Genomic DNA, 60,948 nt, shown 5'->3' on the forward strand with positions numbered 1-60,948 from the left:
AATGATTACCTATCGATGTTGGAGGGCTCCAAACGGTACATATCGAAGTTGCGATAGTAAATCGATTATGGAAGTCTCGTGGCGCGCATTACGAGTATGTTTCAAGTTGTCACTACAGCGACGCCAAAACATAAGCGTTAGAGAAGCGCTTGTAAATTGAAAGGAGACGACTTGCCTTACTCGTCGTCGGTGTTATCGTCTCGTGACAGTCCGCGTGATGTATTAGCTGCAGGGACAATTCCTTTTTTCCCGTACCCAGGGTAAACTCTGCCAATATCGCGCAGGAATATCGGCAGAGTGTCGCATGCGTCGACTTTCCTCTGCAAACGCAAGTTGCGGAAGTATAAGTACCGGAACGAGTACGAGGTCCATTCAAGTTCTAAGGCCTCCGATTTTTTTTTTCTAATTAACTACTCACCCGAAATCGATGAAACTGGCGTTACTTCTCGACGTAATCGCCCTGCAGACGTACACATTTTTCACAACGCTGACGCCATGATTCCATGGCAGCGGCGAAGGCTTCTTTAGGAGTCTGTTTTGACCATTGGAAAATCGCTGAGGCAATAGTATCATGGCTGGTGAATGTGCGGTCACAGAGATTGTCTTTCATTGTTAAGTCACTAGCAGCCAGGTAAGGTGAGTAGGGAGCATGAGGAATCACTTCAAAGTTGTTATCACGAAGAAACTGTTGCGTAACGTTAGCTCGATGTGCGGGTGCGTCGTCTTGGTGAAACAGCACACGCGCAGCCCTTCCCAGACGCTTTTGTTGCAGTGCAGGAAGGAATTTGTTCTTCAAAACATTTTCGTAGGATGCACCTGTTACCGTAGTGCCCTTTGGAACGCAATGGGTAAGGATTACGCCCTCGCTGTCCCAGAACATGGACACCATCATTTTTTCAGCACTGGCGGTTACCCGAAATTTTTTTGGTGGCGGTGGATCTGTGTGCTTCCATTGAGCTGACTGGCGCTTTGTTTCTGGATTGAAAAATGGCATCCACGTCTCATCCATTGTCACAACCGACGAAAAGAAAGTGCCATTCATGCTGTGGTTGCGCGTCAACATTGCTCGGCAACATGCCACACGGGCAGCCGTGTGGTCGGCCGTCAGCATTCGTGGCACCCACCTGGATGACACTTTTCGCATTTTCAGGTCGTCATGCAGGATTGTGTGCACAGAACCCACAGTTATGCCAACTCTGGAGGCGATCTGCTCAACAGTCATTCGGCAATCCCCCAAAACAATTCTCTCCACTTTCTCGATCATGTCGTCAGACCGGCTTGTGCGAGCCCGAGGTTGTTTCGGTTTGTTGTCACACGATGTTCTGCCTTCATTAAACTGTCGCACCCACGAACGCACTTTCGACACATCTATAACTCCATCACCACATGTCTCCTTAAACTGTCGATGAATTTCAATTGGTTTCACACCACGCAAATTCAGAAAACGAATGATTGTACGCCGTTCAAGTAAGGAAAAAGGCGCCATTTTAAGTATTTAAAACAGTTCTCATTCTCGCCGCTGGCGGTAAAATTGCATCTGCCGTACGGTGCTGCCATCTCTGGGACGTATTGACAATGAACGCGGCCTCATTTTAAAACAATGCGCATGTTTCTATCTCTTTCCAGTCCGGAGAAAAAAATCGGAGGCCTTAGAACTTGAATGGACCTCGTACAGTTTGTCCCTCTGTCCTGGACGCCCTTCTCTTTTTATGGTAGACTTGACAGACTTCCACAGTCGCTCAATAATCTGGGTGTGGACACTGGCAGCATCTGAAGAGACGAACTCAGCAGAATGGTTCACGAATTCGTGGTCGAATGCTTCAGCTTTTAGAGTCTTGTACGACTGAAACCCGTCTGTAAACACTTTCGTTCCAGGCATTATGAAGTGTTTTATGAGACCCTTTAGTCACCTTGTTTCGGGACAATACCCTCACAACGAAACACTTGTGGGACTCTCTTTCTATCCCACCGAACACCCAAATATGATCTACTTCACTTTTAGAAGGTCGTCCTCTGGTTCTTTCGTCTAGCAATATGAGATTCGTCTACTTCTCCAATTTTATTCGCTCCACCAATTGGCACACTATCATTTGTCACTACCATGTAACAGACGTCTCGTCGAAACCAATAGTCACACACGGTAATTGCGGATATCTCAGTTTCTGATGCTGTGGCTTGTAACGTGTAATCTCGAATCCAGTACGACACACGAATTACGCTCGTCTGAGTGGATAATTTAGTGGACTCGAACCACGTATTTTTCCTGATGCTGGTTCGCTTTCCGCAAAGTCCGCTACGAAATTGCAACGGTCTCTCAGTGTCGAAACTCCTCTTACAACGTTTTACAGAGTTAGCAGCACCACAGTCCCTCCATTCCTCGTCCGGCAGAAGTCCACATTTGCGGCAAAAAGTCAAACATTTGTCTATGCTGTATATGCATGGAATTAAGAGTTTTCCACGTCAGTGAATCCGCAGAAGAAACGTGAGAAAAAGCGGACATTACACTCGCTATCGACAGAGACGGTGTGGGTTTCCCAATCACATCACAAGTAATTACGGCGCGAATGTAATGCACACAAACTAAAGGAACAACGGGAAACTGATAAAAATGACGACCATAAATAATTGATTATCTACATCTACCTCTACATGATTACTCTGCAATTCACATTTAAATGCTTGGCAGAGGGTTCATCGAACCACAGTCATACTATATCTCTACCATTCCACTCCCGAACAGCGCACGGGAAAAACGAACACCTAAACCTTTCTGTTCGAGCTCTGATTTCTCTTATTTTATTTTGATGATCATTCCTACCTATGTAGGTTGGGCTCAACAAAATATTTTCGCATTCGGAAGAGAAAGTTGGTGACTGAAATTTCGTAAATAGATGTCGCCGCGACGAAAAACGTCTTTGCTTTAATGACTTCCATCCCAACTCGCGTACCATATCTGCCACACTTTCTCCCCTATTACGTCATAATACAAAACGAGCTGCCCTTTTTTTGCACCCTTTCGATGTCCTCCGTCAATCCCACCTTGTAAGAATCCCACACCGCGCAGCAATATTCTAACAGAAGACGAACTAGTGTAGTGTAAGCTGTCTCTTTAGTGGACTTGTTGCATCTTCTAAGTGTCCTGCCAATGAAACGCAACCTTTGGCTCGCCTTCCCCACAATATTTTCTATATGGTCTTTCCAACAGAAGTTGTTCATAATTTTAACACCCAGGTACTTAGTTGAATTGACAGCCTTGAGAATTGTACTGTTTATCGAGTAATCGAATTCCAACGGATTTCTTTTGGAACTCATGTGGATCACCTCACACTTTTCGTTATTTAGCGTCATACAGCAAACTTTTCTAAATCGCTTTGCAACTGATACTGGTCTTCGGATGTCCTTACTAGACGGTAAATTACAGCATCATCTGCGAACAACCTAAGAGAACTGCTCAGATTGTCACCCAGGTCATTTATATAGATCAGGAACAGCAGAGGTCCCAGGACGCTTCCCTGGGGAACACCTGATATCACTTCAGTTTTACTCGATGATTTTCCGTCTATTACTACGAACTGCGACCTTCCTGACAGGAAATCACGAATCCCGTCGCACAACTGAGGCGATACCCCATAGGCCCGCAGCTTGATTAGAAGCCGCTTGTGAGGAACGGTGTCAAAAGCTTTCCGGACATCTAGAAATACGGAATCAACTTGAGATCCCCTGTCGATAGCGGCCATTACTTCGTGCGAATAAAGAGCTAGCTGCGTTGCACAAGAACGATGTTTTCTGAAACCATGCTGATTACGTATCGTTAGATCGTTCCCTTCGAGGTGATTCATAATGTCTGAATACAGTATATGCTCCAAAACCCTACTGCAAACCGACGTCAATGATATAGGTCTGTAGTTCGATGGATTACTCCTACTACCCTTCTTAAACACTGGTGCGACCTGCGCAATTTTCCAATGTGTAGGTACAGATCTATCGGTGAGCGAGCGGTTGTATATTATTGCTAAGTAGGGAGCTATTGTATCAGCGTAATCTGAAAGGAACCTAATCGGTATACGATCTGGACCTGAAGACTTGCCCGTATCAAGCGATTTGAGTTCCTTCGCAACCCCTAAGGTATCTACTTCTAAGCAACTCATGCTAGCAGCTGTTCGTGTTTCATAACGCCCGGCCACGAGACTTCCATAATCTATTTACTACCACACTTTGATATGCATCATTTTGGACTCCTCCGACTTCGATACGCAATCATTCTTGGAAATTACCGCAATGTAGATGTTGGCCGTAAGTAAATGAATTCGGTAGGTGAATCTGTGAAGTACTTACGATGCCCTCTGCTCCTGCGAGCACGGCGAACACGCGCAGGAAGGAGCACCCTTGTTGCTTCACCCTATCCTGCCACATCCCGACGTTCTTGGTTCGCAGCCCGGCGTCTCCGTGGAAACCGCAACACAGCAGCAGCGGTGCGTGGGTGCGAACCGTGGGAGTGGGGTGGGCCCGATTCTTGACGTCCTGTCGCCAAACTGTACGTCGTCGTGCTGTTCAGAATGTGAGGCGGAACATCACTTTCCTTGTGACAGATGTTTGGCGTTCCTCACCTAGTCAGACACGCTTTTAGGCCCACGTCTTGACAAGCCTGTTACAGGTCAGCGATGGCCCAACCCGGAAATACTGAAGACTGGGATACAACCCGTCGGCATTGACCACTGACGTCACAACTTAGCACAGGTGATCTGTTCAAAGATTTAAAAAACATACACAACTGTTGAGAAACAAACGATTGTAGTACAGAGAAAATAGATCGTGGACATATTTCGCTTAGATCCATATTTCGGACGTAATGTTACACTCCTGGAAATGGAAAAAAGAACACATTGACACCGGTGTGTCAGACCCACCATACTTGCTCCGGACACTGCGAGAGGGCTGTACAAGCAATGATCACACGCACGGCACAGCGGACACACCAGGAACCGCCGTGTTGGCCGTCGAATGGTGCTAGCTGCGCAGCATTTGTGCACCGCCGCCGTCAGTGTCAGCCAGTTTGCCGTGGCATACGGAGCTCCATCGCAGTCTTTAACACTGGTAGCATGCCGCGACAGCGTGGACGTGAACCGTATGTGCAGTTGACGGACTTTGAGCGAGGGCGTATAGTGGGCATGCGGGAGGCCGGGTGGACGTACCGCCGAATTGGTCAACACGTGGGGCGTGAGGTCTCCACAGTACATCGATGTTGTCGCCAGTGGTCGGCGGAAGGTGCACGTGCCCGTCGACCTGGGACCGGACCGCAGCGACGCACGGATGCACGCCAAGACCGTAGGATCCTACGCAGTGCCGTAGGGGACCGCACCGCCACTTCCCAGCAAATTAGGGACACTGTTGCTCCTGGGGTATCGGCGAGGACCATTCGCAACCGTCTCCATGAAGCTGGGCTACGGTCCCGCACACCGTTAGGCCGTCTTCCGCTCACGCCCCAACATCGTGCAGCCCGCCTCCAGTGGTGTCGCGACAGGCGTGAATGGAGGGACGAATGGAGACGTGTCGTCTTCAGCGATGAGAGTCTCTTCTGCCTTGGTGCCAATGATGGTCGTATGCGTGTTTGGCGCCGTGCAGGTGAGCGCCACAATCAGGACTGCATACGACCGAGGCACACAGGGCCAACACCCGGCATCATGGTGTGGGGAGCGATCTCCTACACTGGCCGTACACCACTGGTGATCGTCGAGGGGACACTGAATAGTGCACGGTACATCCAAACCGTCATCGAACCCATCGTTCTACCATTCCTAGACCGGCAAGGGAACTTGCTGTTCCAACAGGACAATGCACGTCCGCATGTATCCCGTGCCACCCAACGTGCTCTAGAAGGTGTAAGTCAACTACCCTGGCCAGCTAGATCTCCGGATCTGTCCCCCATTGAGCATGTTTGGGACTGGATGAAGCGTCGTCTCACGCGGTCTGCACGTCCAGCACGAACGCTGGTCCAACTGAGGCGCCAGGTGGAAATGGCATGGCAAGCCGTTCCACAGGACTACATCCAGCATCTCTACGATCGTCTCCATGGGAGAATAGCAGCCTGCATTGCTGCGAAAGGTGGATATACACTGTACTAGTGCCGACATTGTGCATGCTCTGTTGCCTGTGTCTATGTGCCTGTGGTTCTGTCAGTGTGATCATGTGATGTATCTGACCCCAGGAATGTGTCAATAAAGTTTCCCCTTCCTGGGACAATGAATTAACGGTGTTCTTATTTCAATTTCCAGGAGTGTACAAATGTCACTTGTTTCACAGTAGGAAAGCCAAGTATCCTAGCTTTCGCTAGCACTAGTATCCCATTCTTCAGTTGACCTATATAACTCATCTGAAGGATAGCATACTAGTACTAGCGAAGGCAAACATACGTAATATTGGCATGCAGTACCTCGTTGACATATACAGGCTGGTCCATAGATCGTGACCGGGACAAATCTCACGAAACAAGCGTCAAACGAAAAAACTACAAAGAACGAAGAAACTTGTCTAGCTTGATGGGGCAAACCAGATGGCGCTATGGTTGGGTCGCTAGACGGCGTTGCCATACGTCAAACGGATATCAACGGCGTTTTTTTTTTTTTTTTAAATAGGGACACACATTTTTATTACATATTCGTGTAGTACGAAAAGAAATATGAATGTTTTAGGTGGACCACTTTTTTCGCTTTGTGATAGATGTCGCTGTAATAGTCACAAACATATGGCTCACAATTTTAGACGAACAGTTGGTAACAGGTAGGTTTTTTCAATTAAATTACAGAACGTAGGTACGTTTGAACATTTCATTTCGGTTGTTCCAATGTGATACATGTACCTTTGTAAACTTATCATTTCTGAGAACGCATGCAGTTACAGCGTAATTACCTGTAAACACCACATTAATGCAATAAATGCTCAAAATGATGTCCGTCAACCTCAATGCATTTGGCAGTACGTGCAACGACATTCCTCTCAACAGCGAGTAGTTCACCTTCCGCAATGTTCGCACATGCATTGACAATGCGCTGACGCATGTTGTCAGGCGTTGCCGGTGGATCACGATAGCAAATATCCTTCAACTTTCCCCACAGAAAGAAATCCGGGGACGTCACATCCGGTGAACGTGCGGGCCATGGTATGGTGCTTCGACGACCAATCCACCTGTCATGAAATACGCTATTCAATACCGCTTCAACCGCAGGCGAGCTATGTGCCGGACATGTTGGAAGTACATCGCCATTCCCTCATGCAGTGAAACATCTTGCAGTAACATCGGTAGAACATTACGTAGGAAATCAGCATACATTGCACCATTTAGAGTGCCATCAATAAAATGGGGGCCAATTATCCTTCCTCCCATAATGCAGCACCATAGATTAACCCGCCAAGTTCGCTGATGTTCCACTCGTCGCTGCCATAGTGGATCTTCCGTTGCCCAATAGTGCATATTATGCCGGTTTACTTTGCCGCTGTTGGTTAATGACGCTCCGTCGCTAAATAGAACACGTGCAAAAAATCTGTCATCGTCACGTAATTTCTCTTGTGCCCAGTGGCAGAACTTTACACGACGTTCAAAGTCGTTGCCGTGCAATTCCTGGTGTATAGAAATATGGTACTGGTGCAATTGATGTTGAGTAGCATTCTCAACACCGACGTTTTTGAGATTCCCGATTCTCGCGCAATTTGTCTGCTACTGATATGCGGATTAGCCACGACAGCAGCTAAAACACCTACTTGGGCATCATCATTTGTTGCAGGTCGTGGTTGACGTTTCACACGTGGCTAAACACTTCCTGTTTCCTTAAATAACGTAACCATTCGGCGAACGGTCCGGACACTTGGGATGATGTCGTCCAGGATACCGAGCAGCATACATAGCAAACTCCCGTTAGGCGTTTTGATCACAATAGCCATTCATCAACGCGATATCGACCTTTTCCGAAATTGGTAAACGGTCCATTTTAACACGGGTAATGTATCACGAAGCAAATACCTTCCGCACTGGCGGAATGTTACGTGATACCACGTACTTGCACGTTTGTGACTATTACAGCGCCATCTATCACAAAGCGAAAAAAGTGTTCCAATTAAAATATTCATATTTCTTTACGTGCTACACGAATATGTAATAAAAATGGGTGTTCCTATTTAAAAAAGCGCAGTTGATATCCGTTTGACCTATGGCAGCGCCATCTAGCGGGCCAACCATAGCGCCAATTGGTTTCCCCATTCAAGCTAGACGAGTTTCGCTCTGTGTAGTTTTTTCGTTTGATGCTTATTTCGTGAGATATTTGGCCCGGTCACTATCAATGGACCATCCTGTATAGTACCTCCATATTTTCCATTCATACACAACCTCTCGCTCTACGAAAATTGTGACCCAATAACTCGAAAAATCAACAAGCTCACAGCAATACTTATAGAAAGAAATAGGAGTAATCCCCTCAATTGCAGTCCCATTATCGCTGGAGTCGATTTTCAGTAGGGTTTTGGAATATATACTGTGTCCGAACAGTATGAATTACCTCGAAGAAAGCCGTCTATTGACATACGGTCTGCACGAATTCATATAATATCGTTCTTTTGAATCACAACCAGCTGTTTATCACACAAAGTAATGAGTTATAGACTGGTCATGTTAAACTGATTCTGTATTTCTAGACTTCCAGAAGGATTTTGACACCGTTCCTCACAAGCGACTGCTAATAAGTTGCGTGTCTATAGTGTAATGGATCACTTATGCTACTGGATTGATGATTTCCTGTCGGAAAGGTCACAGTTCATAGTAACTGACGGGAAATCATGGAGCGAATCATAGTTAATATCTAGCGTTCCTCAAGGAAGTACTATAGGTCCCTGCTGTTCCTGATCTATAAATACAGTTTGGAGACAATCTGAGCAGATGATGCTGTTAATTACCGTTTTGTAAAGTCATCAGAAGATCAAAAGCACTTGCAAAATGTTCTCCGTAAAATATCAGTATGGTGCGGAAAGTGGCAATTGACACTAAATAGTGAAAAAGTTTGAGATCATCGACATGGGTGCTATAAAAACACCGTTAAAATTTGGTTACACGTTAAATCACACAAATCTAAAGGCTCTCAATTCTACTAAATACTTAGGGATACCAATTACGAACAATTTAAATTGGAATGATCACATACATAATGTTGTGGGCAAGGCAAAACAAAGACTACGTTTTATTGACAGACCACTTAGGAGTTGCAACAGGTCAACTAAAGAGGCTGCCTTCATTACGCTGGTCCGTCCTGTTAGAATATGCTGTGCGGTGTGGGATCCACATCAGGTGGAACTGACGGAGGACAACGAAAAAGCTCAAAGAAGGGCAGTCCGTTTTGTATTCTCGCGAAACAGGGAAGACAGTTGTCACGTTATGATAAGCGGGTTGAGTTGGCATTTTTCGGTGCGGCGAGAAGTTTTCACGAAGTTTCAGTCACCAACTTTCTCATCCGAATGCGAAAATACAGGGCTATTACAAATGATTGAAGCGATTTCATAAATTCACTGTAGCTCCATTCATTGACATATGGTCACTACACACTACAGATACGTAGAAAAACTCATAAAGTTTTGTTCGGCTGAAGCCGCACTTCAGGTTTCTGCCGCCAGAGCGCTCGAGAGCGCAGTGAGACAAAATGGCGACAGGAGCCGAGAAAGCGTATGTCGTGCTTGAAATGCACTCACATCAGTCAGTCATAACATTGCAACGACTCTTCAGGACGAAGTTCAACAAAGATCCACCAACTGCTAACTCCATTCGCCGATGGTACGCGCAGTTTAAAGCTTCTGGGTGCCTCTGTAAGGGGAAATCAACGGGTCCGTCTGCAGCGAGCGAAGAATCGGTTGAACGCGTGCGGGCAATTTTCACGCGTAGCCCGCGGAAAATTGGCTCATGCCAGAACTGGAGACCGACAGCGCCGACTTCATCTTTCAACAGGATGGTGCTCCACCGCACTTCCATCATGATGTTCGGCATTTCTTAAACAGGAGATTGGAAATCCGATGGATCGGTCGCGGTGGGGATCATGATCAGCAATTCATGTCATGGCCTCCACGCTCTCCCGACTTAACCCCATGCGATTTCTTTCTGTGGGGTTATGTGAAAGATTCAGTGTTTAAACCTCCTCTACCAAGAAACGTGCCAGAACTGCGTGCTCGCATGAACGATGCTTTCGAACTCATTGATGGGGACATGCTGCGCCGAGTGTGGGAGGAACTTGATTATCGGCTTGATGTCTGCCGAATCACTAAAGGGGCACATATCGAACATTTGTGAATGCCTAAAAAAACTTTTTGAGTTTTTGTATGTGTGTGCAAAGCATTGTGAAAATATCTCAAATAATAAAGTTATTGTAGAGCTGTGATATCGCTTCAATCATTTGTAATAACCCTGTATTTTATTGACAGCCGCCTCCACAAGCAGAAATGATCATCGTAATAAAATAAAGAGAAATCGAAAGATTTAAATATCCGTGTTTTCTGCGTGCTGTTCGGGTGTGGAATGGAACAGAAATATTCCGTAGGTGGTCCGATGAACGCTTTGCCAGGCACTTAAATGTGAATTGCAGAGCAATCAACTTAGACGTAGATGTAGGCTAAAACTTTCGGTAGTTTAAGAATTCGGTGGGAATATTATAAAGAGTACTTCTTGAAACTGGAAGAATGAGAAGATAATCGTGAAACGCTCACATTCTCGACATTTTGAATCAGCTTTCAGCGTCAAGTCTTCATTTATAACAGACGGTTGCCCACTTTTCACTTCATCTTAACGATCGTTATGTATCTCTGTAACCCATTTTCGTATCATTCATAGCTTCAATTGCACGACAACCATCTTGCATCTGGTGTGTGATGAATTAGTTTCTACGCATTTATTGTTGTAAAATCGAAATGTGACCTTAGAAGTGTGGTATCACGTAAGGTTTTCGCGATATTTAGGTTTATTTTTTTACAATTTTGGTTGATTTCTTTTATTTTCCATTCGTACTTTGCTTTCCCCGCAAGATAGGTGCTTTGAGAGGAGAACAGCAAGTTGTCGATAAACTCTCCCCGCCTGTATTTTGTCCCCTGATGCTCTCAGATTTTCAAACAGTGTATTCCAATCATCACTTTGTTTGTCAATCTACTAATAGTACAAACGTTGGTTTGCATTTCCTTACCTTCTAAGATAATCCATATGGTCAGTATAGCCCCCTGTGTTCCAGTTTTTCTTCTCTTTCTCGAAGTAGTATGAATTAATATGTACTGCAACAATCACCTGTTACTAATATTTCATTATTACTAACAAGTTACTGGTGCAGTATTTGTCATAAAAAATCTACATTGCATTCTCAGCCCCCAAGAAACAACATCCATATAACATGAATATATTCAAGTTCTAACAGTTTTTCCATTCTGCTGTATATATTTTGTGTAAGTATTATGCAACCATGATTTTTTAAATTAATTGTTGACTCGATTTCGCATCAGCGAGCACTTTCCTATTTTCGAATTGGAATATTTTCATTTTTGTCTTGTTAGAGTATCTCAAACTTTCTCACCATAGTGGGTTCTTCCACCTGCTTCCAATCTTTGTACAGGTGCATGTTTTAACGTACTATAATAAAAAATACTCAGGAGGATGCATAATTTTCCATCACTTTTATTAATAAAATACTCTCATATTTACATCTGTTATATATAACGCCTTCTTTACTGGAAAACTGATACATCGGCACGGACTCTGATAATACACATTACTCTTACAACAAAACATTTTTAGTAGCATGGCAACAAGAAACGTGAGTACTTCAATATTCTTCGCCGGCTTGGTAGCCTTACCAGATGGGATTTTTTTAAATTTATTGCCTTTCGAAACGTGTCCAAACAGTCATCTCATCACAGGAAATGTTGAAATTAAATTTGTTTTGACAATTCACGGTAGAACTTATTTCAATTCGTACCCTGGTACGAAGTTACACAGGATTAACAAAGGACTGATTCGACATAAAACGAAATTTTCAATCAGAGAATACTAAAACGAGTAAACAACACGAAAATGGAACGTAGGAAACACAGTGGTGGTATTCTATGCAAATCCTACTGGTAAAATAATAAAAATGATAAATTTCCGTTGGTACGCATTGAGACCGTAAAATGTCCTTTGTATGTTTTGTGAAAATTGTTTAAAAAGCTGCGGATGGAGAATTCAGTATTTTTGCAGGCCTGTAAGTGCCATCTAGACGGAACAGGAGAACAGTTTCCAAGAACAAGAGTTGTGTATTATAGCCACATGTGTAGATACACCAGTATTCAGAACTTACATTAGGAGGTACATAGTGACGTACATTTAGAGGTTGAGCGTTCCAAATTTTACTGAGTAGCACATAGGAAAATAGTCAGTTAACTGAGCTTTGGTCTTTCCCTGGCACTGTAAGTACCAAGAGCATCAGATTAGACCAAGGGCCCGAAGATTCCTTGCAAGGATGTTTATGTGATAAACTTTTGATACCTGTGATCCGCAGTCACGTAGAACTTTATAAAAGACATCATATTTACGCCAGTGGCTGTAACACTTTCTTTATTTCACTATTGCAATTACGGCCTTAGGCCATTATCAAGTGAAGACGTTAGCCCATTTTTGGTTGACATGGCCTAATAGCCATAACATCTTCACTTGATAATGGCCTAAGGCCGACATTGCAGTAGTGAAATGAAGTAAGTGTTACAGTCACTGGCGTAAATGTGATGTCTTTTATAAACTTTATGTGATACGTGTTTCGAGGGCATTGTAGAAATATATGATCGTGAACTTCCTCCTCTCCGCAATCACAGAGAGTGGTTGCGCTCACGTTGAGCCAACAAAGGTATTTATTGAACTCCCAGTGATTAAATTAAAAAAAAATATCGTGTGACTAGGGCCTCCCGTCGGGTAGACCGTTCGCCAGGTGCAAGTCTTTCGATTTGACGCCACTTCGGTGTCTTGCGCATCGATGGGGATGAAATGATGAGGTTTAGGACAACAGAACACCCGGTCCCTGAGCGGAGAAAATCTCCGACCCAGCCGGGAATCGAACCCGGGCCCTTAGGATTGACAGTCTGTCACGCTAACCACTTTTTTTATTTTTTTTTAATTGGTGTGTTTTGATCGCTGCGGACGTCGCAAGACATCGTGTTCAAGTTCGGTGGTTGATCGTTCCACTCAGTTTTTTATTAGAGACGCCAACCGGCTCTCTGACCGTACCACTCAGCTACCGGGGGCGGACGTGATTAAATTTCAACCATGCTGTAACTACCGTGAAGTTCCTTCATGTCTTATTATACCAACATGGGATTGATAAATACTTACTACGTCCATTTCCGGATCTGTACCTTCTAAGTAATTAAAAGGAAACAGCCCTCGGTCACTAATTTTTAACGAATTAACCCGGTTTCGACACCGCTAGGAGTGTCTTCCTCAGAATTTAAACCAAATAATGGTCTATAACATGGTCACAGAATTATGACTAAAAACGTATGATACAAATTATAAGTAAGTTTACAACCTGGACCACGCAAGTAACGAGCAGCCCATAGTGGCTCGCCATCACAGTTTTTTTTATCTTAAATATCTTTGTGACTAATGCCCTTTTGGCATATTTATTATTTTATAAATGACATATAAGTACTGCCAGTCTTTCACGATAATTCCGTACTTATAGTGGGGTACCCGTGGTCTAGGGGTAGCGTCTTTGATTCATAATCAAAACGTCTTCGGTCCCGTGTTCGATCCCCGCCACTGCCTAAATTTGCCCGCATCTCGTGGTCGTGCGGTAGCGTTCTCGCTTCCCACGCTCGGGTTCCCGGGTTCGATTCCCGGCGGGGTCAGGGATTTTCTCTGCCTCGTGATGGCTGGGTGTTGTGTGCTGTCCTTAGGTTAGTTAGGTTTAAGTAGTTCTAAGTTCTAGGGGACTGATGACCATAGATGTTAAGTCCCATAGTGCTCAGAGCCGTTTGAACCATTTTTGAACCGTACATATAATTTGTATCATACGTTTTTAGTCATAAGTCTGTGACCATGTTATAGACCATTCTTTGGTTTAAATTCTGAGGAAGACATTCCTATCAGTGTCGCAACCCGGTTAATTCGTTAAAAATTAGTAACCGAGGGCTGTTTTCTTTTGATTGTAACTGTTCACGGTCTCTGAACGTGCAGCCGCGTACAAAATTTTGTAATGTAGAATACTCATTCGGGAAAGATCGAAACAGTGTAGAGCGTCTTCAAGAAATTTCACCCACTGTGCAGATGTATTTAAGGCGACATGTCTGACAGTCTTTTCGTGGATGATGACAACACTGCATCGTCGAGCAGTCCTGGCCGAGCCTCCAGCGACTGCCGCGGTGACAGTTCAGCGGTCAGGTCCGCTCCAGGCTGCGACCAGCCGACGCTGCCTAGAGACGTGGTCCCCTTACGTGGCTGACACGGTGGTCCCTATGCGACGCTGGTGTAGCGGGGTGGTGCCGTCGGCGTCAGAGTCATGCCGCCCGCGTCGCAGAAGGTCCCCTGGGCAGGGGTGGACACCCCCGTGGGCACCGTGCAGTAGCCGTTGCCCGCAGCTGGGCGAACTCCACACTCGCCGCGCTGCTGGTCCAGCTCCAGGCTGTAGCTGTGCACCATCAGCCAGAAGTACACCATCAGCCCTGGAACACCGCGGAAACGGAGCCACCGCGTCAGTTTACCTCCCCCAGGGCTGCTGTCTGTGCAGATCTGTGTAAGGGACATCTGCACTGCTGGTCATTAAATTCCAACCCCACAAAGTGTAGCAAATAAAGTAAATTCACTTATTTCCATCTACAGATTAGTTAGAAGAATACGTGAGTGTGTTTGTACCGGAGATGGGTAGTTCGCGAACGAACGGGTGCAAAGGAATGGTTCACCAAGATGAACGAAAGGACCGAGGAACGAATTCCAAGGAACGATCGGTTCAAGTTCACTTCGGTCGCGGCGGTCTACTTATACGAGGGCAGTTCAATAAGTAATGCAACACATTTTTTTTCTGAAACAGGGGTTGTTTTATTCAGCATTCAAATACACCAGGTTATTCCCCAATCTTTTAGCTACACAACACTATTTTTCAACGTAATCTCCATTCAATGCTACGGCCTTACACCACCTTGAAATGAGGGCCTGTATGCCTGCACGGTACCATTCCACTGGTCGATGTCGGAGCCAACGTCGTACTGCATCAATAACTTCTTCATCATCCGCGTAGTGCCTCCCACGGATTGCGTCCTTCATTGGGCCAAACATATGGAAATCCGACGGTGCGCGATCGGGGCTGTAGGGTTCATGAGGAAGAACAGTCCACTGAAGTTTTGTGAGCTCCTCTCGGGTGCGAAGACTTGTGTGAGGTCTTGCGTTGTCATGAAGAAGGAGAAGTTCGTTCAGATTTTTGTGCCTACGAACACGCTGAAGTCGTTTCTTCAATTTCTGAAGAGTAGCACAATACACTTCAGAGTTGATCGTTTGACCATGGGGAAGGACATCGAACAGAATAACCCCTTCAGCGTCCCAGAAGACTGTAACCGTGACTTTACCGGCTGAGGGTATGGCTTTAAACTTTTTCTTGGTAGGGGAAAGGGTGTGGCGCCACTCCATTGATTGCCGTTTTGTTTCAGGTTCGAAGTGATGAACCCATGTTTCATCGCCTGTAACAATCTTTGACAAGAAATTGTCACCCTCAGCCACATGACGAGCAAGCAATTCCGCACAGATGGTTCTCCTTTGCTCTTTATGGTGTTCGGTTAGACAACGAGGGACCCAGCGGGAACAAACCTTTGAATATCCCAACTGGTGAACAATTGTGACAGCACTACCAACAGAGATGCCAAGTTGAGCACTGAGTTGTTTGATGGTGATCCGTCGATCATCTCGAGCGAGTGTGTTCGCACGCTCCGCCATTGCAGGAGTCACAGCTGTGCACGGCCGGCCCACACGCGGGAGATCAGACAGTCTTGCTTCACCTTGCGGCGATGATGACACACGCTTTGCCCAACGACTCACCGTGCTTTTGTCCACTACCAGATCACCGTAGACATTCTGCAAGCGCCTATGAATAACTGAGATGCCCTGGTTTTCCGCCAAAAGAAACTCGATCACTGCCCGTTGTTTGCAACGCACATCCGTTACAGACGCCATTTTAACAGCTCCGTACAGCGCTGCCACCTGTCGGAAGTCAATGAAACTATACGAGACGAAGTGGGAATGTTTGAAAATATTCCACAAGAAATTTCCGGTTTTTTCAACCAAAATTGGCCGAGAAAAAAAATGTGTTGCATTACTTATTGAACTGCCCTCGTAGTTCCCGGGAACGAGGAACGATCGGTTCATAGTTTACTTCTGTCGTGGCGGTCACTTGGGCAGTTCTCGTTCCAGCCTCGGTCGCGTGCTCGTCTCAGTCTCGGTCTCCCTCGGCCGCACTCGTCGTTCTTCGCATGACCACCTGTCTCAGTTCCACTGCCGACTGCTCCTACTTAGTTCAGTATCCAGTTGTTCGTTTCGTTCACTGCGCTCGCCCATTTTACACGTGTTCCAAATTGTTGTTGTACTTGCTCTGGCTATTCAGCGTCCACGACCGGTAATCAGAAAGTATTTTATGGTTACGTAAACTACATAAAAATTACGTTGTATGTAATAGGTACGTCTTTTCAGGGAACAAAAGTGCATGTCAGCTCACTTCATTATATCGATGAACAGCAGAAGACATACCTATAACAAGGCAAGTTTTTTTGTTACTCATATATTTTTTGGTTTCATCGACTTGATTTAGCAACTAACTTTCAATCATTTGCTTAATTTTTAGTGTAAGAAAATTCATATAAAACGATTTTCGTGTATCTTTCATATACAAAACATTACATTTAGGAAGGCTCTTATTATTTTTATGTTCGGTTGTTTCCAATTTGCATTACCTGCTAGTTTGGTTTCTTTGAAAAAATAAAAAGTGGATTGTGGGTCATTTTGTCTCAGTAGGAAAAGCGGTGCCTCTCCATTTGAAAAGACTAAGATTGCCATAAAATCGTATTTACTTATTGTCTCAAAAACATTTGTTCAGAAGGAGCTTTCAAACCAAAAACTTTATTACTGCGAACTTTATTATTATTATTATTGCTGCATTAACTTTAATAATGCAACATAGAAACCTAATTTTTACTAAGCATGTCACGCAAGTATGACGAGAAAACTACATTTTATTTTATGCTTCCATAAACTCTCTACTCGGCTACGAACTTAGAGACAACGTGAAGTATTTATAGGGTGTAAACGATTATTGTTTACAACGTAGCATAGCTAAGTAGTGGAAGTCTAAACGAAGAATTTTATACAAGACACTTGTGGTCTATTAAGTTGGGAAACACCCACCAACAGGTTTACAAAGACTACATGAGCTATAGCCCATGCGCGTGGCGTGAGATTTTCATGTTCTCTTCTCCAGCCCTCTACACATCGCCATCGATTGTTTCGTAATTGTTGTTTGCATTAGCTTGTTATTTCTTCACTGCCTAATTATTACATGTTTGTCTGTTTGTTGTATCTGCTCGTAACGGGCAACACATCGTCCGTAATTGGCGAGCAGTCTGTACTTGGCGCCGGATTTCTGTGCGCCACCCTATATTATTTCCCTCCGATCAGCCACACAAGGCTACAGTTGGCTAAACGAGAGGTTCTGCAGAATCACAGAAATTACTTCTGAAAGTGTGTAAGAATTCTGTAATGAATAAAAACTCTATACTCCAAGGGGGAGGCAAGTGCCTCCTCTTGGTGTCCTCCATCCTTCAGCCACCTACACTACTAGTTTTCAGTTTTTCATAAGAACCATATACCAAGCACAAATGAACGGTGAACGAGTAAAAATGAATGGTTCCCAAAAAAGAACGATCAGCAGTGAACTAGTTCCCAAGGATGAACGAGTTTGCCCATCTCTAGTTTATACGAGGGGCGTCCAATAAGTCAGTGCTCTGACAGGTTTGAAACGGCCCACCACGAACTCCTCTCCTGGGCCAATCTTTTCATCTGAGCAGCACTTGCAACTTACGTCCTCAATTATTTGCTTCGTGTATTCCAATCTCTGCCATTTGTACATGGCCAGGGAAGGGGGAAGGAGGTTACTGCAACCGGCTTACGACGACAATGTCGAACGGTCAGGATTGAGCTGCCGTGAAATGACAGAACAGGAACTTAGATAAAATAAAGAGAATATATTTCAGGTGGGAATTTAAGGAGATGGGACGTGGATAAACTGAAAGAACCAGAGGTTGTACAAAGTTTCAGGGAGACCATAAGGGAACAATTGACAGGAATGCGGGAAAGAAATACAGTAGAAGGAGAATGGGTAGCTTTGAGGAATGAAATAGTGAAGGCAGCAGAGGATCAAGTAGGTAAAAAGATGAGGGCTAATAGAAATCCTTGGGTAACAGAAGAGGTACTGAATTTAATTGATGAAAGGAGAAAATACAAAAATGCAGTAAGTGAAGCAGGCAAAAAGGAATACAAACGTCTCAAAAATGAGATCGACAGGAAGTGCAAAATGGCTAAGCATGGATGGCTAGAGGACAAATGTAAGAAGGATAAAGAGGCTTATCTCACGAGGGGTAAGATAGATACTGCCTACAGGAAAATTAAAGAGACCTTTGGAGAAAAGAGAAACACTTGCATGAATATCAAGAGCTCAGATGGAAACCCTGTTCTAAGCAAAGAAGGGAAAGCAGAAAGGTGGAAGGAGTATATAGAGGGTCTATACAAGGGCGGTGTTCTTGAGGACAATATCATGGAAATGGAAGAGGATGTAGATGAAGATGAAATGGGAGATACGATACTGCGTGAAGAGTTTGACAGAGCACTGAAAGACCTGAGTTGAAACAAGGCCCCGGGAGTAGACAACATTCCATTAGAACTAATGACAGCCTTGGGAGACCCAGTCCTGACAAAACTCTACCATGTGGTGAGCTAGATGTATGAGACAGGCGAAATTCCCTCAGACTTCAAGAATAATATAATAATTCCAATCCCAAAGAAAGCAGGTGTTGACAGATGTGAAAATTACCGAACTATCAGTTTAATAAGTGACAGCTGCAAAATACTAACGCGAATTCCTTACAGACAAATGGAAAAACTGGTAGAAGCGGACCTCGGAGAAGATCAGTTTAAATTCGGTAGAAATATGGGAACACGTGAAGCAATACTGACCCTGCGACTTATCTTAGAAGCTATATTAAGGAAAGGCAGACCTACGTTTCTAGCATTTGTAGACTTAGAGAAAGGTTTTGACGATGTTGACTGTAATACTCTCTTTCAAATTCTGAAGGTGGCAGGGCTAAAATACAGGGAGGGAAAGGCTATTTACAATTTGTACAGAAATCAGATGGCAGTTATAATAGTCGAGGGACATGAAAGGGAAGCAGTTGTTGGGAATGGAGTGAGACAGGGTTGTAGCCTCTCCCCGATGCTATTCAATCTGTATATTGAGCAAGCAGTAAAGGAAATAAAAGAAAAGTTCGGAGTAACTATTAAAATCCACGGAGAAGAAATAAAAACTTCGAGGTTCGCCGATGACATTGTAATTCTGTCAGAAACAGCAGAGGACTTGGAAGAGCAGTCGAACGGAATGGACAGTGTCTTGAAAGGAGGGTATAATATGAACATCAACAAAAGGAAAACAAGGATAATGGAATGTCGAATTAAGTCGAGTGATGCTGAGGGAATTAGATTAGGAAATGAGACACTTAAAGTAGTAAAGGAGTTCTGCTATTTGGGGAGCAAAATAACTGATGATGGTCGAAGTAGAGAGGATATAAAATGTAGACTGGCAATGGCAAGGAAAGCGTTTCTGAAGAAGAGAAATTTGTCAACATCGAATATAGATTTAAGTGTCAGAAAGTCGTTTCTGAAAGTATTTGTATGGAGTGTAGCCATATATGGAAGTGAAACATGGACGATAAATAATTTAGACAAGAAGTGAATAGAAGCTTTCGAAATGTGGTGCTACAGAAGAATGCTGAAGATTAGATGGGTAGATCACATAACTAATGAGGAGGTATTGAATAGAATTGGGGAGAAGAGGAGTTTGTGGCACAACTTGACTAAAGGAGGGATCGGTTGGTAGGACATGTTTTGAGGCATCAAGGATCACCAATTTAGTACGGGAGGGCAGCGTGGAGGGTAAAAATCGTAGAGGGAGACCAAGAGATGAATACACTAAGCAGATTCAGAAGGATGTAGGCTGCAGTAGGCACTGGGAGATGAAGAAGCTTGCACGGGATAGAGTAGCATGGAGAGCTGCCTCAAACCAGTCTCAGGAGTGAAGACCACAACAACAACATATTTCAGTGTACGGAACACAAAGGGCGCGCCTACGATCGGAAATTACCTGGTTTATTCCAGTCTACGAGGTCGAAAAACTAAATAAGCGGGAATCGGAAGGGGAGGCAGTTCATATTAATAGATGTCGGGTCGGTTGCCGGTCGTGAAACGCAGAGTCGGAGGCTCTGCCCCCCCCCCCTTCCCCCCCCCCCCCTCCCCAATAAAAGAAGTATGTTCTGCTCGAGGTATAGATTAAAAGAGAATAAAGCAACTGCGTTCTGCACTGCAGAACTGCCGGGCGTCCACATACGTGACTCACGCACGCTATTAGCTAAAACCTATGGCGTGAGGTGGCTAGCAGTTTCAGCAGAGAGATCAACGCGTCTCTTGTTAGCAGCTTCAACTGGACAGAACTGCCTCGGCTCTAAATGGTTCAAATGGCTCTGAACACTATGGGACTCAACTTCTGAGGTCATGAGTCCCCTAGAACTGAGAACCAGTTAAACCTAACTAACCTAAGCACATCACACACTTCCATGCCCGAGGCAGGATTCGAACCTGCGACCGTAGCGGTCTCGCGGTTCCAGACTGCAGCGCCTAGAACCGCACGGCCACTTCGGCCGGCTCGTCTCTGAAAGACAGGCAACTTGTGTGACGTAGGCACAGCCGAAGTTCCCCTGGGAGAAAGATCTGACGGGGCCTTTGAAATAAATTTTTTAAACCAATTCCCTAAAATATTCTTTGACTGGTTGCCACCATGTACTTTACCCTTCAGTTGTTACCCTCTGCAGCTCCCTCTAGTACCAACGAAGTTATTCATTGATGTTTTAACAGATGTGATATCATCCCCTCCCTCTTTCTTGTCAGTGTTTTCCATATATTACTTTCCTCCCCTGTTCTATAGAGAACTTCCTCATTCCTTACCTCATCGCCGGCCGTTGTGGCCGTGCGGTTCTAGGCGTTTCAGTCTGGAACCGCGTGACCGCTACGGTCGCAGGTTCGAATCCTGATTCTGGCATGGATGTGTGTGATGTCCTTAGGTTAGTTAGGTTTAAGTAGTTCTAAGTTCTAGGGGACTGATGACCACAGATGTTAAGTCCCATAGTGCTCAGAGCCATTTGAACCATTTGAACCTTACCTTATCAGTGCACCTAATTTTCAACATTCTTCTGTAGCACCACATCTCAAATACTTCGATTCTCTTCTGCTTCGTTTTTCCACAGTCCATATTTCACTACCATACAATGCTGAGCCCCGATCATACATTCTCAGAAACTTATTCTTCAGATTAAGACGTATGTTTGACACCAGCAGACTTCTCTTGGCCAAAAATGCCCTCTTTCACATTCTGGGCTGTTTTTTATGTTCTCGTTACTCAATCTGTCGTAGGTTATTTTGCCACCTAGGAGATTTTCACTCTGCAGCGGAGTGGGCGCTGATATGAAATTTCCTTGCAGATTAAAACTGTGTGCCGGACCGAGACTCGAACTCCGTACCTTTGCCTTCCGCGGGCAAGTGCTCTACCATCTGAGCTACCGAAGCTTTAAAGGCAATGGTCCCGAGCTCGAGTCTCGGTCCAGCACACATTTTAATCTGCCAGGAAGTTTCAGAAAGTCTTAACCTCATCTACTTCGTGATCATCAGTTCTGATGTTAAGATTCTCGTTGCTCTCATCTCTGCTACTTCTCATTACTTTCGTCTCTTCCGTGTTTACTCTAAATCCATATTATATGCTCGTTAGATTGTACGTTCCATTCAGTACATCCTGTAACTCTTCTTCACTTTCACTGAGGACAGGAATGTTATCAGTGGGTCTTAACATTGACGTCTTTCCGTCTTGAATTTTAATCCCACTCTTGAACCTCTCTTTTATTTCTATCATTGCTTCTTCGTCGTTTAGATTGAACACCAGGGGTGAAGGACTACATCCATGCCTTACACTCTTTTTAATTCGAGACGTCGTTCTTGGTCTTCTAGTCTTAGTGTTCCTTTTTGGTTCTTGCACATACTGTGTGTTAATTGTCTTTCCCTGTAGCTCATCCGTAATTTTCTCAGAATTTCGAACATCTTTCACCATTTTACATTGTCAAAAATTTTTGCCAAATCGACAAATCCGCTAAACGCCTCTTGATTTCTCTTCAGTCTTGCTTCCATTATCAACTGCAACGTCAGATGCGACTCTCTGGCGCCTTTACCTTTCCTAGAGCCAAACTGACCGCCATCTAACAGATCTTCGGTTTACCTTTCTATGTGTTGTGTACATAGTTCCGCGTAGTCAGTGCGTACACAACTTTCCCACTAGAGCGCGCCCCGCTAAGCACAACAGCGCAGGAGCAGCGCTCGTCCATCTCCGCACTACGAGATGGCGCTGCCATAGAGACGGACCAAATTCTGCTTCCGCCGATCCGCGTATTGATATGTAACGCAGCCAATGAGATTTCTGCTGGCGTAGAACCTTTTCTCCTCACGGATCACACGCGCGCAGTTATACCTGAACGCGCGAGGTATTATAACGAGTGTACAGACGTCAGATTAGTCATTCTGCATTAGTCTGTACCAGTCTATAGTCAAGTTTCAGTCTGCGCCTAATAAGATTATCATATTCCTGTACATAGCCATGAAGAGAAATGTATGACACTTTGTCAAGTATCAGAGATACGTGAGAATAAGATTAACGTACCAAGACCAAAGGAACTTCAGATTGTCAATTGTAAACAGTATCCAGAATCAAGTTAAGTAATTTCTATGCTTTTTATTATTTTAATAAATGTGTGTGAAAAGTAATCAAGTTCTGTTTAAAGTTGGTCACCGTCAATCTGCTACTCTAAGCATGCAAGTGGCATTTCTATCGTCTGACCTAACGGCAGAAAATAAACGCGCCACGATAAGACCACGAGACATATTGCTGACACTCGCCTACTTTGTTAGGGCGACAAGTCAAATAATCTGATGGTGTGTGTACCGAAGGTCTTACAGCACGCACACCACACTATGACTAACGGAATACGAGGAATAAGCCCCGGAAAAGACCCGTTTTTATGCGCGTCGCTTTGGAACATATTGGCAGCGTGTGTTGACGCGTGAGTACCGATCTTCCGCTGAGGTGCAATGGAAATGGTGCTGTGTCGCTAGCTGGCGGTCGCGTTGCTCACCTGCGTGCAGTAGGATGCCGGCGGCGGTGGCGAAGGCGTGGTGTGGAGTAGGACTGAGGAGGAACAAGACTGGGACGCTCAAGACGGCGGTCACCACCCCGAGTGCGTACACCACGCCGTACGCCGCCATCCAGCCTTGAAGCAAGTTGCGCCGTTTCCGCAGCGGAGACTTAACCTGCGATGCACAATCACTGTGTTAGTGGCGTGGGTGGGTGGTGAGATGGAGGGGGGCGGAGATGGGGGGGGGGGGTTAAATTTGTGTAAGGCAGCTGATGGAAGAGGTGAAGAGTGAGGTGAATCAAAAGCAAAGTCCCGTTCCGTTGTAGCATTATTCTTTATGTTCTGTAATATACCAATGACATAAAAGTTTAACAACGTGATAGAGGACAGGCGGAGGTATTTCCGGTTTATCAGAAGAGTTCTGGCGTCATGTTACGTCACCTTCAGTTCAAGTTCTCTCCTTTACAGACACTGGATCGCAGACTCGAACTTCGCCTGAAGATGACGACTAGGAAATCCGTCGAAACGTTGCGACCACACGACGCCACGACCCCCCTCAGAATCAGAGGACATTTCGTCTATAGAGGGTGTTACGAAAAGGTACGGCCAAACTTTCAGGAATCATTCCTCACACACAAAGAAAGAAAATATGTTATGTGGACATGTGTCCGGAAACGCTTACTTTCCATGTTAGACATCATTTTATTACTTCTCTTCAAATCCCATTAATCATGGAATGGAAACACACAGCAACAGAACGTACCAGCGTGACTTCAAACACTTTGTTACAGGAAATGTTCAAAATGTCCTCCGTTAGCGAGGATACATGCATCCACCCTCCATCGCATGCAATCCCTGATGCGCTGATGCAGCCCTGGTGAATGGCGTATTGTATCACAGCCGTCCACAATACGAGCACGAAGAGTCTCGGGGTTGCGTAGACAAGAGCTTTCAAATGCCCCCATCAATGAAAGTCAAGAGGGTTGAGGTCAGGAGCGCGTGGAGGCCATGGAATTGGTCCGCCTTTACCAATCCATCGATCACCGAATCTTTTGTTGAGAGGCGTACGAACACTTCGACTGAAATGTGCAGGAGCTCCATCGTGCGTGAACCACATGTTGTGTCGTACTTGTAAAGGCACATGTGCTAGCAGCACAGATAAGAGTATCCCGTATGAAATCATGATAACGTGCTCCATTGAGCGTAGGTGGAAGAACATGGGGCCCAATCAAGACATCACCAACAAAGCCTGCCCAAACGTTCACAGAAAATCTATGTTGATGACGTGATTGCACAATTGCGTGCGGATTCTCGTCAGCCCACACATGCTGATTGTGAAAATTTACAATTTGATCACGTTGGAATGAAGCCTCATCCTTAAAGAGAACATTTGCACTGAAATGAGGATTGACACATTGTCGGATGAACCATTCGCAGAAGTGTACCCGTGGAGGCCAATCAGCTGCTGATAGTGCCTGCACACGCTGTACATGGTACGGAAACAACTGGTTCTCCGGTAGCACTCTCCATACAGTGACGTGGTCAACGTTACCTTGTACAGCAGCAACTTCTCTGGCGCTGACATTAGGGTTATCGTCAACTGCACGAAGAATTGCCTCGTCCATTGCAGGTGTCCTCGTCGTTCTAGGTCTTCCCCAGTCGTGAGTCATAGGCTGGAATGTTCCGTGCTCCCAAAGACGCCGATCAATTGCTTCGAACGTGTTCCTGTCGGGACACCTTCGTTCTGAAAATCTGTCTCCATACAAAGGTACTGCGCCACGGCTATTGCCCCGTGCTAATCCATACATCAAATGGGCATCTGCCAACTATGCATTTGTAAACATTGCACTGACTGCAAAACCACATTCGTGATGAACGCTAACCTGTTGATGCTACGTACTGATGTGCTTGATGCTAGTACTGTAGAGCAATGAGTCGCATGTCAACACAAGCACCGAAGTCAACATTACCTTCCTTCAATTGGGCCAACTGACGGTGAATCGAGGAAGTACAGTACACACTGACGAAACTAAAATGAGCTCTAACATGGAAATGAAGCTTTTCCGGACACATGTCCACACAACATCTTTTCTTTATTTGTGTGTGAGGAATGTTTCCTGAAAGTTTGGCCGTGCCTTTTTGCAACATCGTATATATAATTGTAATTGCATAGTTATAAAGCATGTTTTACCAGGAAACGTTACATATACATCAACTGCTGATTTGTACAAGATAGCCTTCATTCTATTGATGTCTGCACCACATCTAACCTATTCAAAGGCTATATTCTACAGAACACAAGCCAATGAGTCTCTCTGCCTTTTTCCTTTTTATTGTGGACAGATCACTTGGTAGCGTATTCTATATCTTGAGCTACGGAGCACGTTTCACTAAGGCGATTAGTTTATTATGAATCTACACTCCTGGAAATTGAAATAAGAACACCGTGAATTCATTGTCCCAGGAAGGGGAAACTTTATTGACACATTTCTGGGGTCAGATACATCACATGATCACACTGACAGAACCACAGGCGCATAGACACAGGCAACAGAGCATGCACAATGTCGGCACTAGTACAGTGTATATCCACCTTTCGCAGCAATGCAGGCTGCTATTCTGCCATGGAGACGATCGTAGAGATGCTGGATGTAGTCCTGTGGAACGGCTTGCCATGCCATTTCCACCTGGCGCCTCAGTTGGACCAGCGTTCGTGCTGGACGTGCAGACCGCGTGAGACGACGCTTCATCCAGTCCCAAACATGCTCAATGGGGGACAGCCCCGGAGATCTTGCTGGCCAGGGTAGTTGACTTACACCTTCTAGAGCACGTTGGGTGGCACGGGATACATGCGGACGTGCATTGTCCTGTTGGAACAGCAAGTTCCCTTGCCGGTCTAGGAATGGTAGAACGATGGGTTCGATGACGGTTTGGATGTACCGTGCACTATTCAGTGTCCCCTCGACGATCACCAGTGGTGTACGGCCAGTGTAGGAGATCGCTCCCCACACCATGATGCCGGGTGTTGGCCCTGTGTGCCTCGGACGTATGCAGCCCTGATTGTGGCGCTCACCTGCACGGCGCCAAACACGCATACGACCATCATTGGCACCGAGGCAGAAGCGACTCTCATCGCTGAAGACGACACGTCTCCATTCGTCCCTCCATTCACGCCTGTCGCGACACCACTGGAGGCGGGCTGCACGATGTTGGGGCGTGAGCGGAAGACGGCCTAACGGTGTGCGGGACCGTAGCCCAGCTTCATGGAGACGGTTGCGAATGGTCCTCGCCGATACCCCAGGAGCAACAGTGTCCCTAATTTGCTGGGAAGTGGCGGTGCGGTCCCCTACGGCACTGCGTAGGATCCTACGGTCTTGGCGTGCATCCCTGCGTCGCTGCGGTCCGGTCCCAGGTCGACGGGCACGTGCACCTTCCGCCGACCACTGGCGACAACATCGATGTACTGTGGAGACCTCACGCCCCCGTGTTGAGCAATTCGGCGGTACGTCCACCCGGCCTCCCGCATGCCCACTATACGCCCTCGCTCAAAGTCCGTCAACTGCACATACGGTTCACGTCCACGCTGTCGCGGCATGCTACCAGTGTTAAAGACTGCGATGGGGCTCCGTATGCCACGGCAAACTGGCTGACACTGACGGCGGCGGTGCACAAATGCTGCGCAGCTAGCGCCATTCGACGGCCAACACCGCGGTTCCTGGCGTGTCCGCTGTGCCGTGCGTGTGATCATTGCTTGTACAGCCCTCTCGCAGTGTCCGGAGCAAGTATGGTGGGTCTGACACACCAGTGTCAATGTGTTCTTTTTTCCATTTCCAGGAGTGTATTACCCATTCATTGGTATACACAGCTCAGTCCTGTCAGTGCACACACTACCGAAAAACTGTGAACTCCAGCATAATGTGGAATGCCTGTGAGGCGGGAAAACTCATGGAATACCTTTTTGCCCGGCACAGTGCAGGAACTCGACGTGACATGGACTCGACAAGACGTTGGAAGTCCTTGGCAGAAATACTGAGCCATGCTGCCTGTATAAAAAAAAAGCACTCCGTCTTCAGGCCACGAGTGGCCTACCTGGACCATCCGACCGCCGTGTCATCCTCATGGAGGATGCGGATAGGAGGGGCGTGGGGTCAGCACACCGCTATCCCGGTCGTTATGATGGCATTCTTAATCGGAGCCGCTACTATTCGGTCGAGTAGCTCCTCAATTGGCATCACGAAGCTGAGTGCACCCCGAAAAATGGCGACAGCGCATGGCGGTCTGGATGGTCATCCATCCAAGTGCCGACCACGCCCGACAGCGCTTAACTTCGGTGATCGCACGGCAACCGGTGTATCCACTGCGGCAAGGCCGTTGCATTGCTGCCTCTATAGCCGTCCATAATTGCAAAAATATTGCAGGTGCAGGATTTTGTAGGCAAACTGACTTCTCGATTATGTCACATATATGTTCAAACAGATCCATGTCGAGAGATCCGGGTGGCCAGATCAAAAAAATGCTTCAAATGGCTCTAAGCACTACGGGACAACATCTGAGGTCTACAGTCCCCTAGACTTAGAACTACTTAAATCTAACTAACCTAAGGACATCACACACATACATGCCCGAGGCAGGATTCGAACCTGCGACCGTAGCAGTCGCACGGTTCCGGCCTGAAACACCTACAACCGCTCGGCCACAGCGGCCGTCGTGGCCAGATCATTCGCTGAAATTATCCACAATGTTCTTCAAACTGATCGCGAACAATAGTGGGCCGGTGACACGGCACATAGTCATCCCTAAAAATTCCATCGTTTCTTGGAAACATGAAGTCCCTGAATGGCTACACTTGATCTCGAAGTAGCCGAACATAACCATTTCCAGGTCAATGGTCGCTTTAGTTGGACCATAGGACCCAGGACATTCCAAGTAAAGACAGGCAACACCATTGTGGACCATCTCCATCTTGCACAGTGCATTGCAAACGACTTGCGTTCATGGCTTCGTGGGGCCTGCATCACACTCGAACCTACCACCAGCTCTTACCGACCGAAGTCAGTATTCATCTGAAGGGGCCACGGTTTTCCAATCATCTCGGATACAACCGATATGGTCACAAGCTCTGGAAAGGCGCCGCAGGCGTTGTGCCCTTAGCAAAGGCACGTTTGCTGCCCATTAAGGCCAAATTTCGCCGCACTGTACTAAAGGATGCGTTCGTCATACGCCCCCGTTCAGGCAGTGTTGCTTGTCTGCTAGCACTGACAAATCTAAGTTTCTGCTCACGGTTGTTATGTGAAGGCCTTCGGCCACTGCGTTGTCTGTCGTGACAGGTATTGCCTGAAATTTTGTATTCTAGGCGCGCTCTTGAGATTTGGTTCTCGGAATATTGAATTTCTCCAACGATTTCCGAAATGGTATGTTCCGTGCACCTAGCTCCAACCATCATTCTCCGCTCAGAGTCAGTTAATTCCCGTCGTCCGGCCATAATTTTATCGGAAACCTTTTCACATGAATCGTCTGAGTTCAAATGACAGCTGCGCCAATGGTCTACGCTTTTATACTTTGTGTATGCAATGCTACTGCCATCTGTATACCTCTATATCGCTGTCCCATGGTCTTTGTCACCTCAGTTTATATAAAACAACAAAATCCAGTAGACAGGGTATGAAATATATCTTATTTAATACCATGCTTAGACATTTAATCGACTTCCGGTTACGTTTAAGGCATAGTATGGAAGCAAGACAATTTAAATATTTCGTCAGGTACAAGATCCAGACATCATTGCTGTATCAGTTTCAGTCAAGTTTAGTTGGAGTGAGACGGAATGTAAACGCCGCTAAATCGAGGGCTATATAGGATGACTGAGAAAATGTTCTGGTTCATGCATATGCAATGAGATTTTATAGGAAGCTACAGACGATTAAGAATCATTCTTCATCAAATAGTGTTTTTCAAACAAACGATCGCGATAATAAGTTACTATTTATTACACGTTCCCAATAATTGTTAAAACGTTGCCGCGCGGGATTAGCCGAGCGGTCTGAGGCGCTGCAGTCATGGACTGTGCGGCTGGCCCCGGCTGAGGTTCGAGTCCTCCCTTGGGCATGGGTGTGTGTTTGTCCTTAGGATAATTTAGGTTAAGTAGTGTGTAAGCTTAGGGACTGATGACCTTAGCAGTTAAATCCCACAAGATTTGGCACACATTTGAACATTTTGTTAAAACCTTTTCCTTCAGTTGTTCATTACGTATTAGTAGTGGTTAAAAAAGTATTGAAACTCGTTGACTTCAGGAGAAGCTAATTTTCAGACTCATAGAAATATAGTTTTCATGTTTAATTTAGCTTTCAGTAAACATTAGAACTTGTTGTTCCATTGTTATTTTATACTTTGCTTGTGTCCATTGAACATTTTGTAAAATTCCTGGACAGTTTATAAATTTCCTAGAAAAACTATTACAGAAAAATTAAGTTACATACCTCGCCGAAAAGTTATAGGCGTTCAGTATATTGTCCAGTTAGTCTATATAATGCCTGAATTTGACACTTTGCTGGTAACACAGATACCAAATTTTAAAAAATATCTCTAAGAAAGTATCCGAAGGTTACCTATATATATATATATATATATATAATATTATTATTTACCTTGCGAGCCTTACATTTTTCATTTTACGCTTTATCAAACTGTTTTGATGCAGCCCACTAGAGTTTCTCTAATACAGAAAGTACAACACTTTGATTCTCATATTTACTACTTTAGAGAACACCACAGCACAACAGCAAATATATGTATTTGACTATTTCATTTCGACAACCGTGCTGAAGCAGCTGAAGATGAAGCCATGTACAGCTTCAAAATTGACTGCAAGTAAAGTAGACAAAGGACAAGGCTGAATGAAATATCAACATGAAAAAGCACAGGCGGCCCCAAACAAGATAATTTACAACTCAAGTCCTCATTATCCAGCGTCAGCCAAGCACCAAATACACAGCATTTGCCTTAGTCAGTGGGAAAGTTAGGGCTGGACGGTGGTAGGGGATTGGAAGCCCGCTCCTCATGGCAGCCAGTAGTGTAGGCAGTGGCGTGTACTCACGTCAGTGGCTCCTTTCACCAGCATGAAGTCGAGGAGAACACCCAAGCCCGACAGCGCGATGCCCACCGCCGCCAACCAGAACCAAGCTGCAACCACACAACCACTCTTTGCTTACACAATTCTCTGCATAAATCCTGACAAATGTCACGATATTAATACGTGACCACAAAAACTGAAGAACCTATTTTTAATATTAATTTACAAGGGGACCAGTAATACTTATACAGGGTGATTCAAAAAGAATACCACAACTTTAAAAATGTGTATTTAATGAAAGAAACATAATATAACCTTCTGTTATACATCATTACAAAGAGTATTTAAAAAGGTTTTTTTTTCACTCAAAAACAAGTTCAGAGATGTTCAATATGGCCCCCTCCAGACACTCGAGCAATATCAACCCGATACTCCAACTCGTTCCACACTCTCTGTAGCATATCAGGCGTAGCAGTTTGGATAGCTGCTGTTATTTCTCGTTTCAAATCATCAATGGTGGCTGGGAGAGGTGGCCGAAACACCATATCCTTAACATACCCCCATAAGAAAAAATCGCAGGGGGTAAGATCAGGGCTTCTTGGAGGCCAGTGATGAAGTGCTCTGTCACGGGCTGCCTGGCGGCCGACCCATCGCCTCGGGTAGTTGACGTTCAGGTAGTTACGGACAGATAAGTGCCAATGTGGTGGCGCTCCATCCTGCTGAAATATGAATTGTTGTGCTTCTTGTTCGAGCTGAGGGAACAGCCAATTCTCTAACATCTCCAGATACTGTAGTCCAGTTACAGTAGCACCTTCGAAGAAAAAGGGACCAAAAACTTTATTGGCTGAAATGGTACAGAAAACGTTCACCTTAGGCGAGTCACGTTCATACTGAGTTGTTTAATACACCACCTATCAGGAGGTTTAACACCATACTTCGTTCGAAATGCACGCTGAACAATTGTCGTCGATTCACTTCTGGCGTACTCAGTAACACAAAAAGCTTTCTGTTGAGCGGTCGCCATCTTAGCATCAACTGACGCTGATGCCTAGTCAACAGCGCCTCAAGCGAACAAATGTACAACTAAATGAAACTTTATAGCTCCCTTAATTCGCCGACAGATAGTGCTTAGCTCTGCCTTTTGTCGTTGCAGAGTTTTAAATTCCTAAAGTTGTGGTATTCTTTTTGAATCACCCTGTATAATTCGAAAGGTACGTTTGCCATAGCTGTACACAAAGAAGAAAAATAACGTGTTTATATAGCTGTTAAGAGTGGTAAAAAGGAAGTGGAAGCTTGTACATTCATAACACTGATGTTAATGTATCACGCAATGAAATCTCCAATATCTGAACACTCGAAACTGAAGAGCTACCAACCTTTACCCTGCGCACTGGTTAAGTGCTATGGTAGAAATGACACACGAAAGTAACATAATTTCGTGAAATCGCATTCTAGGGGCTTCCATGTTTACGTGGTTCATTTGCAATAAAACATGCATACCGGCCAGCTGCAATGCGACAGCTGCCAGGTCGATGATATTGTCAGCAGTGAAAATCACCGTATCGTAGTAACGAAGTCTGTAAATAGCGTTGTACATTGCTTCGATATTTCGCTTATTTTTCTTTAATAGTAACTGTTTGGTCATTGGCTGCCCTTACAGGAAAATTTGAAGTAACTCACTAATGTTTAATTTCTTCATTTTCAATAACTACAACTTCCGACTTCCCTTATTGTGAAGAAACTATATTTGTTTTAGGGTATGCCTAGAAGGAGAATACTAGCGAGTCAGAGTGAAGAACGCAGAGCTAGACACATACAATTTTTGCATAGAGAATGTAATAGCAGTGTGGACGTTCAAAATGATAATCTGTTTCATTTCACAATTATAATATTAATACCTGAGCATCGAAAATTGAATATGTAAAATTAATTATATAAGGAGGCCAATTAACCTTATGTAATTTCAAAGAAATTATGCCATAGATGTGCAGAAAGGAACAAAAATCACATGTATACATAGCCATTAGGAGAGGCAAAGGGATATAGACACTCACATGTAAAAAGTTTTCCTTTGTCTCTGACATTGCTACCAACTTCTACTACACTGAACGATTAGGTGCTATGGCAGGAAAGACACACGGAAGTAACAGCGTTTCGTCAAGTTGCATTCTAGGGACGTTCATTTTTAAATGTTGCAGTAACATACGCACAGCGAATAGCTACAATGTCGTAACTGCTATATCATTGATGTTGTCAACATTGCAAAACTAAACGTAGTAACGAAGCCGTGGGGACAACAAATGTTATTTATTAGCGTCACTTTCTTACTGACTTTGGTCTAAGAGTAAACGCAACTAAATATGTGTTCCTTTGCCAGTCACCAAAAAGTTTAAATTGTTCCTGATTTTGATTTTCTTCATTTTGAATAGCTAAAACGTCCCTTATTTATAAGGAAACTATATTTGTTTTAGGCTGTGACTCAAAGAAGAACATAACCAGTCAGACTGCAAGACGGAAAACTAGAGAGACGAAAGTTTTGCGTAGAGAAAGTAATAGGAATACTGCAGATGTTGAAAACGATAATTCTATTGTCGTTCTGAAAGATACAGTTGAACGTGAACTGAACATATTTCCAAATAATTTTGAGAACTGTGATTGCGGTTTAATTAATATACAGTGCAGACGTTGAAATGAAAATTATTTCACGACCGAGGTGACTTTAAGCGATACAACGGCATTCACATTGCGTTGTCATAAGGGAAAAGTTAATTTGGCACGATTAACAAAAAATTTATTTTTCAACACAGTGTATGAAAGAATCCCTTCAAATGATCGAACAGTTAAAGAGAAATCAAATAACTATTTCAAGGGTACACGTAGCTTCAAGGCAACATTTGTCACTGATCGGTTTTGCGGCTAAAATTTGACCTTTAAGATACTTGACATTTGCTATCACAGATCAGGTCCACTGACACAGTTGGTCGAATTTCGACCACAAGCAATATTAATCGTATAATATAAATATGTGCTCATCTAAAACTGAAGTGCCGATTTTTAATATTAATTATGCAAGGAGACGAATGAAACTCAAGTAATTCTAAAGGTATTTTGCCATTGATATACACAAAAAAATATGTTTGTATGTAACCGTCAAGGGAGGTAAAAGGAAGTAGACATGCACATAGGAGAAAAGGTTTCGTCTCTCTCTTATGCTGCTACCAACTTCTGGCTCCCGTGCCGATGAGGTGCTCCATTAGAAATGACACGCGAAAGCAAACAACGCTGCGTGAAATCGCATTCTAGGGAGTTCCGTGTATAAATGTTGCAGTTCATTTGCAGTAATACGCGCACGCCGTTCAGTACCACACTTTCTACGTCATTGATGTCAGGACTGGAAAACAAAACAGAGTAGTAACGATGGGTTGAAGAACACTGACGGAAGGTACTGCAAGACAAAAACCAAGCGAGAGACAAGTTTTGCGTAGACAAAGCAACAGTAATAATATGGATATTGATAATGATAATTTTATTGTTGTTTTAAAAATAATTTTTAAAGGTGCACTGGATTTTGAGAGTTATTACTGGGGTTTGATGAATTTACAGCGCACAGTTTGTAATGCAGATCATTACGCATCTTTACGTAATACAGCGGCACGCACGTTGTGTTGTCATAAGGGGAAACTTAATTTGCCGCCATTAACACAAAATTTATTTTTCAACGCACTGTATCACGGACTCACTTCATATAAGCGAACAATTAAATAGAACTCAAAGAATTATTGCAAAAAATACAAGTAGTCCCATTTAGACCATAGCCGATACTAGTACGCCTTAATTGTCTAACGAGGCGAACACGGCAAGTGCCATATCCTGATTTCCCAGAAACTTCATTCAGTATAGGAGGAGTCAAACACTCGTGTCTCGGCTTACCTGCTGATACTCGGCAGTTTCTCAGAAACCGACGATCGAAGTTTTAGACGTAATTTAGATGTCCTTTGTGGTGTCACCGCCAGACACCACACTTGCTAGGTGGTAGCCTTTAAATCGGCCGCGGTCCGCTAGTATACGTCGGACCCGCGTGTCGCCACAGTCAGTGATTGCAGACCGAGCGCCGCCACACGGCAGGTCTAGAGAGACGTCCTAGCACTCGCCCTAGTTGTACAGCCGACGTTGCTAGCAAGGGTTCACTGACAAATTACGCTCTCATTTGCCGAGACGATAGTTAGCATAGCCTTCAGCTACGTCATTTGCTACGACCTAGCAAGGCGCCATTACCAGTTTATATTGAGATTATAAATCATGTATCAACAAGAGCGATGTTCTCCAGTTATGGATTAAACTTAAGTATTACATCAACTACGTACTTTTATTTGCTATTATAAATTCCCATAACTGTTCCAGACCTCACGCCAGTCTGCGTGAGCTTTAACGCGTGCATTTCGGCCTCCTCTAGCTACACGGTGTTGGCTCTTCTGCCAACATAATTTAGATGTCCTTTAGGGTGCGATAGTGGCATCCGAAATGGAGCCACAGTGACTAGGGTTGAGGTCCGTAGAAGGTTACTATACGAATGTTTCTTATAAAGTTAGAGAATCCAAAGGCTTTGTATTGCGTAATTATAAAATTACAAGTGGGTTTCACAATAAATATTATACATTTATTATATAATGTAAGTGTGACCCGCCAGGTTAGCCGTCGGCGCTTATACACTGCTTCCTGGACTTAGGTAGGTGCGCTGGCCTCGGATCGCATCCGCCCGGCGTATTAACGACGGAGGTCGATGTGCTGGCCAGCCTGGATGTGGTTTTAGGCGGTTTTCCACTTACCACTAGGGGAATATCGGGCTGATCCCCATGTCTGGCCTCAGTTACAAGACTCGCAGACATTTGAAAACATTCGCACTATTTGATGGCTTACACGCAGACAGGTGGAGTACACTAATTCCATCCTGGGAGGTATGGGGTGGTGACAGTAAGGGCATCTGGCCTTCTTCCAACACTAACATCGCCATATCCATGGTAACAGGTCCAAGAAAGTGATGATGATTTAATGTAAGTGTGCTCGGTATTTTCAATCTTCACGACCTGTTTAAAATGCCATATTCTTATATCAGTTCTTTTCCCGCTATTTATTTAATCTCATGTTTGTTCTTCAGGAAGGTTGGGTACATTCCCTTGGATGATAATGGTCAAAGAATCATTCGAAACCTAGAAGTTTCGAACACTATGAGCATCGGCCGAAAGCAGGTTTGCTACAGCAACGCTTTTTCATATGAATGTCACTTGGGAAAGATACACGAACACAACATTAATTTTATGTATGTAAATTTGATTGGAATATTATGGAAACGGAAGAGGACGTAGATGAAGATGAAGTGGGAGATACGATACCGCGTGAAGAATTTGACAGAGCACTAAGAGACCTAAGTGGAAACAAGGCCCCGGGAGTAGACAACATTCCATTAGAACTACTGACAGCATTGGGATAGCCAGTCATAACACAACTCTTCCATCTGGTGAGCAAGATGTATGAACGAGGCGAAATATCCTCAGACTCCAAGAAGAATACAATAATTTCAGTTCCAAAGAAAGTAGGTGTTCACAGGAGTGAAAATTACCAAACTATCAGTTTAATAAGTCATGTTTGCAAATACTAACACGAAATCTATACAGACGAACGGAAAAAATGGTAGAAGCCGACCTCGGGGAAGATCAGTTTGGATTATGTAGAAATGTAGGAACACGGGAGGGAGTTCTGACCCTACGAACTTGTGATAGAAGATAGGCTAGGGAAAGGCAAACCTACGTTTATAGCATTCGTAGACGACAAAGATTTTGACAGTGGTGACTGGAATACTCTCTTTCAGCTTCTAAACGTGGCAGTGGTAAAATAAGGGGAGCGAAAGCCTATTTACAATTTTTACAGAAACCAGATGCCAGTCATAAGAGTCGAGAGGCATGAGAGGGAAGCAGTGGTTGAGAAGAGAGAGAGACAGGGTTGTAGCCTATCCCAGTTGTTATTCAATCTGTATATTGAGCAAGCAGTAAAGGAAACAAAAGAAAAATTTGGAGTAGGAATTAAAAACTTTGAGGTTTGCCAACGACATTGTAATTCTGTCAGAGACAGCAGCAGGACCTGGAAGAGCAGCTGAAAGGAATGGACAGTCTCTTGAAAGGAGGATATAAGATGGACATCAACAAGAGGAAAAGGAGGATAATGGAATGTAGGCGAATTAACTCAGGTGATGCTGAAGGTATTTGATTAAGAAATTAGACACTTCAAGTGGTAAACGAGTTTTGTTATTTGGGGAGCAAAATAACTGATGGCGGTCGGAGAGGATATAAAATGTAGACTGGCTATGGCAAGGAAAGCGTTTCTGAAGAAGAGAATTTTTTAACATGGAGTATAGATTTAAGTGTCAGGAAGTCCTTTCTGAAAGTATTTGTATGGAGTGTAGCCATGTATGGAAATGAAACATGGACCACAAATAGTTTGGACAAGAAGAGAATTGAAGCTTTCGAAATGTGGTGCTACAGAAGAATGCTGAAGATTACATGGGTAGATCGCGTAACTAATGAGGTAGTACTGAATAGAATTGGAGAGAAGAGGAATTTGTGGCACAACTTGACAAGAGGAAGGGATCGGTTGGTGGGACATATTCTGAGGCATCGAGGGATCACCAATTTAGTACTGGAGGGAAGCGTGGAGGGTAAAAATCGTAGAGGGAGACCAAGAGATGAATACACTAAGCAGATTCAGAAGGATGTAGGTTGCTGTAGGTACTGGGAGATGAAGAGGCTAGCACAGGATAGAGTAGCAAGGGGAGCTGCATCAAACCAGTCTCTGGACTGAAACAACAAATTTGACTGTTTAAATATACTTAAATTGTATAATTAATAGTTTAACGTTGTGGAGAATAAATCAAACGGAGAAATAAAACATTAGTTTATGCGGGAGTCAGACGTGCGTGCACAAATTACCAGTCTATGCTTAGATCACTTGCGCAAAATGGAGTCAAATGAAAAAATAAAAATCTCACATACTCTGTACACTTTTGCAACACACTACGTTCAGTTTCAAAGAAAAATACTGACCTGGTGCTGTGAGCCATGTAGCAGCCGTAGTGTTGCAAGGGATTACGTCACATCAGAGCGCGCACAGTAGAAAACAGACAGCTGCGTCGCCCCTCTGAGTGTGGCTGATTCTCATTTCAGCTCTGGTTTCACTGGTGTCTGGTTATTGGGGAGAGAGCATTACAAAACATGACCTCGTCTATTTTATTTGCATACCAGCTCACATTGGAAGGGAAACGGCGTAATTTTAATGCAATTCCTGTCTTGCATTCGAAGTGAAATGTCATAACTTGAGTGCGATATTTACAGTGTGCCGTAGCACTTTAGCACACGACAGCTAGCCGCTACTGAATCCAGGCGTTGCAACTTTCACCGTTTCTCCGTTTTCGTACGTCATACGAGGTGGAGTGATTGTGTGGGCCAGTGTGAGAGCGAGGGGTGAGTGAGAGAGTGTAATTTTGTAGATTTACTCCTCACGCTGTGACAACATTTGCAGTCCTTTTATCTACAATCATTTCTTTTAATATCTGTAAAGACGCCGACAGTCTCGACACTGTGCGCTGCTAAGCTCTAGACAAACACACACTACGTTATTCACCTTTGCAGTTCCAGTGGCCAGGAACACGCACAAACGACACAAAACATGCGGATTTGCGTTTGTATGACATTATTACATTGGGTGTCATCTTTATGAACAAGGTTCAAAAAATGGTTCATATGGCTCTGAGCACTATGGGACTTAACATCTTGAGGTCATCAGTCCCCTAGAACTTGGAACTACTTAAGGGGCTCCGGAACGCCCTATACTTGCAATGTTAAAATAACGCTTATAAATTACATCTTTCCTCACAAAGTATTTGAGGTAGGAAGTTGAACTTTTTACAGATTATTTATTGGAATATGGGCTACAACTTAACACAGGGATTTTACAAAATTTTAGTTCAGTTATTAAAGATGATTTTTTTTCAATTGTAATGAAAATTCACAGCATTTTTGCAATTTTTTATTTATATATTCAAAAATATACAGTTTATTGGAAAAAGGCTGTGTTAAATTATGCAGAAGGTACTGTGTAACATTTACTGAAAGTTTGAAACAAATATGTTTGGAAGATCCTTAGAAAACATGTAATTAGTATGAGAAAATAAAAGTTTTGGGAATCGAGCGACAAAGATTGGATTAACTTTTTAGTGCATTCCAGGTCCATAGGATGAATTATCTACATCCTCTGCAAACTCCTCCTCCAGCTTCCTCTTGTTCCTCCTCCTGTTTACTCTTGCTTGTATTTCTAGACTCTTTACAGTCCTGTCTGCAGCCCGAAGGCGTTCTGCGTCGTTACATATGGGCGATACTTTCTTAGTTATCGTCTTTATTGTTTACAGTAATAACACATACCTTTGGCTTTCCAACATTTCTCCTTTTCTTAAAAGCCTTCAGAGGATTTCTAATAACTTTACTTTTACTCATTATTATACTTCAACAAAACAGAGACTCAAGAAACAGAATTAATTACGAATATTTCCGAGATAACGACAGAGTAAATAAACATGAAACAATCGACAATCACACCAGCGATATATATTGAACCATCACAGGTTAGCCACAACACATACTTTATCTCACATCACTAAAATGTACCTGATGAACACGGACGTTAATAATAACACCATTTGACAGCAGTTTAACAGCGCCACAGTGGGTCACGCCCATGTAGAACACATTTCAAAAAAAAAATTTAAAAATAGTTGTAGTCTTCGGAATTGAATAAATTATATATCTACTAAAAGGTAATAGTCTGCAGATTCAGAAAACGCAAAAAAGTCAAAATTGAACTTTTCATGATTTTGAGCCTTTCCGGAGCCCCTTAAACCCAACTAACCCAAGGACATCACACACATTCTTGCCCGAGGCAGGATTCGAACCTGTGACCGTAGCAGTCGCGTGGTTCCGGACTGAAGCGCCTAGAACCGTTCGGCCACGGCGGCCGGCACGAACAAGGTGGCGGTGTTAATGGTGTGCGGGGAACTTCCTGATGACCCATGAGACGGAGGTGGGAGGCGTGGCCAGATTGTCATCGACGTTAGGGCGTCATATCGCGTTATAGAGGCACGTGACATGCCTCGATCGCGTTATAGAGTCAGGAGACATGTCTGACGGTAAGAAGGATGTGGGTGTGGGTGTGGGCATGTGTGAGTGTAGCGGGGCCGGCCTCACCTGCTAAGATGATGGCTTTCTTATCTCTCTCCTCTCTTTCTATTTCGTTCCTCCAACTGTTGCGTATCATTGCTTCCCAAGCTTGTCTCGTCAGGATCGACGTCACGATCAGCAAGATGGCGTCCCCAAGCTGGAAAACAGAGCACAGCACTATTTAAAAGTCTCTCTCTCTCTCTCTCTCTCTCTCTCTCTCTCTCTATCTATCTATCTCTCTCTCCCCTCTTTGCCTTTGTCACACACACACACACACACACACACACACACACACACACACTTCAGTAACTACAAGGTTTCTGTAGTCCCTGTAATATTTAGAAACACACTACAGTTAGAGTTGTTGGAGAACATGATACCTGCAGTAATAATGACTTTGCGGGTAAAAAGTTTGCCTCACCGCGCATCGGTTTCGGAAGTTCCATGCGGCTTTTCTACATCTACATCTACATTCATACTCCGCAAGCCACCCAACGGTGTGTGGCGGAGGGCACTTCACGTGCCACTGTCATTACCTCCCTTTCCTGTTCCAGTCGCGTATGGTTCGCGGGAAGAACGACTGTCTGAAAGCCTCTGTGCGCGCTCTAATCTCTCTAATTTTACATTCGTGATCTCCTCGGGAGGTATAAGTAGGGGGAAGCAATATATTCGATACCTCATCCAGAAACGCACCCTCTCGAAACCTGGCGAGCAAGCTACACCGCGAAGCAGAGCGCCTCTCTTGCAGAGTCCGCCACTTGAGTTTGTTAAACATCTGCGTAACGCTATCACGGTTACCAAATAACCCTGTGACGAAACGCGCCGCTCTTCTTTGAATCTTCTCTATCTCCTCCGTCAACCCGATCTGGTACGGATCCCACACTGATGAGCAATACTCAAGTATAGGTCGAACGAGTGTTTTGTAAGCCACCTCCTTTGTTGATGGACTACATTTTCTAAGGACTCTCCCAATGAATCTCAACCTGGTACCCGCCTTACCAACAATTAATTTTATATGATCATTCCACTTCAAATCGTTCCGCACGCATACTCCCAGATATTTTACAGAAGTAACTGCTACCAGTGTTTGTTCCGCTATCATATAATCATACAATAAAGGATCCTTCTTTCTATGTATTCGCAATACATTACATTTGTCTATGTTAAGGGTCAGTTGCCACTCCCTGCACCAAGTGCCTATCCGCTGCAGATCTTCCTGCATTTCGCTACAATTTTCTAATGCTGCAACTTCTCTGTATACTACAGCATCATCCGCGAAAAGCCGCATGGAACTTCCGACACTATCTACTAGGTCATTTATATATATTGTGAAAAGCAATGGTCCCATAACACTCCCCTGTGGCACACCAGAGGTTACTTTAACGTCTGTAGACGTCTCTCCGTTGATAACAACATGCTGCGTTCTGTTTGCTAAAAACTCTTCAATCCAGCCACACAGCTGGTCTGATATTCCGTAGGCTCTTACTTTGTTTATCAGGCGACAGTGCGGAACTGTATCGAACGCCTTCCGGAAGTCAAGAAAAATAGCATCTACCTGGGAGCCTGTATCTAATATTTTCTGGGTCTCATGTACAAATAAAGCGAGTTGGGTCTCACACGATCGCTGTTTCCGGAATCCATGTTGATTCCTACATAGTAGATTCTGAGTTTCCAAAAACGACATGATATTCGAGCAAAAAACATGTTCTAAAATTCTACAACAGATCGACGTCAGAGATATAGGTCTATAGTTTTGCGCATCTGCTCGACGACCCTTCTTGAAGACTGGGACTACCTGTGCTCTTTTCCAATCATTTGGAACTTTCCGTTCCTCTAGAGACTTGTGGTACACGGCTGTTAGAAGGGTGGGGGGGGGGGGAAGTTCTTTCGCGTACTCTGTGTAGAATCGAATTGGTATCCCGTCAGGTCCAGTAGACTTTCCTCTGTTGAGTGATTTCAGTTGCTTTTCTATTCCTTGGGCACTTATTTCGATGTCAGTTATTTTTTCGTTCGTGCGAGGATTTGGAGAAGGACCTGCAGTGCGGTCTTCCTCTGTGAAACAGCTTCGGAAAAAGGTGTTACCTTCACGCGTGTCATCCTCTGTTTCAATGCCATCATCATCCCCGAGTGTCTGGATATGCTGTTTCGAGCCACTTACTGATTTAACGTAAGACCAGAACTTCCTAGGATTTTCTGTCAAGTCGGTACATAGAATTTTACTTTCGAATTCACCGAACGCTTCACGCATAGCCCTCCTTACGCTAACTTTGACATCGTTTAGCTTCTGTTTGTCTGAGAGATTTTGGCTGCGTTTAAACTTGCAGTGAAGCTCTCTTTGCTTTCGCAGTAGTTTCCTAACTTTGTTGTTGTACCACGGTGGGTTTTTCCCGTCCCTCACAGTTTTACTCGGCACGTACCTGTCTAAAACGCATTTTACGATTGCCTTGAACTTTTTCCATAAACACTCAACATTGTCAGTGTCGGAACAGAAATTTTCGTTTTGATCTGTTAGGTAGTCTGAAATCTGCCTTCTATTACTCTTGCTAAACAGATAAACCTTCCGCCCTTTTTTTATATTCCTATTAACTTCCAAATTCAGGGATGCTGCAACGGCCTTATGATCACTGATTCCCTGTTCTGCACTTACAGAGTCGAAAAGTTCGGGTCTGTTTGTTACCAGTAGATCCAAGATGTTATCTCCACGAGTCGGTTCTCTGTTTAATTGCTCGAGGTAATTTTCGGATAGTGCACTCAGTATAATGTCACTCGATGCTCTGTCCCTACCACCCGTCCTAAACATCTGAGTGTCCCAGTCTATATCTGGTAAATTGAAATCTCCACCTAAGACTATAACATGCTGAGAAAATTTATGTGAAATGTATTCCAAATTTTCTCTCAGTTGTTCTGCCACTAATGCTGCTGAGTCGGGGGGTCGGTAAAAGGAGCCAATTATTAACCTAGCTCGGTTGTTGAGTGTAACCTCCACCCATAATAATTCACAGGAACTATCCACTTCTACTTCACTACAGGATAAACTACTACTAACAGCGACGAACACTCCACCACCGGTTGCACGCAATCTATCCTTTCTAAACACCGTCTGTACCTTTGTAAAAATTTCGGCAGAATTTATCTCTGGCTTCAGCCAGCTTTCTGTACCTATAACTATTTCAGCTTCAGTGCTTTCTATCAGCGCTTGAAGTTCCGGTACTTTACCAACGCAGCTTCGACAGTTTACAACTACAATACCGATTGCTGCTTGGTCCCCGCATGTTCTGACTTTGCCCCGCACCCGTTGAGGCTGTTGCCCTTTCTGTACTTGCCCGAGGCCATCTAACCTAAAAAACCGCCCAGCCCACGCCACACAACCCCTGCTACCCGTGTAGCCGCTTGTTGCGTGTAGTGGACTCCTGACCTATCCAGCGGAACCCGAAACCCCACCACCCTATGGCGCAAGTCGAGGAATCTGCAGCCCACAAGGTCGCAGAACCGTCTCAGCCTCTGATTCAGACCCTCCACTCGGCTCTGTACCAAAGGTCCGCAGTCAGTCCTGTCGACGATGCTGCAGATGGTGAGCTCTGCTTTCATCCCGTTAGCGAGACTGGCAGTCTTCACCAAATCAGATAGCCGCCGGAAGCCAGAGAGGATTTCCTCCGATCCATAGCGACACACATCATTGGTGCCGACATGAGCGACCACCTGCAGATGGGTGCACCCTGTACCCTTCATGGCATCCGGAAGGACCCTTTCCACATCTGGAATGACTCCCCCCGGTATGCACACGGAGTGCACTTTGGTCTTCTTCCCCTCCCTTGCTGCCATATCCCTAAGGGGCCCCATTACGCGCCTGACGTTGGAGCTCCCAACTACCAGTAAGCCCACCCTCTGCGACCGCCCGGAAATTTCGCGGGTGATGCTGTAGTATACAGAGAAGTTGCAGCATTAGAAAATTACAGTGAAATGCAGGAAGATCTGCAGCGGATAGGCACTTGGTGCAGGGAGTGGCAACTGACCCTTAACATAGACAAATGTAATGTATTGCGAATACATGGAAAGAAGGATCCTTTATTGTATGATTATTTGATAGCGGCACAAACACTGGTAGCAGTTACTTCTGTAAAATATCTGGGAGTATGCGTACAGAACGATTTGAAGTGGAATGATCATATAAAATTAATTGTTGGTAAGGCGGGTACCAGGTTGAGATTCGTTGGGAGATTCTTTAGAAAATTTAGTCCATCAACAAAGGGGTTGGCTTACAAAACACTCGTTCGACCTATACTTGAGCATTGCTGATCAGTGTGGGATCCGTACCATGTCGGGTTGATAGAGGAGATAGAGAAGATCCAAAGAAGAGCGGCGCGTTTCGTCACAGGGTTATTTGGTAAGCGTGATAGCGTTACGGAGATGTTTAGCAAACTCAAGTGGCAGACTCTGCAAGAGAGGCGCTCTGCATCGTGGTGTAGCTTGCTGTCGAGGTTTCGAGAGGGTGCTTTTCTGGATGAGGTATCGAATATATTGCTTCCCCCTACTTATACCTCCCGAACAGATCACGAATGTAAAATTAGAGAGATTCGAGCGCGCACGGAGGCTTTCCGGCAGTCGTTCTTCCCGCGAACCATACGCGACTGGAACAGGAAAGGGAGGTAATGACAGTGGCACGTAAAGTGCCCTCCGCCATACACCGTTGGGTGGCTTGCGGAGTATAAATGTAGATGTAGATGTAGCTGTAGATATTCGTGGCTCTAACAACGTGAATCCAAAATAATATTACTTTGTGGTTAAAACTTAAGAGAGAGTATCAAAATCACGATTTTTGTCTAGTTTTCCATTACAGAGAACCGAGAATAGTGGTTTTTATTTTTAAAGTCGCCGTTGTTAAGTCATTGTGCTATGAGTATAGCTGTATTGCCGCCAGGGTCTTTGAGACATACACATGTGTGTAGCTGACAAACACAAAAGCTAAAGAACTAAAGACCGAGACCGCCACTTGGCGTCGTCCTGGTTATCTGCACAGTCGCGTGGAAATGGGGAAGTTCACTGACGTGAGCGACTTTGACCTGTGTTTTCTTCCTGACCTTCAATTCTCTTCCAAAATTTCCTTTAGTGCTTGTTCATTATGTGAATTTAACAGCATTGGTGGTAAACTGCAACCCCATTTCACTCCCTTCTCTAGCACTGCATCCCTTAGGTGTCCATCGACTCTTATGATTGCAATCTGGGTTATATACAATTTGTACATAAACTTTGACTCCCTGCTTATTGAAAGTGGGAATAAATTTCCTGATTGAGCCTGTAGTCATTGTGAACATTTTGTGCACAAAATCCGCTGAAGTTTCACTCTCTGTGTTTCACGTATCCTCTAGTGATGGGGAGCTCGTGAATGAGTCGTTCAAATGAACGCTTCACTTAAGTGAAGTGTGAACTAACCACTCAATTTCAATGAACTGGTACTTCAAACACTTCACAGATAGCACACTCCACACTTTTTTCTAGTTCACTCACTCTCTTCCCCTCTCCCTCTCCCACTACATCGGCGCTACGTCACTCATCCTCCCTACACTTCAGTCCTCGCTCTGCTGCCTGTCGACGAATCGCGCGGGGTTTGTGGGGAACGATAGGTTTACGAGGGGTTGGGGAGGTGAGGGGAAGGCAGCGTCAGCTGCTACGTGCAGTACTGACATTACTCCTGACTATTCGTGCAGTTATACTTCGCGTCTACGGGTAGCCTACCGTTGGCAGCGCTTGCAGACAAATGAATATTAAAGATATAAACGAAGGGGCTGGCTGTGTGAGCACGCACAGCCAACATGAAAATAAAAGGTTTGTTAATAACACTGAAAGAGGGATTTTACCTGAAATCGTACCAATGACTACAGGTGACAGTTTACGTTTTGAATCTGGAGGGTTATTATTCTCAACAAAAATAAAATCTACAGGAAAACTTCTGAATAATTACTTAACGTAGGTATATAGACTATGACAGTGGTAAACATACTCATTCTATTTTGGATTAAATTTTACAAGGAACATAAAATTGGACTGCATTTCGTTGGTAACCCTATTTTTCAGTTCATGAATACAACAAATAATATTTCATTTGGCAGATAAAGACTTTTTTGGACGCTTCATGAGAAAATTTCGAGCAAGATTATATGTAATACCTTCTTTATATGTGACAGGCTTCTCTGTTTATCTTTCCTTTGTCCCCTTCGACCATGCTCTATTTAAGTTAACTCAGACGCTGTAAGAGCGTAAAACGTTGCGGGCACGTTACTGCATAGTTCGGCCATCTGTTGGTAAAATTATGAAGTATTACGAAGCTTCAGTGTACGAGCGAGGCGAAGCGAGCGTAGTTTCCGTACTTCACGAATGAACTACTTCATTTGAACGCTTCACGGCAAAGAGTGAAATGAATGAAGTAGTTCACTGGAATGAACGAGTTCGACCCATCTCTAGTATCCTCCATAACTAAAATTCCAACAAATGCTTTCCGTTGACCATTGTCAGAAACTTTTTGTGAATACAGGGTGTGTCAAAAAGTACGTTACAGGGCATGATGGATGTTATACGAGTACCATGTGAGCGTATTCTGTTAGTTAACTTGCTTTCGAAAATGATTCGTTTGCGTGCTAGCATCTATGAGACGTGGAGAATAACGTAGTCATTTTGGGCCATACAGGCTGGGCAGGGAGTAAAGGAGATATTCAACGTCACTGTCGGTAAACACCAGTTCAACTTGTAAGTAGGCTGTTTATGTCTTCTTATTGGCAACGTTACGTAGCGCTCTGTATGAAAATCACTGGCTGTGCTGTGTGCAGTCTGTGGCTACTTTGCATTGTTGTCTGCCATTGTAGTGTTGGGCAGCTGGATTTGAACAGCGCGTAGCGTTGCGCAGTTGGAGGTGAGACGCCAGCAGTGGTGGATGTGAGGAGAGAGATGGCGAAGTTTTGAAATTTGCAATACTGGATATCATGAACTGCTATATACATTATGACTTTTGAACACTATTGAGGTAAATACATTGTTTGTTCTCTATTAAAATCTTTCATTTGCTAACTATGCCTATCAGTTGTTAGTGCCTTCCGTAGTTTGAATCTTTTATTTAGCTGGCAGTAGTGGCGCTCGCTGTATTGCAGTAGTTCGAGTAATGAAGATTTTTGTGAGGTAAGTGATTTGTGAAAGGTATAGGTTAATGTTAGTCAGGGCCATTCTTTTGTAGGGATTTTTGGAGGTCAGATTGCGTTGCGCTAAAAATATTGTATGTCAGTTTAAGCACAGTCGTATATAATTTTTCAAAGGGGCCGTTTCATATGTCGACCCTTAGCCCAGGATACCTCACAAAAATCTTCATTACTCGAACTACTGCAATACAGCGAGCGCCACTACTGCCAGCTAAATAAAAGATTCAAACTACGGAAGGCACTAACAACTGATAGGCATAGTTAGCAAATGAAAGATTTTAATAGAGAACAAACAGCGTATTTACCTCAATAGTGTTTAAAAGTCATAATGTATATAGCAGTTCATGATATCCAGTATTGCAAATTTCAAAACTCCGCCATCTCTCTCCTCACATCCACCACTGCTGGCGGCTCACCTCCAACTGCGCAACGCTACGCGCTGTTCACATCCAGCTGCCCAACACTACAATGGCAGACAACAATGCAAACTAGCCACAGACTGCACACAGCACAGCCAGTGATTTTCATACAGAGCGCTACGTAACGTTGGCAGTAAGAAAACATAAACAGCCTACTTACAAACTCACTTAGGGAAAGTACTCAAGATGACCATCAACAACTTCGATACATTTTGTGTATCGGCTGATGATGTCTTGCCGATGCCTTGGAGAGATTCCTGGCATATCAAGGATGACACCAGCTGCTAGTTGTATTTGTGCCACAAGATATTATGGCGACTCCACTTGTGTCTCATACACCATGGTTTCCGCGTCCCCCCAGACGTGAAAATCCAGTAGTATCAGGCTGAGAGAGTGCGAGGGCCAAGGGTCACTAAGTGCGTTTAGACTGCTGGGGGTGATACCGAGCTCCCAGTGCGAGTGAATTAAACTGGTGGTACCTGACAGAAATGCACGTTGCCTCCCTTACTGTTACCTATCTTGCGTGGTCCAGACTCCTTACATCCTTCACCACATTTCAGAGATGCTAGCACGCAAACGAAGCACTTTAGGACGTAGGGTCATAAAGAGAATTTGCTCACATGGTGTCTATCTACCGGTCACCAAGCCCTGGACCTTTTGACACACCTTGTTTCAAATATTGTTCATGTAGCGTGGTAATTTATCTCTGTTTTCCCCGTGTTTCTCCCTCGGTGTTTGCTGGTAAGTTTCCCCTTAAGGCCCCGTGGTGTGGTGAGTGTTGTTGTGGCTCACTCAGTGCGAAAACATAGGGTATTGTAACGTCGGTCGGTATCACCAACAGCAGTAACAGCAACTACTCACCAGCCAGACCCAGGCAGTCGTTGCCACGCCCTTGCGCAGATCGATGCAGAAGCAGACTTTGCCAACCCTGCAGCACATCCTTCAACACTGTCTCTCCTTTCTCCCTGTTGAAAATAAAATAAGCCTGTCAGTGGTTTACTCATTCACAGATACTTACGTAGCTACACTGTTGGCGACTAAAATTTCAACATCAAGACGGCGGCATGGAACGAACGTCAGATTGCTATGAAGTGTTCTGGAGGGAGATGGTCAGCGCCATCCAGGATCTTAGCGGATCCGTGCAAGTAGCGCCAGAGAGGATAACCATAAATGGTGGTTTGATAAATCTGGTAAATTTCTTGTTGCACCTTCATGCTTCGTAAGCTTTATTATTCCAAGCATCAAATAAATAATTTCAATAATGTACAGCGTACAGTTCATTGTTGACAGCCATCTAAATTGGCCATTGTGTCGTCTGCGATTCAAATGGTTCAAATGGCTCTGAGCACTATGGGACTCAACTGCTGTGGTCATAAGTCCCCTAGAACTTAGAACTACTTAAACCTAAGTAACCTAAGGACAGCACACAACACCCAGCCATCACGAGGCAGAGAAAATCCCTGACCCCGCCGGGAATCGAACCCGGGCGTGGGAAGCGAGGACGCTACCGCATGACCACGAGATGCGGGCCGTCTGCGATTGATAATAGAGAAAACAGAGTTTCGTGCTGTTATTGAATATTTTCATTTGAAAGGTTTGACTGGAGAACAGATCAAAACGAACTGAAGTTAACGCGGACACTGTGCCAACGTTGAAGATCATCCACTTTTGGAGTAATGAAAGAGAACGTGATCAGACAAGTACCGAAAACGAAGCGCTCTCTGGCCGTCCAGTCGAGGTCACCACAAAGGAAACCACTGACAAAATCCATGATATGGTAATGTAAGGCCGCCGAATAAAAGTTCCTGATATTGCTGAGACTCTAGGCATCTCAACTGAGCGAGTGCACAATATCCTGCACAGAAAACTAGCTGTAAAAAAGCTGTGTGTGTGAAGTGGATGCTCCGATTGCTCACAGTCGACCAAAATAGTGTCTGGCACAAGATTTCAACGCAATATTTGGCGCTCTTTAAGCCGAGCCCGAAAGACTTTTTGAGCCGGTTTGTGACTGTTGATGAAACCTGGATCCATCATTACACGCCAAAGTCAAAACGGGCGTCAGAAACAGTGGAAAGGGATGGTGAAAGTGTTGTGTCTAGACAAGACAGTCTAGACACAGGGTGAGGTTACCGAAAGGGCACGCGTCAACTCACACCGACTGGCGTGAAGTCTGGAACAGGATAAGTAATGAATGCTAATAAGAAAAGTACGTATCTAAGTTAATACTCAACTTTTATTCCATCATTATGGTACATCGCTCTTGACTATACAAGTTAGACTCTCTCCAGATATGGTTAATGGCGCCTTGCTAGGTCGTAGCCATGGACTTAGCTGAAGGCTATTCTAACTGTCTCTCGGCAAATGAGAGAAAGTCTTCGTCAGTGTAGTCGCTAGCAAAGTCGTCGTACAACAGGGCGAGTGCTAGTCCGCCTCTCTAGACCTGCCATGTGGTGGCGCTAGGTCTGCAATTACTGACAGTGGCGACACGCGGGTCCGACATGTACTAATGGACCGCGGCCGATTTAAAGCTACCACCTAGCAAGTGTGGTGTCTGGCGTTGACACCACAGAAAGTGTATCAGAGAAGGCAAAGGCCATTTTGTCAGCTGTTTTTTTTTTTTGGGATTCCCAAGAAAATGGAATGGAAGTGAGCGTACGGCATTGTGGGCCGGGAGTCCTCCATTTGGGGACGTTCGGCCTCCAAGGGCAAGTACTTATTACATTCAACGCCTCATTAGGCGACTTGCGAGTCGGAGATGGGGATGGAATGATGATGAGGACAACACAACACCCAGTCCCTGAGCGGAGAAAATCTCCTGCCCCAGCCGGGAATCGATCCCGCGCCCATTGGCGTGGCATTCCGCCGCGCTGACCACTCAGCTAACGGGGGCGGAAGGATTCCCAAGGAATAATCCTCACAGATCAATAAGGAAAAAGGCAGAACCACTCTGAACTCTATTGTGCTTCATTGGTGGATCGTCTGAAACTTGCGCAGGCTGATAAGACCAAGGCCGGCACGCAGAAAGGTGCTCTTTCGCAAGGATAATGTGCCATCCTACACATCAGCGATAACAGTGGCAAAAATGCATGAGTTGGTTCCTCGTGCTCTTAGTCGCAAGTGATTTCTTGTTCCCTAACTTGAAAGTTTGACTTGCTGGGAAGAAATTTGCATCAAATGAGGAAACGATAATTGCAATCAACGAGTATTTCGCAGAGTTTGACAGGCTCTCTTTTTCCGATGGGGTGAAAAAGCCGAAGGATCGCTTGTACCAAGCGTATATCCCTAAAAGCGGGCTATGTAACGAAGTAATGTGAGTTGTTTCCAAACAAACATTTTTCTAGCGTTTTTACCAGACTTATCCAATCACCCTCATGTTTTTTGCTCAGCTATGTAGTACAGGAAACATAATCATTTCAAGTCACTTGAATCAGGAACTGCGTTTGTTGGAAGCAAGCCAAGTATCCACACAGACGTTTATTGATTTTTTTATTTCCACATAGCTACGGAAAGTTGTATACAATTGTGATGAAACATTTGCTTCCTGATTTGTAATGTAGTTTAAGAATCTCCAATAACTGGCAAATTTAAATATACACTCATGTTCAGAAAATAAAGAACGCCTTGACCGACTAGAGATAGGACGTTCATGTTGACAGGACATGCGCATCACTATGTTCTGCAGAAATCATTAGCATTTCAGTCACATCGGCTCAGCACTCGTTCTGTTGCCCAGTAGACACAGGGTCTACCATCAACCCTGAGAACTTGTTCCATGCGTGATGGCATCGACGTATGTAAGGCACGAATGGCGTCCTGTGAGATAATCACCCATGCTGTATTCACCTGGTTCCAAAGTTCACCTGTGGTGGTTGGCATTGGGTCACAGCGCTGCACCTGTCGTTTCACCATACCCCAAGCATTTCGAGTTGGCGAGAGTCTGGTGATCTGGCGGGCCAGAGAGAGAGGGGTTGACATGCTGTGAAATCAAGAAAGCACGTATTTGTGCAGCGACATGTGGTCGTGTCGTGCTGATAATAGGCGACTGGGGTGTTGTGAAGGATGTCATTCACGTTGGTCTCACTGGTCACGGTGCCCTGGACATGCAGCAGCAGCAGCAGCAGCGCTCCATCTTCAGGCCACCAGTGGCCCATCGGCACCATCCGACCGCCGTGTCATCCTCAGCTGAGGACGCAGATAGGAGGGGCATGTGGGCAGCACACCACTCTCCCGGTCGTTACGATGGTTTTATTTGACCGGAGCCGCTACTATTCGGTCGAGTAGCTCCTCAATTGGCATCACGAAGCTGAGTGAACCCCGAACAATGGCAAACAGTGCGTGACAGTCCGGATGGTCACCCATCCAAGTACCGGCCACGCCCGACAGCGCTTAACTTCGGTGATCAGATGGGGACCGGTGTGTCCACTAGAGATGGGGGATGCGCTCTTGAACTGATTCATAGAGTTGAATCTTTCAAAGGAGTGAACAATCAGTGATTCAGAAAAAAGGAACAGTAGCTCCAAACGTTTCCCACGGCAGAGAGAGAGAGAGAGAGAGAAAGAGAGAGAGAGAGAGACGGAGCATATCAGCAGCGCCTCTGCTGGTCACAGCACAGTGCACGCCACACAACACAGCCAGCGCCGGCCTCTGCCCTGCTTCTACCTTGGCTGCCTGCATTGTGCAGTGCCCCATTGGATTTCGTGTTTCACATATGTCGTGCCGTCTCTGTGCGTCGTCTGCCGCGTGCAGTGTTTGGCGCAGCTTAACTTCACATCGCACTCTGTCGGCGATCGTTTCAGTCGCACGTCCTGCCCTCTGGGCAGTTGATGCGAGCAACAGGACAGAGAGCCACCTAGCGGATAACATAGGAACTACTTGCAACAACCTGCTCGCAAGGGAACGGGCGATTTGTCTCGGAGCGGGTGAGTTCACCGCTCCCCCCACCCTCGGAACTCGCCCGCTCAATGCTCACCCCACCGTTCTCGACTCTAGCCAGAGCGTTGAGCAAAGCAACTCAGGTGTCACTCTGATCTCTGTGGTCTTAGCTCACGCAGTAATACAGCTCGTGGCTCGACCTGCTCGACTCAGTGCTTCTGCATCGGAGTTCGTCTCTACTGGATATTGTTCTTCGTAGTAATAGCGCTATGTATATTACATTATTATGTTAAGTATACATCATTTGTTTTTATTTTATTTTTATTTGTTTAAACTGATCAGATTAGGTTCCTGACGACTCCTCTTACTATAGGATTTTTATTATGGACACTCGAATTTACGCTTTAATTACGAGCGAATCGATAAACGTATCGTAAAATGTGATACACCAATATTTTCCTTGTTTTATTCTGCGTACGGCTATATGCAGCACTTTCGTTTTACAGTGAAATTTATATTTTTTTTTCTTATTCTGGTACCGATTTTGCGACTTTAGGCGTCTTCGGAAGGAAACGTTCACTTTAAAAATATATGGCTTGCGATGTATTTGTATGAGGTTAATGAAATTTTAATACATTATAGCCAAATATATTGTTAATGTAAATCTCAAGTTACAACATTTTCCGATCACCCAAAAAACCACGATAGTGCAAAATAAATCAATAATCAAAAACTTTCTCATATCGTGGAAATTTCAATAAACAATACAAAATTCTTACTCATTATCTGTGTTACTTCAAAATAGGATCAAATAAGATCAAAATACAGGTATAGTACTGGAATAAACCAAGTTTAAAGGGCAATGTGCCTTCCATTTATTTTCTATTGTAAATGAGTGGTGAGTCATGAAAAAGAGCTAATTCATTTCAGGGAGTGAACAGTTCTGATCCGATCTCTGAAAAGAACAGTTTTGCCCATCTCTAGTATCCACTGCAGCAAGGCCGTCGCCCTGGACACGCACCACCTGTGATTTGTGGTTGTGCTCAATAGCACCCACACCATAAGGCCTTGAGTTGACCGTGTATGTCTTGTGCGAATGCAGTCACAGTGATGCCGCTCCCCCAGTCTGGGGCGAATCAAAATGCGGCGGTAATTTCAGACAGAGAGAACCTGAATTCGTCCTAAAACAGTATCTGATGCCATTCCTGACCCAAGTGATGTCGTTCCATACACCACTGCCATGTAGCATGTTTCTCCACATTCGTTGAATATAGGCGGAGAGGTGGATGATGCACACTTAAACCGTGTCATAATGAGCTGCGACCGACTGTCACCACTAATACGGTACGTTGTTTTACACTGTTCCAATGTTGCCCCAGAACAAAGCATGTTCCATCTTTGTCACAGAGCCAGCACCCAGCATTATGCTATAAACCTCTAGAAAACCATCTGAAAATGAACCTGAAAAGGTTCGATGATCGCTTAAGGGAATAGTAAATAACTATCCAGAAAAGTGACAGGTTGCAGTTTTACGTATTTACATTTCCGCAGGTGACTTCCAACGAATTGTTTATTCGATGCTACGCCGTGTTGCTGCACTATGCTGGGTAATGGAGATCCGGCACGATATTAGAAGGAGTCCCATGCTTTTTATCACCTCCGTATAATACACTCATGCTCATAAATGAAGGATAATTGCAGAATGTGGTGCCACACAACGTGGCACTACACAAAACTGGTGCTAACAGCACAGGCACATAGGGAATACACATGACACAGAACTGTAAGTCCACGGTATTCGTGATAAGTTGAAAAAACCGTCCCTAAACACATGTGCTACAAAACGCCACTGTTTCCTGTGCATGTACCCCGACATCGATATGGGATAGGCTCACCATGCACACGTACACAGGCCGCACAACGGGTTGGCATCCCCTGGATCAGGTGGTCGAGCAGCTGATGGGTTATAGCCTCCCATTCTTGCATCAGTGCCTGTCGGAGCTCCTGAAGTGTCATAAGGGTTTGAAGACGTACAGCGATACGTCGACCGAGAGCGTCCCAGACGTGCTCGATGAGGTTTAGGTCTGGAGAACAGGCAGGCCACTCCATTCGCCTGATATCTTCTGTTTCAAGGTACTCCTCCACGATGGCAGCTCGGTGGGACCGTGAGTTATCATCCATCAGGAGGAAGGTGGGACCCACTGTGTGGTGTCACCGCCAGACACCACACTTGCTAGGTGGTAGCTTTAAATCGGCCGCGGTCCATTAGTACATGTCGGACCCGCGTGTCGCCACTGTCAGTGATCGCAGACCGAGCGCCACCACACGGCAGGTCTAGAGAGACGTACTAGGACTCGTCCCCAGTTGTACGACGACTTTGCTAGCGACCACACTGACGAAGCCTTTCTCTCATTTGCCGAGAGATAGTTAAAATAGCCTTCAGCTAAGTCCATGGCTACGACCTAGCAAGGCGCCATTAACCATTCCTAGAGAGAGTCTCACTTGTATCATCAAGAATGCCGTATACAAATGATGGATTAAAGTTAAGTATTCCAGCAGCTACGTACTTTTCTTTACAGCATTCATTACGTATCCTGTTTCAGACCTCACGCCACCTGCGTGAGTTAAACGCGTGCAATTCGGCCTTCTCTAGCTATATAGCACACTGCACCCCTGGAAAGGCGGACATGCTAGTGCAAAATGACGTCCCGATACAACTGACCTGTTACAGTTCCTCTGTCAAAGACATGCAGGGGTGTACGTGCACCAATCATAATCCTACCCCCACACCATCAAACCACGACCTCCATACAGGTCTCTTTCAAGGACATTAAGGGGTTGGTATCTGGTTCCTGGTTGACGCCAGATGAAAACCCGGCGAGAATCACTGTGCAGACTATACTTGGACTCGTCCGTGAACATAACCTGGGACCACTGTTCCAATGTACATGTTCTGTGTTCTTGACACCAGGCCTTACGGGCTCCTGTGTGACCAAGGGTCAGTGGAAAGCACCGTGCAGATCTCCGGGCGAGTAAACCATGTCTGTTCAGTCGTCTATAGGCTAATCGTTGCCATAATCTTGAGATCATACTTTGTGGCACACGGAGGGCTCGTGCTACGACCTGCTGTGTTTGACCAGCTTACAGTCGCCCTAGTATTCTACCCCTCATAACGTCATCAATATGTGTTCTTTGGGCCATTTCAACACACAGTCACCATTAGCACGTCTGAAAACGTCTGCACACATACTCGCTGCACTATACCCTGACATGCACCAACGCATCTCTGCATATGTGGACTGCTGCCGGCGCCACCGTGCGACGACCGCAGGTCAAATGCACCGCATGGTCATACCCCGAGGTGATATAACCCGCAAACCGCCCACCAGAGCGTTGTTTCACCATGAATGAGCATTATCCTTAATTTTTGAGCATGAGTGTATGTATGGATTTAACTTCGTGGCTGGTTGCCCTATGTGACACCACAGTCGTCAAGGTGTGTGCAACACAACGGATGGAAGGCATGTGGACCACCTGTTTATGAACCTTATAGACTGTGTTGTTTGTCTTATATTTCAACTATATTATGTAACACATTCTCTGAGGCAGAAGTTGAGGAACCATCACAGCATTTACTTAAACGAGCGGGGAAAACCGCCTGAAAACCACGCTCAGACTGGCCATTGTACGAGCCTGCGCTCGTTAATCCGCCGCGCACATTGGATCAGGGTCCATATCACCTCACTGTCTCTCAAGCTACTGCGCCGCCCTAGCTTAAGAGCTACATGAGCAGGAACAAAAAAATCATCGAGTAAAAGCTACAAATCGAGTTACTTAAAAAACATTAAGAGTAAATTATCTTGATATACTTCAGTTGTCAGATCTCCTGTCGACGTGTGACATCATAGTAAACATAAAATATGCTCGACTCTGGAGAGTTGTCTTGATCAAGGATGTTGCACAACATACGGTATGTTCACTACGAAGATGATGGTCGGCGACAGAACTAGCAAGAGAAGTTAATCAATAATTTACAAATACACAGAAACACCGCAAGCCACCGTACAGTGTATGGTGGAGGTTACCTTGCGCAACTACTAGTAATTTCTTTTCCCGTTCCACTCGCAAAATGAGCGAGGAATAAACGACTCTACATGCCTTCGTAAGAGACCCAGTTTTTCTTGTCTTGGTGATCCTCAGCCGAAATGTTCGTTAGTGGCAGTGGAATAGTCCTACAGTCACCTGCCAGTAACAAATCTAACAACCCGTTTATGAATTTGTTCGGTGTATTCCTTTAATCTGACCGGGGCGGATCCCATACACTAAGAGAATTAGCGACGACACCTTGCAATATATCAAACATCATCATCAAACAGCCACAGATTCCTGTTCACCCTTTCCGCCAGATTATTCATGTATGTAGGGAGTAACAGGATCATATCACATTTCTCTAAGACACTGACACCCCTGTCTCTGATGAACGCAATTTAGTCTGACAATCTATTTTTTATGAACCAACATGTAGTTATCATTCGATGGCGTATTCCGATTCCTGTGACTCTGTATGCCTAAAGATGTCAACTTGCTCTCTGAAAATTCGTTAATTGTTGTGTAATCATATTTTAAGGTGATTAGTACAGGTTGTTTATAAATGAATATCGGGGTTCTAACGCTTCAGTGATTATAGCAACAGCTGCTTCAATCCAGTTCCTTAATTCAGGGACGTATGCTGGTAGCAGAGGCACGTACGAACGATCATTGATGAAGCCCCAAAGGAAAAAATCGCGTGGCGTTAGGTGGGGTGAAGGTGGAGGCCGTGCAAAGCAAGCCCTGTCATTGGGCCCCTGGACGTCGGTTCTCCGGTTAGCTTTATGTGGGTTCCTGGCCATGTCGGTATCCCTGGGAACGAAGCTGCAGATGCCGCGGCCAAGGCTGCGGTCCTCCAATCTCGGACAGCTTGTTGTTGTGTCCCTTCGTCAGATTGTAGCAGGGTCATTTGTCGGCGCATTTTATCGCTGTGGCATGCCGATTGGGCTGCACTTACAGACAACAAGCTTCGGGCCTTGAAACCTCTTCCCGTGGCTTGGACGTCCTCCTCCTGCCCTTCTCGGCGGGAGGAGGTCGTTTTGGCCCGGTTACGAATTGGACACTGCCGGTTCAGCCATCGCCATCTGCTGACGGCTGCGCCGGCGCCGTTCTGCCCATGTGGGCAATTGCTGACGGTCCGCCACATTTTAACGTCCTGCCCGGATTTTAACACACTGCGTCTTGATCTTGGCCTGCCATGTAGTCTAGATGCCATTTTAGCGGATGACCCACGAGCAGCTGCTCGCGTTCTTCATTTTATCAACTTGACCAACCTCTCTAAGGACCTTTGATTATGCTGTTTTTTTTTTAATCCTATGCCTGTCAGTCTGTCTTTTATCGTGTTTTCCCTTTTAGTTGTTGTTTTAAACTTGTGCCTGGCGGTGCATTCCTAACGTAGTCTGGGCGGTAATGACCATTGAAGTTGTGCGCCCTAAAACCACAAAAAAAAAGTTCAACCAATCGCGTACTTCGCTACGCCAGTGAGGTGGCGCACCATCTTGCTGGAAAATGAGGTTCTCTGGCTCATCTTCATCCAACTGAGGGAAGAGCCATTACTCTTGCGTATCAAGGTAAGAAGTGCCAGTTACGGGTTCACCATAAAAGAAAGGCCCGTAAACTTTCCGCTGGGACACGGCACAAAAAACAGTCACTTTAGGGAAATCTCGTTGCATTTGTACCACCTCGTGAGGATTTTCTGAGCCCCAGATGTGCACATTGTGAGTGTTAACATGTCCACTAAGGTGAAAGGTCGATTCATCACTGAAGACAACATGATCTAGAAAATCTTCATCGTCATGAAGCAATATTTCGCTTACGAAGTTGGCACGTAATCCATGGCCGGCCGCGGTGGTCTCGCGGTTCTAGGCGCTCAGTCCGGAACCGCGCGACTGCTACGGTCGCAGGTTCGAATCCTGCCTCGGGCATGGATGTGTGTGATGTCCTTAGGTTAGTTAGGTTTAAGTAGTTCTAAGTTCTAGGGGACTGATGACCACAGATGTTAAGTCCCATAGTGGTCAGAGCCATTTGCGCCACGTAATCCATGGTCTGCCGGCCTTAGAGCCTGTAATAACTGTAAATGGTAAGGACGTAGCTGTACGCGTTTTCTCAAACTTTCCAAACAGTCGACATGGGAACTTGTAATTCACGACTAGCCTTCCGGACTGATTTCTTTGGGCTACTAGTGAACGACTCTCTCAATCGCTCAACAGTCTCTTCACTAACTCTTGGTCGTCCTGTGATCTTCATATTGATGATACCATCTACGAATGTTATTATCACTTGGAGGATCACAATCGACTTTCAGCCGGAACGCACGATGCACAGTAACTACAAATTCGGTCTTTGCAAACTGCAAAACGAAAAACGCTTTCTGTTCACTACTACCGCTGTCTAGCGGATTGCAGCGGGGACATTGCGCGCTGCACATTCGCACTGGTGCCTAACACAACTGTTTGAGTTGCTCTTTCATTTGACATATCATTTATAACTGTAAGTTCAATGTAATAAATATTATAAGTAATTAAAACACCGATATTCATTTATAAACACCCTGTATTATCATTGTGTTTCAGTCAACTAATCTTCAGAAATGTTGCCACTATAAGTTTTAAATTGAGCGGAAAAAAGAGCTAAATTGTGAATTACAGTGTAAAACTCGCTAATTTCGTACGTAGAAATCTCAAGAATAGAAATTTCTAGAAATCTTAAAGTGGGTATTGTGTACTGTAACTGTGAGTTGATCTATTTATTTATTATTAACACTAGGCTGACCTCTAATGATTTTCTTTCCTTCTTTTGCAGGTAAGCCTGATCCCATTTCTACCAGCCTTTGTGAGGTGACTGCTTGGTGAAGGCAGCGAGGGTATGTACTAAAACTCTTGCATGTGACCAAAAGAGTAAGACAGGCCTCAGACACAGCAGGAATATCGCTCATGTGCTACGCACTTTAACGTCTCATAAGTTAATTCGGTTCTTTTACTGATAAGAAGCGCGCAATTTACAATTCCAGTTGCGTGTGGTTTACAGCCACACATCACGGAGGAGCTCTCCGTGCAGAAGCTGTTTGAGGGTAAATTCTGGGCCAATGATCTGCCGAGTTGCGCCACTTACTGTTGATGTTCGTTAATGACCTGACAGACAACATTAATCCCACAGATTATGCAGTTACCTGTAGCGAAGTACTGTATGAAAAAATAATCAAACAGATCGTAACAGGATTTCAAAGTGACGCTAAAACGCATATAGCTTATGACGTACAGCAATGTAAAATTCTGCACAAACCGAAAAAGTACTGTGCAATAGCAGTGAGTCACAGTTAGACTCGTTCAGTTGAAATAAACACCAGGATATGACAATTTGTATTGATGCGAGATGGAATGATCACACAGGCTCAGTAATAACTGCAGCAAGTGGCAGATTTCGGTTGAAATGGCTCTGAGCACTGTGGGACTTAACATCTGAGGTCATCAGTCCACTAGAACTTAGCAGTACTTAAAGCTAACCAACCTAAGGACATCACACACATCCGTGCCCGAGGCAGGATTCGAACCTGCGACCGGAGCGGTCACGCGGTTCCAGACTGAAGCGCCTAAAACCGCTCGGCCACGCCGGCCGGCGCAGATTTCGGCTCATTGGTAGAATACAAGGGAAATGCAGTTAGTCTGTACTCCACACGTCTATTCTCGGAAATTTCTTTCTCAAATTATGTGTGATTATAGATTTTGTAAGATAATTCTGAATTTTCCGTCAGATCAACAGCGAAGTTAATGGTAAACGAAATATGAAAACTGCGAAAGCGAAACATCTCTACGGCTTTATGTGCCGACCTTTCGTAAGTGTTCTGGAAACGCGCTCTGTAGCCTAAGAGCTGGAGGCAGACACTTCGCCATGACAAGCGAGAAATTGCAGAATCCACTGAAGATGCCTTTGATCTTCAAGGAGAAACGTCTCTGGAGAATAAATAAACATTCCTAACGAGAGAAAAACTGCGCCTGAGGTTGTAAAACGAAATAAACTTGTTACGCACTGTGTGTCTCGTCTTTTAGCTTCCGGCGCCGGTAAAGCTAAACGCGTTCCTTTAAACACCTCGTACCAAAGTGAGGTGCAGTTGCTGTGTACGATACCTCACATTTGGCTCGCACCAGCCTTATGATGATTAGGACAGGTGATGTCAATAATGACTCGTGTTGTGAGCAACTGGTCGAGCGGAGAGCGTTGACGTCGCCACCCACCTGTTGTCACTGGCTTGTCCTTCCGCTACTCGTTGCTACGGCCCGTCCACACAACCTTCCTGCGACACTGAACAGGCGAGACTGGCTTCGAGCCAAGCCTCTCTGGTGTGTTTATTTCCTCCCTCCTCACACCCGCCACCCATTTCCCCTCCTCACACATTGGACAGTACACCACTACAGACCAAGACAATGAGTCACGGAATTTGCACGAAGTCGTTCCGCAACTTCGCCACTGCAGCCATGCCAAGCGGCTGACCTATACAAACACACTGCGAAACGATTGTCTGTTGTTTATTTGGAGTCGATAAGCACTTT

The 60,948-nt window shown here is 44.9% G+C and overlaps 1 protein-coding gene across 1 annotated transcript; it reads right to left on the reverse strand.

Annotated features, from left to right (window-relative positions):
• Nucleotides 1-14,035: 14,035 nt before the first annotated feature.
• LOC126106759 (uncharacterized) lies at nt 14,036-60,711 on the reverse strand. The gene is made up of 6 exons (XM_049913132.1): nt 60,634-60,711; nt 48,305-48,408; nt 39,868-39,997; nt 30,605-30,690; nt 23,512-23,686; nt 14,036-14,700 (listed from the first exon to the last, which is right to left on the reverse strand). Exons 2-6 carry the CDS (start codon nt 48,380-48,382, stop codon nt 14,492-14,494), a joined length of 678 nt encoding a protein of 225 aa, XP_049769089.1. The 5' UTR covers nt 48,383-48,408; nt 60,634-60,711; the 3' UTR covers nt 14,036-14,491.
• Nucleotides 60,712-60,948: the final 237 nt, after the last annotated feature.

The sequence above is a fragment of the Schistocerca cancellata genome, chromosome 10 (genome assembly GCF_023864275.1).
Source record: "Schistocerca cancellata isolate TAMUIC-IGC-003103 chromosome 10, iqSchCanc2.1, whole genome shotgun sequence".
Classification (NCBI taxonomy): Eukaryota; Metazoa; Arthropoda; class Insecta; order Orthoptera; family Acrididae; genus Schistocerca; species Schistocerca cancellata.

Bases quoted from the DNA above. Each gene is read 5' to 3' on its own strand.
- LOC126106759 (XM_049913132.1), bottom strand. From the start codon at position 48,382: ATGTGCTGCAGGGTTGGCAAAGTCTGCTTCTGCATCGATCTGCGCAAG. The intron at 39,998-48,304 runs GTGAGTAGTTGC...TCTGTTTTCCAG, and splicing joins CGACTGCCTGGGTCTGGCTG to CTTGGGGACGCCATCTTGCT. The intron at 23,687-30,604 runs GTGAGTACACGC...TGTGCATCGCAG, and splicing joins TGGTGAAAGGAGCCACTGAC to GTTAAGTCTCCGCTGCGGAA.